Here is a 72,089-nt window from a genome sequence, read left to right as displayed (position 1 = left end):
TCGATTTTATTATTGTGGCCGTATGATGAACTGACGGACGGTGTAGCTGTGGGTTGCCTTCTCTGCCTATTGCAGCAGACATCTTCATCGAGGCATTTGAAGAAGCAACTCTCCATTCTCACCATTACGCCCTGATTGCTGACTTCGATATGTTGATAATACATTTGTCATTTGGCCGCATAGAAAGAAAAAATTACAGAACTTTCATCAACATCTAAATCAATAGCATAGTAAAATACAATTTGCTGTGGATATTGGAAAGTGCCGGCCGGAGTGGCCGTGCGGTTATAGGCACTGCAGTCTGGAACCGCACGACTGCTGCGGTCGCAGGTTCGAATCCTGCCTCGGGCATGGATGTGTGTCATGTCCTCAGGTTAGTTAGGTTTAAGTAGTTCTAGGGGACTGATGACCTCAGAAGTTAAGTCCCATAGTGCTCAGAGCCATTTGATTGGAAAGAGTTGGGTGCTGCCTTTCCTCGACGAGGATTCACTGAAAGCGTGATGGTAAACTTGGCCACAGAGTACGCAGAAAAGCCAGCAGCACGGTTCCTCCCACCATCATACTAGCAGAGAAAGTCTGATCTTCACACTTTAACCAGATGGGCTCAAAAATCAATGATGACGTACAGCTGAAGGCTGAACTACGTAACCTCAGATACATTTTCAGAGCCAATGGTTATGGCAAGAATATGATAGAAAAAACTGTGGTGACAAAGGATTAATGTAACTGGAAAGAGCAGAAGGAAACACTGAACATAATCCTATTGCCGTACCTACAAGGGGTCACTGCACTTGTGGGCAAAATTCTCCGTCGAGCCGGCACAAAGCCAATCTTTCGGAGCAGCAATAAAATAAAATTCTAGGCTCAGCGAAAGATTCTGTCGAAAAGATCAACACCGCAAGAGTCTACGAAATCGGTTGCGAATGTGGACTTGTGTATTTAGGTAAGGCGGAGTGCCTGATCAGCACACTAACTGCAGAGTATAAAACGTATAACAGTCTGGGACATCACACCAGAGGTGGTGAAACACCAGGATGCGATAAAGAAATAATATTCCATGAAGCCCGTGTACTGGCGAAACATCCGTTTAAATTCAAAAAATGGTTCAAACGGCTCTAAGCACTATGGGACCTAACGTCTGAGGTGATCAGTCCTTTAGACTTAGAACTACTTAAACCTAACTAAGGAAATCTCGCACATTCATGCCCGAGGCAGAACTCGAACCTACGACCGTAGCAGCAGCGCGGTTCCGGACTGAAGCGCCTAGAACCGCTCGGTCACAGCTGCCGGCTCCATTTAAAATGAGGAGGAAGATTACAGAGGCGATAGAAATAGCCAAGGGACCCGCCAATATGAATAGAGAGGACGTATATAGGCTTCCGGCGTCTTGACTGACGCCAGTGAGAGCGCTACGGGAGGAGAGCGTGCGCAAAGCAACTTACCCACACGCGCGCGGGAGACCGCGGTGGCCGTAAGTACACAGAGCTCAGGCACGCCGCAGCTAGCACTTGGAAACAAGTAAACAGCGCTACGTCACAGTTATCGCCCATTTCTAATTCGCCTCTTTCCACCAGTGGCAAGAAATAATATAAACACCAAACAAGCACGTCTTTATCAACCAGTGACAAGGAATAATCAAAAAATGGTTCAAATGGCTCTGAGCACTACGGGACTTAACATCTGTGGTCATCAGTCCCCTAGAACCTAGAACTAATTAAACCTAACTAACCTAAGGACATCACACACATCCATGCCCGAAGCAGGATTCGAACCTGCGACCGTAGCAGTCGCGCGGTTCCGGACTGAGCGCCTAGAACCGCTAGACCACCGCGGCCGGCAAGGAATAATATAAGATCCCATAATGAATGCTTAACACCCCTCATCTTATCCTCAAGTACCATAACAAATTCCTCTGCTACTACATAAGGTCAACAATCTCTTTCAATCAGCAGTCACCTCAGCAAAAAGCACTGAGGAAGGCCACTTGCAACTGTGGTCGAAACGTCGGAAAATTTTATAAGCGGTCAACAGCCCAGAAGAATTTTATTGACAACGAACATGGCCGAGGAAGCCTACGCTTACATCCAGACTTATGTTTACTGTGATTTTCCAAAATCTCTCCAGGAAAATGCCGTGATGGTTCCCTTGAGAATTGCATGGCCAATTTCCTTCCTCATCTTTGCATAATCCGAGCTTGTCCTCTGTCTCTAATCACCGTGCTCTCAGCTGGACGTTGAACTCCAGTCTTCCTTCCTTAGTCTGTGGCACACGATATTCTTTCTTCCAGCCAGCTGCTTCCTGTGGAACGTCAAGAGTCAAGACACACAACTGACAACTGCACATTGCCGTACACAGTAAAACACTGCCCTGTTACAGTCACAAGCAGTCATGTTCAATCAAGAATACTGTTTCTCGACTTTATTGCCATGTTTTTTTTTCATATTGGAATAGGAAAATAATTCTCTACAATGAAGATAAGCACTGTGAGTTATAACCAACGTTACCTTCGTCAAACTAATGCCATGACAGACTGTGGAGAGTCAGTTATGAGAACATTTTCTACATCTACATCTACATTCCGCAATCCACCATACGGTGCGTGGCGGAGGGTACCTCGTGCACCAACTATCATCTTCTCTCCCTGTTCCACTCCCAAACAGAACGAGGGAAAAATGACTGCCTATATGCCTCTGAACGAGCCCTAATCTCTCTTATCTTATCTTTGTGGTCTTTTCGCGAAATATAAGTTGGCGGCAGTAAAATTGTACTGCAGTCAACCTCAAATGCTGGTTCTCTAAATTTCCTCAGTAGCGATTCAGGAAAAGAGCGCCTCCTTTCCTTCAGAGACTCCCACCCGAGTTCCTGAAGCATTTCCGTAACATTCGCGTGATGATCAAACCTACCAGCAACAAATCTAGCAGCCCGCCTCTGAATTGCTTCTATGTCCTCCCTCAATCTGACCTGATAGGTATCCCAAACGCTCGAGCAGTTCTCAAGGTTCAGATGGCTCTGAGCACTATGGGACTCAACTGCTGTGGTCATCAGTCCCCTAGAACTTAGAACTACTTAAACCTAACTAACCTAAGGACATCACACACATCCATACCCGAGGCAGGATTCGAACCTGCGACCGTAGCAGTCGCACGGTTCCGGACTGCGCGCCTAGAACCGCGAGACCACCGCGGCCGGCCAGTACTCAAGAATAGGCCGTATTAGTGTTTTATAAGCGGTCTCCTTTACAGACTGAGATGAACCACATCTTCCCAAAATTCTACCAATGAACCGAAGAGGACTATCCGCCTTCCCCACAACTGCCATTACATGCTTGTCCCACTTCTTATCGCTGTGCAATGTTACGGCCAAATATTTAATCGACGTGACTGTGTCAAGCGCTACACTACTAATGGTGTATTCAAACATTACGGGATTCTTTTTCCTATTCATCTGCATTAATTTACATTTATCTATATTTAGAGTTGGCTGCCATTCTTTACACCAATCACAAATCCTGTCCAAGTCATCTTGTATCCTCCTACAGTCACTCAACGACGACACCTTCCCGTACACCACGGCATCATCAGCAAACAGCCGCACATTGCTTTCCACCCTATCCAAAAGATCATTTATGTAGATAGAAAACAACAACGGGCCTACCACACTTTCCTGGGGCACTCCACATGATACCCTCACCTCCGATGAACACTCACCATCGAGGACAACGTACTGGGTTCTATTACTTAAGAAGTCTTCGAGCCACTCACATATTTGGGAACCAATCCCATATGCTCGTACCTTCGTTAGGAGTCCGCAGTGGGGCAACGAGTCAAACGCCTTCCGGAAGTGAAGGAATATGGCATACGTCTGATACCCTTCATCCATGGTTCGCAAGATATCATGTGAAAAAAGGGCGAGCTGCGTTTCGCAGGAGCGATGCTTTCTAAAGCCGTGCTGATGCATGGACAGCAACTTCTGTGTCTCAAGGAAATTCATTACATTCAAACTGAGAATATGTTCGAGAATCCTGCAACAGACCGATGTTAAGGATATTGGTCTGTAATTTTGAGGATCCATCCTTCTACCCTTCTTATATACAGGCGTCACCTGCAGTTTTTTCCAGTCGCTCGGGACTTCACTTTGGGCAAGAGATTCGCGATAAATGCAAGCTAAGTAAGGAGCCAATGCAGTAGAGTAGTCTCTGTAAAACCGAATTGGAATCCCATCAGGACCTGCTTCACAACCCCAGGGATGTCTATCACTACGTCCTCCATACCGGAATCTGTACGAGGCTCAAACGGCGGTATGTTTGCACGATCCTCCTGCGTGAAAGATTTCTCAAATGCTAAATTTAAAATTGATAAAATTTGATATTTCGTTGAGGTTATTGCAATTAAACAATTTTTTTTAAAACTTTTTTCTCTGAATTTCTAATCCCTCTGATGTACACACGAAACCGATCCTTTCTGAAGATATGTGTATAACCAAAATATAAAAAGTGAATAGAACAGAAAACTGTCAAATCCATCTGCCTATCTGAACTTCTCGCGCTCCATGGTGGAGTCTGTGAGTAATTTGGCACGAGAACTGGGCTGCTGAAAACCCGCTCAGTGTCAGTGCTGCATAATAGCGACCTATTTTAGTTGGGACTGTGCCATCAACGATACTGCGGTCAGTCGTTAGCAATAGGTGTTCAGGTGCGTTTAGGCGAAAGCTTCTGGGATTAAACAACTTAACGTGGCTGCAGCCCCGAAATTATGAAGTCATATTCCTGTGACTCCATGCTTCCATTCTTCTGCAAGCACTCAATGCAGCCCGGGTAGTTTACTATGGACTAAGACACGTGTTAACTGTTAAAAACAATCCCTGGAAAAGCGTGAGTAATTTTCGAACTGAGCAACTACTAGGGGAAAAACCCGGAACGTTTCGTGGAGATGGTCCTTGAATTCAGTCTCCTGATAGAACCCGCTGTGAGCACTCTCGCCGAGTGTGAAATCGAGTACGGTGCTGCAAGAAAGTGAACACGTATCGGAAACCTCGATAAACGGATTGGAAGCCAAAGTGGTTCAAGTCATATATCAGATCGTATGGCAGTCCCGCTGCCTCACAGAAACCCTCTGTATAATAAAAAAGTGCAATTCAGGGCCCCAGGATAAGCTCCTCGCTAGAACAGTGATGGTCATTTTCTGCTTATTAAATTTATTTAATCTCAAATATTGAGGATAATGTAGATCAAAAATAATAGTTTATAAAATGCAAATAAGTTCAAATTCTATAACAAGAGATAATGGACGAACCAATAAGAAGATGAAGGGAAAGAACGATCTATTTAGTTGTGATACTATACGATACAGAACTAATAGAATCTAAAGAATGCGATAGTCGAAGAGTGGTTAATATAAACACAAGATAAATGATGGAAGCACTGCAGTCAATGAAAAAGGAAAGTCCTTGCCTGTTTCCTGTTTCAGAAGCGAATGGACCGCAGAAATAACGCTTATTGATAAGTTTCTGAGTGACACATAATTTATTGACAATTCAAGTAGTACAAGAGGTGTTTAAATACAGGTGTTAAAATTATTTAAATATAAAAGCGAAAATCCAGTAGCCCGCTGAAGCTGTATTCAGTTAAGTCGATTACAGACCCACATAACCGGTTTCGCAAATTTTAAGTTGCATCTTCATGTTTATATAAATGCTATCTCACATGACACACTTAAAGTAGTAAATGAGTTTTGCTATTCGGGGAGCAAAATAACTGATGATGGTCGAAGTAGAGAGGATACAAAATGTAGACTGGCAATGGCAAGAAAAGCGTTCCGGAAGAAGAGAAATTTGTTAACATCGAGGATAGTTTTAAGTGTCAGGAAGTCATTTCTCAAAGTATTTGTATGGAGTGTAGCCATGTATAGAAGTGAAACATGGACGATAAATAGTTTGGACAAGAAGAGGATAGAAGCTTTCGAAATGTGGTGTTAAAGAAGAATGCTGAATATTAGATGTGTAGATCACGTAACTAATGACGAGGTACTGAATAGAATTGGGAAGAAGAGAAATTTGTGGCACAACTTGACTAGAAAAAGGGATCGGTTGGTAGGACATGTTGGTTCGTTTGTGGGATTGAAGGGACCAGACTGGTAGGACATGTTCTGAGGCATCAAGGGATCACAAATTTAGTAAGGTATGGCAGCGTGGAGGGTAAAAATCGTAGAGGGAGACCAAGAGATGAATACACTAAGCAGATTCAGAAGGATATAGGTTGTAGTAGGTACTGAGAGATGAAGAAACTTGCACAGGATAGAGGTGCATGGAGAGCTGCATCAAACCCGTCTCTGGACTGAAGACCACAACAACAACATGATATAGGGAGCTACAGAAAGCCGCTGTGTGAGCTTCAATCGCTCTCATTTTACCTTTATGGTCGTTACGCGACAAACACGAGTATATAGGGGAACCTAATATATACACTGACTCATCTAGGGACGTATCGACATACTCTCGGAATTTTAACACTTAACTACAGCGTGATACGTAACGCCTCCCTTGTAGCATCTGCCAGTGGATGAGCATCTCCGTGACACTTTCTCGCTTATTACATGAACATGAGACGAAATGCACCGCTCTTTCTTGGATCTTGTCAATTTGTTCTCAGTCCTGCCACGTACGGATCACAGAATGACGAGAAAACTTCAAGTATTGGTCGGATGACGGTTTTGTAAGCTACTTCCTTCGTGGGTGGACTACACTTGCTGAGGATTTTTCCAATTAATCTCAGTCTGGCAACTGCCTTACCTACATTAGTTTTATGCGATCGCCCCACTTTGAACTGTTCCATAGACATATCTTCAGGTATTTAATGGTTACGACTGATACAACAGTGCAATTAATGCAATAGTTTGTCCTTCTGCCTGTTTATAAGCAACATCGCTTTATGTCCTGTCAACCGACTGTCCCTACACCACCCATCGATCCTCTGCAGGTTTTACAGCATTTGGCTACAATTTTCTGGCATTGCATCTTATCTGAGTACAACAGCAGCATCAGCGAAAAATCTCGAGGAATATCCGACGTTATCTCAAATGGTTCAAATGGCTCTGAGCACTATGCGACTTAACTTCTGAGGTCATCAGTCGCCTAGAACTTAGAACTAATTAAACCCAACTAACCTAAGGACATCACACACATCCATGCCCGAGGCAGGATTCGAACCTGCGACCGTAGCGGTTGCTCGGCTCCAGACTGTAGCGCTTAGAACCGCACGGCCACTCCGGCCGGCCGACGTTATCTACCAGGTCGTGCATTTACATGATAACTTTTCCTTAGGTTATACTCAAAGTTGCTTTTACCTCTACCTGCTACTTTCTGCGTCAGGTGTACAATGTTACAGTTATACCGTAAAATGTGTTGATGCTATTTATTTTGTATTATTAAAATTTGCAGTTCTGCTTTACTCATAGTACAACTTTCAGTTGTCAAAATGAGGGTACCGTGTATGTTTTATATAAATGATTTCATCACGCGAGTAAATGCAGTTTATTTCGTCTCTCGAAACGAATTCGTCTGAGTGGGCAGCAAGTGATGTTAAACAAAGGTGTAATACGACCACTCGAGGTGTCGTGCGAATCATCGACATTATTCTTTTACACACCCACCAAGTGCACACACACACACACACACACACACACACACACACACACACACGCCAATTATACACATTTGTTAACTGTGAATAAGACTGTATTATGTCAGTGACAAGTCAAAACAAATCCACGTAATTCAATGTTTTATACAACATGATACTTGAATTATTTGTCTACTGTTACATAAGTAATCCAAACAAGAAATAATTTTAAAAAATTTCCGAATATTTCTATTGCATCGAGCGGACGATCTATGGGGCTCTGTCACAGGGACACACATACATACACACACACACACACACACACACACACACGTATATATATATATATATATATATATATATATATATATATATATATATACTACAACGGAATATTATCGGAGAAGGCAGAAAATGTATGGCAGATGGCAGAAGAAAAATAAATAGTTACAAAATATAACAATAGGTGGCACTATAACCATCATAATTTAATAGTGGTCGACTACAAGTGGCAAATGAATCATACAACAATGCCTAAGGTGTCAAACTGCCTGTTGGCTTCCGTCTTGGCTTCTCCGGGCGACGTTCGAAGAAGCCGAGACAGAAGCCAAAGGCAGTTTGTCAGCAAGTGGCTACGAAAGCCTTAACGATTTCGTAATGCCTAAGGCGTACGTTTGACGTCAAAAAACAGTACTACTCACTGTGCATGGATGTACTGGTGTAATACTGTTACTTACGTAAGTCTATCCACCACGGCCAGGTCATATCACATCGAATGGGAAAAATCGGATTTCAATTGTCCTGAGGCCAAAAACCACATAAGAAAGCATCAGTCGAAATCAAATCGATTATTAATTTCCGTGTGACTGGCGCAAAACATGTTCCGTATGCTGTCCACCGTTTTCTGCAACAAGTTGAAATCGAAAAAACAGCATGTTCCACAACTGATCGAAGAGTTTCCAGGGTCACGTTCAGAATGTGTTGCGCAATGCGCGCCTTCAATGCAGCTAAGTTCGCAATCGGGACACCAACACAACATCTTTCAAATGGCTCTGAGCACTATGGCACTTAACTTATGAGGTCATTAGTCCCATAGAACTTAGAACTGCTTAAACCTAACCAACCTATGGACATCATACACATCCATGCCTGAGGCAGGATTCGAACCTCGCGCGGTTCCACACTGTAGCGCTTAGAACCGCTCGCCCACTCCGGCCGGCACAACATCTTTCAGATAGCTCCACAGTCAGAAGTCACACAGATTAAGATCAGGTGATCGGGACGGCCAGGCTGTAGGGAAATGGCATTTCCGAAAGGGCGCTTCATCAACTGCTTAACTGGATTTGCGATGTGCGGAGGTGCGTCATCTTGCATAGAAATGATCCCATCCATACATCCGCGCTGTTGGAGAGCTGGAATGACGTAATTGCACAAAAGACACTCATAGCGCTTATGGCAGTACATGTAACAGGACCGGAAGCACCTGTCTCTTCGAAACCTGCCAGATGGGAGTGGGCTTCGTCTCTACACAAAGTCTTCCAAGGCCACTCATTGTCCTCTTCCATGCTAGCAAGAAATTCTAAAGCAAAGGTCTCCCTTGCTGATACGTCAACTGGGGGCAACTCGCGCATATGGGTAATTTTGAATGGATTGCAAAGAAGATATTTCGTAGGACTTTACGCACAGTCCTCCAAAGTTCGAGCAATTCTCCGTGCACTACTCGTTTGCATACCACCACTCTTCTCCTCATGCATTGCTGTGTCCACTGCTTCCACTGACGTCGAATCAATTCATTTCCTCCCTTTATCAGGTTGCACACCAAAAGAACCCGTCTTTTCGAATTTCCGAATCATTTTCTCCAGATCCATGGCAGTCATCGGACCAACGCATTTTTTCAAACCCTTCAGTGCCCGGAACTTCTGCAGACCGACGTGTACACAGTCATCATTCTTGTAATATAGCTTTACAAGCAGAGCGAGATCCTGCATTGAGACAGTCATGGTGAACGTCGCAGACACGAAAGGAGGAAACGCCGTGTATCTGGCGTATGTATACCAACTTCAATAGGTCGTGCAATGACAGGTGTTTTTATTTACGTATTCTGACACATACAGCGCCATCTTTTGATCAATTTTTACAAGATTTTTTTTCTTCTAGCATGAGTTTTCCCCCTTCTCCGATAATATTCCGTTACAATTTGACCAGTGATGTTATTCCACAGCGTTTTGAAAATATAACTTTATGTGTGTGTGTGAGTGTGTATGTGTGTGTTTTTTTTCTGTTTTTTTGTTTTTTTTTTGTTTTTTTTTGAGGGGGGTTTTAAAGGCGCTCAACTACTCAGGTCATTAGCGCCCAGTCACAATTGGTAGAGCACATAGAATCTAGTAAAACTCAAGGGGGGGGGGGGGCACCAGAAAGTTCTTACAAAGATAAAATAAGTGAAAGAGTTAGATGTCTTTGGATAAGCCAGTCAAAGTAATAAAACGAAGAACACGAGCAGCTGCTCGAGCGTCATCAGCTAAAATATCCTGTAAAGTAGATGGCAGAGACAGGACAACACGAGATTGACTAAAACGGGGACACGACAATAAAACATGGCGCACTGTTAATACATGACCACAAGGGCACTGCGGGGCTGGGTCACCGGAGAGCAGGTAGCGGTGGCTAAACCGGCAATGCCCAATCCGCAACCTGGTTAGAAGGACCTCTTCTCGCCGAGATGGTCGGGAGGAGGTTGTCCAAGCAGTTGGGAACGGTTTTACTTCCTGGAGCTTGTTTCCTTGAAGTGAGGACCAAGCATCCCACCACAACGACACAAGCCTCTTACAAACAACCCCACTAACATCAGATGACGGGACACAACGGGAGGCTGACCGAGGCAGGAGGACTGCAGCCTTGGCTGCAGCATCAGCAGCCTCATTCCCAGGCACTCCTACATGGCCGGGAACCCACAGAAAGCTGACAGGAGAGCCACCATCAGCAAAAGAATGGAGGGACTGCTGGATCCGTTGCACCAAGGGATGGACCGGATAAGGAGCTCCAAGGCTCTGAAGAGCACTGAGTGAATCAGAGCAGAGTACATACGATGAATGGCGGTGGCGGCGAGCATACTGAACGGCCTGATGGAGAGTAAAAATCTCGGCTGTAAAGCTGGAACATTGGTTGAGGAACCGGTATTTAAAGGTGACGGCCCCAACGACAAAGACACAGCCGACACCATCGTCAGTTTTGGAGCCATCAGTGTAAATAAAGGTGTGACTGGCAAGTCGCGCACGAAGTTCGACAAACCGTGAGCAATACACTGCAGCCGGAGTACCCTCCTTCGGGAGCGAGCTGAGGTCGAGATAAATATGAACCGGAGCCTGGAGCCAAGGTGGAGTCGGGCTCTCACCCTCTCTGAAGGTAGTAGGGAGGGCAAAATCCAATTGTCGAAGCAGGCGACGAAAGCGGACTCCAGGGGCAGCAGGGCAGACACATACAACCCATACTGACGGTCGAGAGAATCGGCGAAGAGGGACTGATAAGAGGGGTGGTCGGGCATTGACAACAGCCGGCAGGCATACCGACAAAGCAGTACGTCGCGCCGGTAGGTCAATGGTAATTCGGCAGCTTCAGCATAAAGACTCTCGACGAGACTAGTGCAGAAGGCTCCGGTCGCAAGACGTAACCCCCTATGGTGGATGGAGTTGAGACGGCGTAAGAGGGATGGCCGAGCAGACGAATAGACGAGGCTCCCATAATCCAGCTTCGATTGGACTATGGACCGATACAAGCGAAGCAGGACAGTGCGATCCGCTGCCCAAGATGAACCACTAAGAACTCTGAGGACATTAAGGGAACGTGTAAAACGGGCGGCCAAATAAGAGACGTGCGGAGACCAACAAAGTTTCCTGTCCAGTGTGAGCCCTAGAAACTTAGTTGTTTCCACGAATGGGAGAACAACGGGCCCGAGATGTAAGGATGGCGGAAGGAAGGCTTTATAAGGCCAAAAGTTGATGCAAACCGTCTTCTCTTCGGAGAACCGGAAGCCATTTGCCACACTCCATGAGTATAGGCTGTCGAGACAACGCTGAAGGCAGCGCTCCAGGAGGCATGTTCTCTGGGCACTGCAGTAGATCGCGAAGTCATCGACAAAAAGAGAGCCTGAGACATTAGGTGGAATACAATCCATAATAGGATTGATCGCTATGGCAAAAAGGGCTACGCTCAAGACGGAGCCCTGAGGCACTCCGTTCTTCTGGAGGAAGACGTCGGACAAGGTGGAACCCACACGTACCCTAAACTTTCGGTCTGTTAAAAAGGAATCAATAAAAAGGGGCAGGCGACCGTGTAGACCCCACCTGTGCATAGTGCGGAGGATACCTCCTCTCCAACAGGTATCATAAGCCTTCTCCAAATCGAAGAACACGGCTACCGTTTGGCGCTTTCGCAAAAAGTTGTTCATGATGAATGTCGACAGGGACACAAGGTGGTCAACAGCGGAGCGGCGGCGACGAAAACCGCATTGAACAATGGTAAGTAGCCGTGGAGATTCAAGAATCCAAACTAACCGAGCGTTAACCATGCGCTCCATCACCTTACAGACACAGCTTGTAAGAGAAATGGGGCGGTAACTAGAAGGAAGGTGTCCATCCTTCCCAGGTTTGGGTATAGGAACAACGACGGCGTCACGCCAACGCATTGGGACTTGACCTTCGATCCAGACACGATTGTAGGTACGAAGAAGGAAGCTTTTGCCTGCCGGAGAAAGGTGTGCCAGCATCTGAACGTGAATGGCATCTGGCCCCAGAGCAGAGGACCGGGACAGTGCAAGTGCACATTCGAGTTCCAGCATAGTAATGGGGGCATTATAATTTTCCAGATTCAGCGAGTGGAAGGAAGGTCGCCAAGCCTCTTCTGCCCCTTTCCTGGGGAGGAAGGCAGGGTGGTAATGGGCGGAGCTTGAAACCTCCGCGAAAAAGCGGCCGAAGGCGTTGGAGACATCCACAGGATCAACAAGGACCTCAGTACCTGAAGTCAGGCCAGGTACCGAGGAGTGGGCCTTAATGCCCGACAGCCGGCGCAGGCCACCCCAGACGACAGAAGAGGGAGTAAAACTGTTTAAGGAGCTGGTGAAGGAGGCCCAACAAGCTTTTTTGCTGTCTTTAATGACTCTACGGCATTGCGCTCGGAGTCGTTTGTATACAATATAATTCGCCAACGTAGGATGGCGGCGAAAGGTACGTAAAGCACGTCGTCGAGCATGGATAGCGTCTCTACAAGCCTCATTCCACCAGGGGACGGAAACGTGGCGTGAAGAAGAGGTAGTATGAGGAATGGAACGTTCGGCAGCATTGATGATAACAGCCGTGAGGTATTCGACCTGACTGTCACAGCTGAGAAAATCGTGGTCCGGAAAGGTCGCCAGGGAGGAGTAAAGTCCCCAGTCAGCTTTCGGTATGTTCCAGCTCGAAGGACGTGGGGATGGGGTGTGGTGTAGGAGACGAACGACACAGGGGAAGTGGTCGCTCGAATAGGTGTCAGAAAGGACATACCACTCGAACCGACGGGCAAGAGTGGTAGAACAGATCGAGAGGTCCAAGTGGGAGTAGGTATGAGTGGAGTCCGAGAGGAAAGTCGGGGCGCCAGTATTGAGGCAGACAAGATTGAGATGGTTGAAGACATCCGCCAAGAGGGAGCCTCTCTGACAGGATGCAGGAGAGCCCCAAAGGGGATGATGGGCATTGAAGTCGCCAAACAATAAAAACGGCGGAGGAAGCTGAACAATCAGGTGCATCATGTCAGCCCGACTAACTGCGGATGACGATGGAGTGTAGACGGTACAAACAGAAAAAGTAAAGGCAGAAAGAGTAATACGGACAGCTATTGCTTGGAGTGGGGTGGTCAATGGGATGGGATGGTAATAGACATCGTACCGAACGAGCAACATGACCCCACCATGAGCTGGAATACCGTCCGCAGGGGTGAGGTCAGTCTGCTCCGAGGTATAGTGGGTAAAAGGAATACAGTCAGTTGGATGCAACTTGGTTTCCTGGAGACCAAGGACAAGCGGACAGTGCAGGTGGAGGAGCAGTTGTAATTCCTCCCGATTAGATCGAATACCTCTGATGTTCCAATGTAACAAAGCCATCGCTAGTCAGAAAAAAGGGGGGAACGAAACGGGTGAAGAGCTGGTCACCTCGACGGCCGCGGAGGGCCAGGTTTCGTGGGAACAACGCTACAACCGGCGGATCCTGTTCCATCGAGTCGTCGCCAGCTGCGGCCGCGTTCCCGGGTTGCGTAGGAGGGGCAGCATCATTCGCCGACGAGAGGCCAGCTGAGCGCCTGGCAGCAGAGCGTCCCGGCGAAACTGAGGACAGCCGGGAGCAGCGACTCACGGATGGAGCGTCAGACGAAACGCGCCGGGGTGGAGAGGGGGATAAAGATTTCTTCTTGGAGGCCTTCTTGGAAGTCCGATGAGGCACGAGGATGGTGGGCTGGACCCGAAGAAGGTCCTCACGCGCAGGGTCCGTTTTGGAACGCTGGACCTCGGAAGCCGGGGTCTGGAACGTTTCCCTGATGGACGCCTGAGAAGAGGATCGCTTCTCAGGCGGCGGAGGGGGATGAGGAGAAAGGGTGGCCCCTGGGGCAGAGGGAGCAGGAGCCGCGAGGGAGGAGGATTTGGAAGGGAGGGATTTGGGAGGCGGAGGCATAGACCCTGGATGGGGTGAGGAGGTGGAGGGGGGACAGGATAGGGGTGAGGATACAGTGGAAGCAGTGGACATGACTGAGGCAAACGAAGTTGTCAACGTCACGGGATGGAGGCGGTCATACTTCTTCCTGGCCTCGGAATAAGAGAGACGATCCAAAGTTTTTAATTCTTGAATCTTCTTCTCCTTCTGATACGCGGGGCAGTCTAAAGATCTAGGCGAGTGGATGCCAGGACAATTGACACACCGAGGTGGTGGGGTGCATGTATGTTCCTAATGAAGAGGACGTCCACAATCGCCACAAAGGGGCTCAGCCTCACACCGTGACGACATGTGCCCAAAGTGCAAACACCGAAAGCAGTGCATAGGAGGCAGGACGTAAGATTGCACGTCGCACCGGTAGCACGTCACCTTTACCTTCTCCGGGAGAACGTCCCCATCGAAGGCGAGGATAAAGGCTCCGGTGTTGATGTGACGGTCTTTGGGGCCGCGCTGAACTCGCCGGACGAAATGCACGCCTTGGCGCTCCAGGTTGGCCCTGAGCTCCTCATCAGATTGCAGCAGGAGGTCCCAATGAAAAATAACCCCCTGCGTCCTATTCAGTGCCAGATGCGGGACAATGGACACTGGGATGTCCCCTAGTCGGTCGCACGCCTGGAGCGCCGCCGACTGTGTGGCGGAGGCGGTCTTTATAAGAACAGACCCCGAACGCATTTTACTGAGAGCCTCGATTTCCCCGAAGATGTCCTCGATGTGCTGGACAAAGAACATGGGCTTGGAGGTGGCGAACGTCCCCCCCCATCGGTCCGAGAACAGACTAAATAGCGGGGGAAGTACTTCGCTCCAAGCCGGCGGGCCTGTCCTTCCTCCCAGGGAGTGTCCAAGGGGGAAAGGGCAGGAGAACCAGAACCAGAGACAGTACCTTTCTTTTTAAAAGACTCGGCCGCAGAGCGACCCGATACATGTTGACGTTTCATCTGCAAAACGTCTGCCCCGATACCACCCACTCCGACCAGGGGCTCTCCCCACGGGCGCCACCCAGCCTCAGCAAGGGCCACCTGGCAGGACGACCGTTGCCGGGAGTCCTGATGCCCCAAGGAGACGGGCATCTACTCCTTGGCCGACGTGGGGAAGGTGCAGCTCAGGTATCGGCAGTACGGTCCCTGTGTTGTCAGGGGGCTACAACCTAGAGGGTACATGACGACCCCACCACAACGAGCTGGCTACCGTGCTGGATTTCGGGTGCCATGGAAAGTCCATCATGATCGTAGGTGCAGATGGGGACGCACTATGGGCGGAACGTGTGCCACCCATCAGGCGTTTAGGCCCAATTGGAGGAATAGTGGGTGTGGTTACAACGCCGTTACAATGCTGAGTGCCAAGGTCTTAGTGCACTGAGGACCAGTGATACACCACGTAAGGCGTCCTTCCCCAAAAGGCTCGTACTTCTGTAGAATTTTGAAAAAGGAGTCAAACCCCAAGGGGGACCATCACATGGAATGCCGAAATGGTTGAAACTCCTTTTAGTCGCCTCTTACGACAGGCAGGAATACCTCGGACCTATTCTTACCCCGGACCAGCAGGGGGGGAGGGGGGTATGTGTGTGTGAGTGTGTATGTGTGTGTGTGTGTGTGTGTGTGTGTGTGTGTGTGTTTGAGAGAGTGTGTATGTGTGTGTGAGTGTGTGTGTGATGTTGCACTTATCTTAACCACCACAGATATCTTTTTCTCCAGATGAAAAATAAATAATGTATGAAGCAAATGATGTTTGTTTATCACGGGGACATACATTAATCACCATAATTGTTCGTATAACTTCGGTGGTTACGAAGATATGAACAGCAGCACGTGTTTTTAAATAGCACCCTACATTTGTTATTCGGTAATACATTTCCTCTCCTAATACCTGCTCAAAAACTTTCACAATGTACCCATTCATGCAAATATGGCGTTATTAATAACGAAACATAAAAATAACGTTGACTTACCTGTACTAACACGCAATGTAGGTATCGAGTGTAAATTCTACTCTTCTAACGAGAATGTAAGTTATCAGAACAGAAATAGCAATACTGTTTCCTTATTTACAATACTGGTACATGTAGTACAGTACTTAAACATACACACACATACACACGCATTTCTACCTCTCTCTCTCTCTCAGTCCACACACTTCAAGAAGGGATAAATGTGCGAAATTTGTAATAAATAAAATCGTGAGTAAGAACCATATATTTGAATATGAAACGGCTCAGTATTTATTCTCAAGGTAATAGTTACATGATGCTGTAACCATGCACTTGTGTCCTATTTCAAAGCGAAAACAAATACTTTACCGATATTTTTAAACAAGACTTTTCATTATCTTATTGTACAGAGTATCTCCGAATTCCGTAACATCAAGGTAACCCCAAAGTTTTGTAGTTTTATTTAGGTGTGAATTATATAATACTAAAGAATTTGACTGTATACCTTCAGTAAGACTCCCAGACATCAGGTCGAGCGCTGTGGAAGGTTCACAACAAAACATTTGAGAATTTATAAATAGTAGAATCAAGTACCTTGCCCGTCATTCTGTGTACAACGGGAAGTACATATTGTTTAATACCCAGCATATCCGATTTAGATTACTGTTAATAAAATTCGCTTTATAAGCTGATAAAATAAAAACTACATTAAGCAAAACTGAAGCTGTAAAATTTGGAGAATTAGAAACACAAAGAACAATGATAATCTCAGGAGAATACAAGGCAATCGTTGCGGCCACCAAAATAATTAGGCTGTTACATTTAGACAAGAAAATATGGATGGTTAAGATAGGAGGTAGGTAATGTAATTAGCTTGGAAATGAAATTCAAATGGGCGTGAAAAGAGCACAACGGAACAGATGAACGAACCACGTAGGGAAAATGAAATGCGACACTCAGAATAAAAAATACGCATCGTTCTGGTACACTGAACGTCATTTACAGAAATAAAAACATTGTCTTAGCTACAACATAAGAAGGATAATCTTACTGAAGTTCAGAAGGGTAGCTTTTAAGTTCAAGTAAGTATAATATAGGAAACAAATTACACAGACAGCTGTACGCTGGAGAAGAGCTGCCACGTAGAGAGAAAGAAGAGGGAATTGGAGTGAAATGAAATCTGAATCCAGTTGTATCCTTATAATCAGATCTGAACTCATTTTTACTGCATTCGATAAGAGTGTAGAAACTGGAAAGCTATTTAATATGGCATCGAAAGTCTCTCTTCACACGAGGTTCGCTAAAAAGTGTTACTGCTTTACTGTTGTAGAGCCATGAGATCAAATGATGAACTCTGTGGAACGATGACTCTGAATTCTCACGGTTGTAAACTGCTGACATGAGCTACATATGAAAAATAAAAGTTGCAAATTATATGGAAAACATTCCTACAAATCATTGCGAACTTCCTCTTGCTAACGCAACGAATAATAAGGAGACGTTTTCACACAATGGTGTTGCGCATACTGAAAAACATTTCGTTGGTATTAGGTGCATAGAGCGTACGTAGGAAATCTGGAAAAGCATGGCGAGAAAATACAGCGATATCAAAATTGTGCACCACAACAAAGGAGAAGTAACCGTAATTTCATATTGCGAAGCGAGTTAAGTAGGGTAATAGGTTACTATGGTTGTTGTTTAGTTAATATGTGCAGTTTGCAGTATCGGAAGCATACGACCCTTAGATGCCAATGTCCAGATCGGGAGAGCACAAAGATCTTATGGCTGAAGTAGGCTCAGAAAAACTGTTGAATAAAATGGATAGAAAAAAAGTGGAGGTATCTGAAATATACTGGCGCAGAAAAGTAGTAAATAGGCAAATAAATAGGAACACAAAAGGTATTAAATATAAAGAGTTAGGAACGAAATCCAGCAGAAGAAAGGACTAATTAGTGGACTATCTGCTAAAGCAAACAGTAACATTTAACTTCTGAAATGAAGGAACAATCATGGCGAAGAGCAGTAGGAGCAGACGGATATCAAATAAGTACACCTTTTTCATGAAATGGGGAGGACGCCACAAAATGGAGAAGAATTATAGCTACGACAAGGCCGAGCCTTTAGGAACTAACGATGAAATAAATAAGTGATTCATGATTCTATTTCCTCCTCCCCCCTCCCCCGCCCCCCAATGAACCACTACAACTGACTTACCAATGGTGGGGAGGCTTGTGTGCCTCAGAGATACAGATAGCCGTACCGTATGTACAACCTCAATGGAAAGGATATATGCTGAGAGACCAGACAAACGTGTGGTTCCTGAAGAGGTGCAGCAGACTTTTCAGTAGTTACAGGTGCAAGAGTCTGGATCAACCAAAGCGGCCTTGCTGTGCTGGTACTGCGAACGGCTGAAAGCAAGGGGAAACGACAGCCGTAGTTTTTCCCGAGGGCATGCAGCTCTACAGTATGGTTAAATGATGAAAACATCCTCTTGGGTACAAAACTTCGGAGGTGAAATAATCCCCCATTCGGATCTCCGGGTGGGGACTACGCAGGAGGCCATGGTTATCAGGAGAAAAAAAACTGGCGTTCTACGTTTTGGAGCGTGGAATATCAGGTTCCTTAATCGGACAGGTAGGTTAGAAAATTTAAAAATGGTAATGGACAGGTTAAAGTTAGATGTAATGAGAATTACTGAAGTTCGGTGGTAAGAGGAACAGAACTTCTGTTCAGGTGAATACAGGGTTATAAATGCAAAATTAAAAAGGGGTAATGCAGGAGTAGGTTTAATAATGAACAAAAAACTAGAAATCGGATAAGCTACTATGAACAGCACAGTGAACGCATTATTGTAGCCAAGATTGACACGAAGCCTACATCCACCACAGTAGTACAAGTTTATATGCCATCTAACTCCGCAGATGAGAAAGAGATTGAAGAAACGTATGATGAGATAAATGAAATTATTCAGCTAGTAAAGCGAGTCGAAGCTTTAATAGTCATGCGGGACTGGAATCCGATAATAGGAAGAGAAGGAAAAGTAGTAGGTGAATGTGGACTGGGAGAAAAGAATGAAAGAGGAAGCCACATGATAGAATTTTACACAGTGCAAAATTTAATCATAGCTAACACTTGGTTTAGGAATCATGAGAGAAGACTGTATACGTGGAAGAAACCTGGATACACAGGGAGGTTTCAGATTGATTGTATGATGGTTATACAGAGATTTAGGAACCACATTTTAAATTGAAAGACATTTCCAGGGCCAGATGTGGACTCTGAGCACAATTTATAGGATATGAACTGTAGATTAAAACTAAAGAAACTGCAGAAAGACAGGAATCTAAGGAGATGGGATCGGGGTAAACGAAAAAAAAACAGAGGCTGTAGAGAGTTTCAGAGGGATCATTAGGGTACTATTCTCAAGAACAGGGAAAAGGAACATAGAAAATAGAATGAGTAGCTTTGAGAGACGAAATAGTGAAGGCAGCAGAGGATGGGATAGGTAAAAACACGAGGGCTAGTATAAATCCTTGGGTAACATAAGAGATATTGAATTTAATCGATGAAAGGAGAAAATATAAAAATGCAATAAATGAAGCAGGCGAAAGGGAATACAGACGTCTAAAAATGATATTGGCAGGAAGTGCAAAATTTCTAAGCATGAATGGCTAGGGGACAAATGCAAGGATGTAGAAGCATATATCACTAAGGGTAAGGTAGATACTGCCTACAGGAACATTAAAGAGATTTTGGAGAGAAAGGGAGCCATCTGTAAGAATATTAAGAGCATTTATAGAAGGGAGATGCAATTGAGCGGAGTATTATGGAAGTGGAGGATGACTTAGAGGAAGATGAGAAGGGAGATATGATACTGCTTGAAGAATTTGACAAAGCACTGAATGACCTAAGTCGAAACAAGGCTCCTGGAGTAGACCACTTTCCATTAAAACTACTGACAGTCTTGGGAGAGCCAGCCATGACAAAACTCTTCCGTCTTGTGAGTAAGATGTACTAGACAGGTGAAATACCCTCAGACTCCAAGAAGAATATAATAATTCCAATCCCAAACAGAGGAGGTGCTGACAGGTATGTAAATTACCGAACTATCAGTTTAATAAGTCATGGTTGCAAAGTACTAACACGAATTGCTTACAGGCGAATGGAAAGTTTGGTAGAAGCCGACCTCGGTGAAGATCAGTTTGGATTCCATAGCAATATTGGAACCCGCGTGGCAGTAGTGATCTTACGACTTATCTTAGAAGATAGGTTAAGGAAAGGCAAAACTACATTTATAGCATTTGTAGACTTTTGACAATGTTGACTGGAATCCTGTCTTTCAAATTCTAAAAGTGTCAGGGGTAAAATACAGGAAGCAAAAGGCTATATACAATTTCTACAGAAACCAGAGAGCAGTTATAAGAGTCGAGGGGCACGAAAGGGAAGCAGTGGTTGAGAAGGGAGTGAGACAGGGTTGTAGCCTATCCCAGGTGTTATTCAACCTGTATATTGAGCAAGCAGTGAAGAAAACAAAATCAAAATTTGGAGTAGGAGTTAAAGTCCAGGGAGAAGAAATAAAAGCTTTGAGGTTGCCGATGACATTGCAATTTTGGCAGAGACAGCAAAGGACTTGGAAGAGCAGTTGAACGGAATGAACAGTATATTGAAAGGAGGATTTAAGATGAACATCAACAAGAGCAAAACAAGGATAATGGAATGTAGTCGAATTAAAACAGTTGATGCTGAGGGAATTAGATTAGGATATGAGGCACTTAAAGTAATATATGAGTTTTGGTATTTGGGAAGGAAAATAAATGATAATGGTGGAAGAAGGGAGGATGTAAAATACAGACTGACAACGGCAAGAAAAGAGTTTCTGAAGAAGAGAAACTTGTTAACGTCAAGTATAGATTTAAGTGTCAGGAAGTCCTTTTTGAAAGTATTTCTATGGGGTGTAGGCATGTGTGGCAGTGAAACATGGATGATAAATAGTTCAGACAAGATGAAAACACAAGCTTCTGAAACTTGGTGATACAAAATAATGGTGAAGGTTAAATGGGTAGACCACGTGACTCATGAGAAGGTAGTGCATATAATTAGGGAAAAGAGGAATGTGCGGTATAACCTGACCAAAAGAAGGGATCTGTTGGTAGGACACATTCCAGTCTTCAGATTGAATACCACAACAGCAATAACAACAACAACAACAACAGTAATAATTCTACTTGTATCAAACATTCTGTTGGAACTTGGAGGAACCTATGTATATTAAAAACTGAAATACCCAATGTTAATGTTGCTCTATATTTCGCTGTGAACAGGCTTTCGGCTTTTTAGGCCATCATCAGACAACTTAATGCTGAACAGACAGTCCAAGTCATCAGCAACACAGCACAACTCAGTCAACATTACTATTTTCGATGATACTGCAATACTACTACGCAATACTGAATTATGAACTGCATTAAAATTACAAACGACCGTGTAGTCTCGGCATCCGCCGCTGTGTGTTATTACATTTTATAGCAAGATCTCCGCAAATGAGCTGTATCTCGAAGGATATCATGTTAAAGCTCTATCGGTTTCGTGACTTACAGACACATCACAGCGGTAAATAATGATAGCGACTGGGCCTATATACATTTAACTGATAACCATCAGCACCTAATAATGAAAACAGATAAAAACATAAATATGCTTATAAAAATTAACACATGGTAAACAACATGACGGAGACGCTAGAAGGACCGATCTTTGTAGTCAAAACTATAATGCCCGTAGTGCGGATAGTCGGTAAATAAAATGTTGAACGACGGAAAACATCCTATTCCATGTAACAAGGACGCACCTGTAACCAAAGAAACATGGACCACGAGCTACATTCCGTAGATGCAAGAAGCAGAAGGCTAATCAGTGAGTCACAACACAGAGTTACGTGAGACGATCAGCAACCACCGGCCGTACCGCACGGGTGAAGCGACGCAGTGAAGCGAAGTGTATGGCGTATGAGTTGACAGAGCAAAGTATTTATTTCTTGTTGTTGAACAACTGTGAAAGTGATAGATTGTTAGACACCGTAAAGACAACACGTTGAGTTGCAGACGGGCACAACTGAACTTTCGGTCACAGGTTTCTTTATAAAAGAAAGGAAAACACACTCCCATTCTCACAAGCAGGCACATGTCACGCCCGCGTCACCGCTATCTTCCGCCGCTCTAGCCAGACTGCCGGCGGAGATAGTGGTCAAGTGTGTACGAGGTGTGCCTGCATGTGTGAACGTATGTGTATTTTTTTCATTTGGACGAAAGCTCAGCGTGTAGCAGTCATTTTGTTGTACCTGTCTGCTACAGAAAGTGTAATTTTTACGGTGAGTAGCAATATATCCTTTTCACATTTGTTGTTGTTTAGATATGCACCTGATGATGTTCTATAAGCCACGAAACCGGTGGTATCTTAATAAAATTGGTTCCAGGTACAGACGTTTGTGGAGTTCTTGCCCTAAAACTTAAATTTAAATTATTGATATAAAGCTGTTATTACATAATGTCGGTGTTCATTAGCGTCTGTGTTGTCAGTGTTTTGTCAGTGTTGTGAAGTTCTGGTGCAACTACATGTTCATAGTGCAATTAGGAACAGTACTGTCAAAGAAGCTAACGTTTCTTGTAAGAATACATCACACAAAGGTCTTGATTGGTCGATGTTTTAAATATCTGTTCACAGTTATTTGCTCGAATCTGTAGTGGCTCAGAGAATTCAGATACGGTTTGTCTTTCGTCTACACAAGTCATATGTGTACTGATTTGAACAGTTTAGAGTAGTGTTCCATTTTTGCACATAATATACAGCATAAAATAATCAACCGCTTAACATTAGCCCGAATTCTACTGACGGCTGCCCATTCTTTTTCATTCAAATAACTGTGTATGTTGGTTTTGACCACGCTGATCTCGCGTTTCACTGTATTTTTAACTTCAGTGCACCATTATTGTTCTATCATACCATGACAAGTTAGGAGCACGTACTGGGGTACTACAGTTGCGGCTAAACAAAATTTCTAGTCGTTACGTGAAGTTTTTGTTAATATTTCAAGGTCATGAATCAACAATAGCCGCCAGATAGGAGAGGGAGGGAGGTGTATCGTAGCCACATTCGTATTAGAGGTTCCCTAGTGGCAGGGTAGTTCATTACTGGCAGGGTAGTTAATTACAATAGCATGTAGTATAACTCGCTGTACCTGCAAAACCAGTGAGCGAACGTTGTCGCCTATTTAGAGCACAGGATTTGACATTTTAAAGGTTCTACATTTTATAGCCGTCGTTTACTTTCAAAGTGCTGTACGTAAACACTCTTTTCACATAGATCAAGCATCTTCACTACAAATATTGGGAATCGATTTTCCTACAAAATAATGTTGCTGGATTTGTGGAATGCACAAAAACGCATCTTGTTACCAATAAGTTGCCTAAAACGCTCAGCAAGCTTCCAAAAATTCTCAAAAGTGTTCATTACCTACACTCTTAATTTCAAGGGGAATGGCTGTCTAAACAACGATATCGCTGCATAGGTTTGTAGTAAGCAACGACACAATTTACAACCGACAATTTTGAACAAATTTTGCGCGACACTCGGAAGCGTTCGAAAATACACAATATATGACGCTAGACATGAACCTTGTCTAAATTAATGGAAGGCAATGTGGCAATGACATGGACAGTAAGTTATGATGGTATGCAAAGTTATTAAAATTTTGTATCTGTGGCGATCCACAGTCTCCAGATGCTTAATAAATGTAAACGTGGTCCGCAGTAGGCTGTAATGCGATGTTAATTTAATCATACGATTAGCTAATTTCGACAAAGCGTCATTATTAAGTACATTCGTATCATTTGTATTTCATATCATTTTCAAATCACTCTTAATTACAAGTTAAAAGTAGCCAAATTTCGTCATTTCGTGAAACGATGGAACATGGCCACTTGTAACTTGTAATTGAGAGTGATTTGAAAATGACATGAAACACATTTTAGGAAATGACGGAATTCGGCTACTCTTAAATTGTAATTAAGAGTGAAAATGAATTGAAATACAGATGTTACAAATGTATGTGCTTGACAATGACGCTCAGTAGAAATTAAGTAGTCACACGATTAAATAAACATCGCATTACAGTCTACTAATGACCATGTTTACGTTTATTAGGTATGCAAAGTACAACAATCTAAAATTCTGAAGTGTATCTATTGGCCACACCATTTCTCACACAAGCGAAAACGGAAGTTATTTTATATTTGTAATTAAGATTACCTACACCAGTGCCTGTTCTCTAAGAATGACCATCAAGGCATCCGAATACATCGCGCATGATTAGTTAGTGGAATACTCTTCGATAGTTGAACCATATGACTCTGATTAATTAGGCTCTACGGAACATCACAGCCAACCATAATTGTACTTCTCAAACTCAGTGAAGTGTTTGACACGGTGGACTTGTATATAACCGTCGCAAAAATGAAAAACTATGAATTTTCTGTCACAGAAAATGGTTCAGGAGCCAGTTTCCAATCTTTGAGTATCGTTTCTCCCTATACCAAGGTTCATATAATGACAGTTCCCATCATCTTAACCACCCCTAAATTCTTTTGTAACATACATTAACACACAACTTTCATCTTTGATATGGTTTCTGTTGGTGTAGATAACGGTCCATATCCAAAGGGATTACAGAAAATACCACTGCAGTTTAAGAGAATATTTATGCTCAAACGCACTTTTAATATTAATTACCTTAAAAGCTGATTCACTGCTTTAATGTGATCAGATTTCAAGGCGATTAACAATATTAGCGCAGTTTAGGTGAAATAGTCCCTTAAATTGTTTAATTACAACTGCGATATCATTTCCCTCTTGCTATGGATAAAATCAAAGTACAGAAACGGTTGCCGATCTGGTATTTAATAATTAAAAAAAGGGTCTGCAGTAATCAGATTTAGAGGTGATTACTGTTACAAGTGCGCAGGAACCGAAACATACTCTTAAATTGTTATTTTACAGTGTAGCTGCGGAAAAAATTAAAGGCAGTATGTCATCGATGATATATGTAAGCTCCCGAATGGTAATGCCGCAGCAGTGTTATATTTTAGTTACAATAAGGACAACAGCTAGAGCAAATTTTTAAAATAATAACTATATGAAACATTAGTTGCCGTTAGTGGACTGAAAATAGCCCTTATTATGTGATCATCGCTAATGCGCTGTAGCGAAGATCAAAAATAAAAGGATGATGTAGTTGAACAAACGAAATCCAATACGACAGGTTGTTATCGTTTGAAAATTGCTTCTCAGCAGCTTTTTAGCTACTTTCGTCGGAGATAGTTTACCATCCATCTCATGCAGGTCCGTTTCACTTGAAGATGTGGAGAAACAGTCTCTAGCTCTCCAAGAGAAGTGAGCATATCCAGTGATACCACAGAACTAGGGTTGAGATAGCTTTAAGGAAAACAAATGGAAGGTGGACCCACACGTATCGTCATTTTTGTTTCATGTGATACACTTTATTACTTAACAAAAATATTATCATTACAGTTTAAAAAAATACTTATTAAAACAATCATCATTCTCACAATCAAACCTTGAATAGGCTCAATTTATTAAAAAAAAATTTTATCGATTATAAGAGCAAGGATTGAAACCGGAAGTATACGGTTCCCAAAAACAAGAGAACGTCACACCAGCTAGCAATGACTGCAAGCAGGTTCAACAAATAATTTTATCAGTCAAATGAATTACAATGACAGCCATTAAATGCTAACAATTTCCAAGCTTAGGTAACCGTTACACAATTACAAAACATTCATCCAAATACAGTAAGGATCGCAAGTCACGCCACTGGCTGTAGCTGCTGGAAGGCCGCTTGGCAATGTATAAGCCTAAATAAAATCCCTTAAGCAATAAAATACGCAATCACTCAAAACAGACAAAATGGCAAGACATAAAATTTAAATCTAAATCCCAATCGGTACATTCCAGTCAAATACTAAAAATGACTTTTAATGAATACACAGATGCCCACAATTCAAGAAAGTCGGGAGTACACGCAACTCAAATGTACTTCCAGCTGGTACAAACCAGTAGAAACGTTGGCAGTAACCTTTAATAAATATACAATCGTCCAAACATTCAAGATAAGCTGGTACAAACCAGCAGAAATGTTGATAACAACCTTTAATAAATATACATCTGCCCAAAATTCAAAGTAAGCTGAGAGCTACAGCAGACGGCTATCACAGCCAACAAGGAACGAGCAGCTAAGTTTTACAATAAGTGGAGTTACTTAGTGACTGTGGACCAAGATACAGTTCGACAGTTTATATTGATAAGTAACAGGTATTAAACTCAATGCGCTAAGAAGAAGTAATAAGAGTGCAAGGTTTAAACGAGTAGTTAAAGAAGTATAATGAGGAGGAACCTCGGGCTTGACAAACATGTCTTAAGTTCATCAAATAGAGCAAACTACTGGTTCCGCTTAACCGGCGACACTCCGCCATGACACGCATCAAACTTTACTTGAGTCAACACGACGCGACTAGGAGGGGCAGTGGACTGCCGGCCAATCCAGACGCCGCGCGACGACGGAAGTGCCGTAGCGGCAAAAAGCAAACACACCTCCACTCCAGGCCCAGGGAACAGAAATGCGACGTTTACCACATCAAAAGTAATCTGCGCAAATAATGTTAAACGCAAGAATGCCCAAGGAGTAGAAAATGTGAACTAATAGCGCAAGTGGCTGCTGATACAGGTTACAAGTTTAACATTCCTTAGTGTCACTACTATTCAGAAGCGAAAATATCAGCGTTTGCTGATGCAAGAACTCAAGCATACACATGTAGCAAGGTTGCTTTGCCCCCATCACAGATTATGTTACAATTTAATTCCCTTCATGGAACTTATAACAGGGAATACTTGTACAATTGTTCGCCATATGGCCTGGAACATAAATTGCAGCTAGTAACACTGACCAATGATCATGCACTCAATCACTCGAATGCGCGTTAATATAACAATACATTTTTGAATTTATAGTAAGTTCCTATTGCTGAGGTCATCTGTCCCTAGGCTTACACACTACTTAATCTGACTTACTTACGCTAAGGACAACACTCACACTCCCATGCCCGAGGGAGGTCTCGAACCTCCGACGGGGGGAGCCACGTGAACCGTGTCAAGGCGCCTCGGATCAAGCGGCGAATATAACAGGTCCAATTCCATATAACACAGAGATGACCTTATGGTATCAACTACTCAAAAATAAGAAAACAACGCTTAACTGCACTCAGATGTGAAGGAGCCGTGGCTTACAGGATTCCGGCCGGGGTGTTGTTGCCTCCAATCCGTACAGGCGGCCAAGTTGCCGTAAAATTCAAGCTTGCAGAGTAGGCCGAAAATTTGCCGACCAAGCTGCAAGCGACGTCCGTAGGTCTTCCCGAGGCTCGTCACTGTTAGTCCTTACGCGAGTTGATGAGACTTATCCCCGGGAGACTTAACCTCTCGCGTCTTCTGGAGACCTGCTCCGAGTCCCCCAAAAGCAGCCACATGCCTTCCAGCCAGCTCACTCTCTCGGCCCCGCCAAATCAACAACATACACATCTCGACCAAAGACCTAGCTCGCTACACACGATCAAGTCGATATCGACAACTGTCACTGCTGCTCAGAGCTTAGGCAACTGCCAAAAAGTATTCTCTCATCCAATTCGTGTCCTTTAAGAGGAATTGAAACTGTATCTGCCACTTGTCGTTGGTCTCAGGTAGTTCTAGAATCATAGCTGAAGGGTGCCCAGCCCGTGCTTCATGAACACAGAAATGTTCACATCACATAGAAGCAGTATAAACTGCAACCATAATCAATGAACTTAATTTTGTGACTGCATCTCGTCTTGTGTGTACATGGGTGCAACATAGTTTTATTGATGCAAAAATGATGATGTCCTTGAATTCTTCACATTGCTACAAGACTTCTATCAACTTTTGAAATCAGGCTTTGGCACCAGTGGAATGCATGTCGCCAAGATTACAGCCGCCACGCTCATCCGAAATGCGTAAAGGCTTTCATAATACATTGCTATGAGATTATTTTGCACAGAAAATTTAGTCTAAGATCGTTACACATGTTAAATGAAACGTGTCTGCATATCGCATATCGCAATGGGCGACTAAAACAATTCAGTTCACATTTACAGGTTTTTGGTAGTATTCAATCATCAGTAGATGCTAAGGGTTGTATCTCTTAGATTCAGTATACGTCTTAAGTAACCAGTCGCGTAGTAGGCCTACGTTCGAACTGTATGATCCGACGACAAATCGCCTTTGCAGAGTATAGCAAATATTTATCCAAATGGGACGGAAGTCGGTAGATGTGATGTACATGAACAGAGAAACAAATGGTTACGATTTCGGAAATGTTGGATGTTTGATAAGCATATACGTGAGGAACAACACAGGCATCATATTTATCCGCCAACACCGGGCGAAGCGACTTTCAAGTAAAATGTGTCCCCTTTACGAGAATAGACGTATGGTCGTACGAGTACAGATTGTATACACATGCTTGATGATATGTGGGTGTTCGGGTCCGGCCGTGAGTCGTCCTCGGGTAGCCTAATGGTACCGGCACGTAGCTGAGCGTTAGCGGTCAGAGGGTTAGCCGCCCTCTGTAATAAAAAACTGAGTTAATGGAATGACGATGAATTTTAACAAGCGTCAAAGGACGTCTCCGCCCCGAACAAATAGAACGATAAAATGAGATTAAAAAGAATGGTAATGTGACCGCTGGCTGTAAGTTGGAAATCACGGTTCGATTCCCGGTCTGACACAAATTTTTGCTGTCGTCATTCCATATACAGTTGATGGTGGTCCATATTCGCAACTGTAAACAAATCTTAAGTGTTACCTATACGTCTTTTGTGTTGCGACTTTCTTCATATTTTAAAGAAAGAAGCATACCTGTTAAGGTAACAGAAAGTTCAAAAATCACAGCAGTAGAAAGCACTGACGTGTATCTGTCCTGTACACTACACCGACAAAACCACGATACGTGTAGGGAATCTTCTGGATAGACACGTGATGACAACTGTACGAAAACTAAGCACATTTTATACCCTTTCCACACGTACGAGATCAAGCTCAGGGCGACGGACTCCCCCAGATGCAGTGAACATCTGTAACATATAAACTGTCTTATATTCTAATATGTCAGAAGATTGTCAACAGCAACGAAATAAGTTGTGTAACATCATGTATCCGGCAAGAGGCTGATATAAACCTACAAACAATCATGTTGGAGGAACATTAGCAACTGAGCATTGTACCAGAGGTTGAAAATAACGTTCTGGGCTCATAGGTAGCACACCGCGCCTAGTACACATCCACCGGGGCCCTCGGGGCCCACAGTACCAAGTTACGACACCTGAAGATGGGCTTATATGAGATCGAAACCGGTCGTGTGATAATAAAAAGAACTTTACAACTGAAGCGCTATATTTAACCTCTGATACAAATCTCGAAGGGATCAGTTATTATCCTTTGCTAATTTATCTGTGTATAAAACAATGGTATAGTTAACGTTATTCTTTTAATGAACACTTCAAAAAGCAATGTCAAGGGCGAGACTGACTACATTAACATTTAAGCTTATATTTAATTAATTTCTCACCTCTCCCTGTGGCTGTGGCTAGATTGCACTGTGTAAAGACAATTGTACTGTGTAAAAACTGGGACTTTGTACGGGCGCTGATGACCACGCAGTTGAGCACCCCACAAATCAAACATCGTCACCTCTCCATAATTTCAAGTGTATTCTCTCAAAACTTTAATACATAAAATTATATAAACTAGAAGTAACTTGCGTCTGATGATTTTTAACTACAAATTTTTACGTAGTGTTGTAATATGCACGTTCAGTGTACTTGTAAACTGTCAGTACTATGTTTAGCGAAATTAGAATGAAATATCTACGAGTCCAACACCCCCTTGATGCTTTCTCGGCGGCTATATACAGCGCTACGGATTTGGCTTGGCCTACCTTCATGAAATTTTACCACAACAGCTGTTGGTAGTGATATTCCCGGCAGGGCATCAAAAGACGAAATCAAGATACAACGTCACATTACATTAAACGTAGCTACAGAGACAACTTGAAGAAGAAACTGTATTACCTCCAAGGATAACTACATGATTAATTGGAAATAATAGGTAATGACGAGGGGATCTGTATGTGAAGTCTGCCTTAGCATTGAAAGTTTAGAGCACGATGGCTCGCACACAGGGCGTACCCGCTTATCCAACAGCACTGAGGATTTCCGTGATAAATAATAGGCAGTGTTTTTCTACATGGGATGTCTTTAGCTGAAAGTTTATTTTCTGTCTTGGATTATGCCTCATTTCATAAAGAGTTCCTCTAAGGATTGCCGGCCGCGGTGGCAGAGCGGTTCTAGGCGCTTCGGTCCCTAACCGCGAGACTGCTACGGTCGCAGGTTCGAATCCTGCCTCGGGCATGGATGTGTGCGATGTCCTTACGTTAGTTAGGTTTAAGTAGTTCTCAGTTCTAGGGGACTGATGACCTCAGATGTTAAGTCCCATAGTGCTCAGAACCGTTTGAACCATTTAGTCTAAGGACTGCGTGTAGAGCCATGTATACATATGTAGGCTGAGGGATTCGCTAGGTTCCATTTTGACCAATCCTTTGCGTTCAAAGCAACTGCCGAAAACCATGTTATACATTTGAATTCTTTTATTTTTTTGAAAAAATAGCTCATGAGCGCTATTAGATGATTAACCAGTCATTTTAGATCCATAACTTCACGTAACATCATCATACGAGTATTACTAACGCTTCGTGAGGGACGCACAGTAAAGCTGATAACGTCAGTTAAGTGTATGTCAGGGAATTGTCTGGTAAATTGCTTGAATTGTTGTAATTTTTAAGACATTCAAAGGTAGTCTTTTGTGGAATAATTTGGTTATTCTTTGCTACATGTGACTACCGTAGACAATATGCCTTTCACACAGTCACTGTTTATTACTATGGATAATCGTACTCCAAAAATCAACAACTTTTAACATCGTTGGCTGGGGCAAGTTGACTGTGTCTAGTTGACTGAGACTAGTTGACTACCTCGTCGAATATCGAGCACTGCCCATTTCAAAGCACCTACAATTAGTAATGCAGTTAATGGGTTCAAAGAATGTGAGACCTAATCGTATGATCTCCTGGTATGTAATGAATGTGCTTTTACTGTGGCGAAAACTACAGATCCTGTTTATGGTAAGCGTAATGCCAAAACTGAAAATAGTCCTCCTCAGGCTGCATCACTTAAAAGTTAACCCAGAAACTCCTAATTTACCTACTGATGAACTTCAGATTGATAATACTCAAGAAACAGGACCTAAAAAGACTTCCAAAAAGTTGCGGAAGTATTTTCGACTTTAAACCATTGCCTAACCAAAGCCCAAGTGGCAAAAGTCACAATACGCAAAGTGCAAGTTTTGTTTGCATGGTCACCTATAAAGCCAGCAATGATTAATAAAAAGTACACCATATGGAACAATAACAGTTGAAACAACAAAGAAAAATTTCCAAAGTAAGTAGAGTGCAGCGTCCTACATCTGATGAGATCTACACTGACAACCAGAAGAGTGGACAGAAAATGGTGAGAGCCGCGTAAACCTTGAAGGAAGAAAACTGATGTCTGATATTTGTTAGTGAAAAGCAACAATATAGAGTTATATTTAATTTCAGTACAGAAATCACTTAATTAACTACTATTCAACAAAAGTAGGTAGCTACATTTGTGGTCAAATTCATATGGCCCCAGTACTGGTGCAAAATGAAATTTTTGCTTTAGCTCCTAGAATTGTCGAAACAATCTTAACCGTATTAAAATAAAAATTTATCCAAAAACTTTCAATACTATAAAATCCCACTGCATAATACATACAAAGAAAATCAAAATCTCCAAAAATGAATTTATTAAAACAATTAAATTTCTAACGTCGCCAGTTTGCCCCGGTTTCACCCATTTGCATTGTGACCTCTTAGCAAGTACAGATTAAATCACTTTTGAATTCACACAGTAGTTTTTCTACACGTTCTTTTTTAAAAAAATAAATAATTTCATTCACGCTTTCTTTTTGCTACCTCGTCCTTCGCGTCATTAACGTATGCACAAACTACTGAATTAACTTCATAGTTCTTGGCGATTATATCTTATCTTCGTTATCACATACAAGTTTCAGTGAATGTTCATTGAATTTTCGACGCCAGCCAAAGACGTCGGTGGTGTCAAGAGTGATTGTAATGTTGTCTGAAATCTCTGTGATTAAACTTGATTGGCAATTAGCGTCGAGCGTCGACAAAATTCCAATTATAAGCTGCATTCCCAATCTGATGAAGCTCTGCTCCCTGTACATGAAACGAGTTACAGTCCTATTGAAGCAGTGTTCACCATACGTCCTTATGCTGGACACCTACGAATACAGAAATTTTTCGCGGACACACCGTAAAAGAATATCTGCAAGGTTCAATGTCGTGCTTCTGCTGCGTTTGGTTCACTTCAGAGCTCGTAAGAAAGTCAACGAAAAGTTTAAGAATTTTGGGTCTTGTATTAACTCAGTAAATGGATCAAAGCCAATTGTTCAGACATTTCTGGAGGCCAAAAATCACTCAGGTAGGAATCAACATGAATTCCACGAACAACAGTCGTGTTAAACCCAGCTCGCTGTGTTCGTCCACGAGACCTGTAATGTAGTAAACACCGGCGCCCTGGTGGATGCTTCACTTTCAGAGGGTATTCGATACAGTGCCGCTCTGTTGCATAATGAACTAACGGAATATCAGACCATCTTTGTGACTGGATTAAAGAATTCTTAGCAAACAGAATATAACATGTGATTCTTGACGGAGAGAAATCTTTACACATAAAAGTAATTTTTGCGTACCTCAATGAAGTGTTACAGGACCATTACTTTTCACAGCATATATGAAAGACCAATGGATAACGAGCATGCTTATCGAGCGATTTGAAGTCGATCGGCCACGTAGAACTTGTCGCGGGTACGGTGGACGCCACAGTGACGGTGATATTAGTCCAAAGAATCCTCAGGATATCCAGTCTACCCGGAAAGAAGGTAGTGCGAGCTACCATCCCGAAGATATTCGTGCTCACGTGTGGTTCCTCTTCATCGAAATGTCTTGGCTCAAACTCGTCTAGGGGTTGAACCGCATGTGTCGCATTACACGCACTAAATTAGACACTTGTGACCCTTTGGTTAAATTGTCTGGCTGAAGGCAAGTTTGCAATATACAATGAAACATACAACGTTAATATAACATATAACAACAGTATTAATAATATCGGCAGCTGAATTAATGACCCATAAATGATGTACGCCACACAGTTGCGATTTGGTTAGAATAATGTTTATTCAGGAAGCAAACTAATACCGTAAGTGGCCCTATTTAGAATTACTATTACACTCGAGCGTATATCCATTTGACACAGTTCGATCGTTCACAATCTCATCGCGAATTACAAGTCCAATACTCCACCTCGATATTTACATGAAAAAAGAGTTCACACCAGGCGCGCAGCTGCTCACCGCTCAGAGACAAAGTCCCGCGATACCACACAACGTGAAATTTTCTAAGTCGTTTCACCTCCTAGCTACCCAAAGACCGACCGTAGGCTTTCGCGTCTCCACCAGCACTGTCCCTCTGCCCGTCTACAACCGCGCTTCCCGCGCGCCGAACAGCCTCGCTCAACTGACTAGTGCAGTTCCCTTTCCTGAAGCCGTCCATCTGACTGGCTGCAGATTATGCTACATTATTTTACTTTTTAATGTATATAAATAATCAAAGCTTGGCCACTTTCATCCATTACATAATAAACATTAAATTCTTTCTTTGTAAATGAAGTGGTAGTGCGACCTCCAGACCAGATGTGAGGAAACGCAGATAAGCAAATCGCAAGTAATTACTTCTTTTACAAAAAAATCGCCAAGTGAACTGTTTAAAAATCTAAAACTAACAAAACTGTATCGTTATAGATCCCACTGATGTTGCCTTAGAACAGGAGAAGGCGAAACGCGTATGGGAAAAATAAAGTAACTAGCAGCAGGAAAAGGCAGTTTTATTTACAAAAAAAAAGTACTTATATGCTTGCTGAGAAGGATGGCCACACAAACAAACTCGACATTCAATTCGTTTACATAAAACCAATACAATTTCTTTTTTAACTTTGAATGTCATGGCCACCAGCATTGCACCAATGTGCTTTCTGATAAATAAACAACAAAAATAACTATTACGCACTAAACTTTACAACAAATATTCCATTACCTAATGGTTCAATAAGGTCTCATGCTGTCATCGTTTAGTGTGTTTTGTGTGGAGGAAATGGTGGTCTGATGCTTTGCTGAAAATACTGATCATTTAAATTTACTGTATCTTTTAAACAAATAAAGTTACAGAGTTGATATTTACAACATTTGTCATTTTAATGATGCGCTTCTATAGGAAATGTTGATTGATATGCTCGACCAAAGCGTTCAGATTTTAGCATTCAGGTCTTTGTTATAACACTTCTTAATTTCACTTTAACAGTAAATCCTAAACTATTATAGATAACTGATGGACTTCACATCAAACATTATTATAGATATGATCAATATTCAAGTTTTCTTGGGATCTCCATGAAAATTTACGAATGATGGTAGATTAGAATTACTGTGGCTTCATTCCCTGAATTACTACAGAATTAAATAGTTTTCATAAATGTTTTCCTTTATGGCCAATCTTGAGTCCGCCATATTTAAAACTGCTACGTCTCCGTGGTCACAAACAGCCTCTACAGGGGTTCCCTATGACGTAGGTTCTCATCTGTCTCACTCACACACTACAGCACTTAGCCTCATTCAGCACAATAGACACCTTTGAATTTCCCCATCTCGTGGCGAATCTGCACTCTTTGTGGCACATGGTTCTTGACGACAGGCTTGGTTTCACAACTCCTGAAGGCTGCCTCTTTCGGCCATATACTTAAATGAGAGCGAAATGCTCGTTAATTCACACTAGGATACCGCATACCAGACTAACTAACGATAATCGAGCTTTGGTACCTCCTTTGTGAGTAGACTGGATCTCCTGAGCATTCCCTGGATTAATATCACCGTCAATCTGGTGTCTACCTTACCTGCGACAAGTTTTACAGGTGATTCTGGATGGAGAGATATCTTTACACATAATTCGGTGATTCAAGTGGATCAGTATCTACCAGGTTGGGTGACAATGGACGTTGTTCGGAGAGTGAGGAGCTTGGGCCAGATGTACGGGGATGTATGAGGCGTATTCGGATAGTAAGGTCCGATTAGACGCTAAACCACATAGAAAATCCGATGGCACTTTGCACAGATGTGTTGGGCAGTCTTTAGTGTGCCTGTCGATCACTTCACATCGTCAGTTCAGAGCGCAAAGTGATCGCGTAGAGATTCCTGAAACAACAGTGTCTGCCGCCAAGAATGTCGATCGGTGAGAGATTTCGCCTGAAGCTATGCAGCTGACGTAACATAAATGTCATGCGTTTTTTTTCTTCAAGACAAATTTCAGCCGAATCCTACAGGGGCAATGAAGACGCTCCTGCAGCGTTTTCGGTGGGAGTTGTTTGATCATCCGCAATATAGCCCTTAATTGACTCCCTCTGTTGCTCATCTCCGCTCACATGAACCGCAGGCTACGAAGACAACATTCTGGAACAAACAAAGAAAGGCAGACCAGCGTAGAGAATTGGCGGAAAGCACAGGCGGCTGCTTTATGTGACGAGGGTCCTGGAAAGTTCGTACAACGCCACGGCAAATGTGTACGTCGGAGCGGCGACTATTTAGAGAGGTAGCTGGAAGGTGTGGATAGCTCTTGCGAATAAAAAATTTTGATTTTCACAGTGGTTTTCATTTCGCGACCTATCTGACCTTACTTTCCGAACTGCCCTCGTACATGTGCCACTAATTCTTGTATCGGGCAGAGTTTAATTGCAGACGATCACGTTATTGCAGATAATGCTCGGAACACACCAGATGTTGATGGTGATAGTTGTGTTGCAGATCTAGTGTCAGAAGCGGTACAGACGCATTTATTTCCGAATGATACAGATTGTCCACCACCTGTGGAAGCGTCGGCTCCTGCGAAATGGCATAAGTGTAGGAAAATGAAGAGGAGACGTGTTCGCAAAGTTGGTGATCGGGCCAGCAAGGCAGAATCTTTTGATATTTTGAGCAGTGTATGCCTGCGGTTCGAAATGTTACAATAGCATGAGCTCTAGGTCACTGTCTTACAGAGCAAGTTGCTGAAACGCACTGCGAGCTATTTGCAATGCAGCCGTAGTCTAATGTGCATAAAGGGTGTAATGTAGGTGAACGGTACGAAACAAACCTGAGAGGAAAACTTTATTTCCGAAGATTATGCCAGAATAGACGTTCAGCGTTGCTGCATGTTGGAATCCAGTCAAAGTTCCCACTAGGGAAAGTTGTCGTTAATGGACTACTGTCGTCCACCTTAAGGGAAAAATCGATTAGTCTACGGAAAACGCTCCTAGGGCGTAATTCGTATGATACAGCGCCACTGGGCACCAGGAAGTTACTTCGGGGAAAAGGGTTACCATCTTTTCGAGAGTTCAGTCTGTGATTAGCTCTACGGTGAGAGAGATAAGTGGAACTACCTGTCGACATATAACGTATGATATTACTATATGTGTTGTATATGTCAGGTTATATGGGGTACTATGTTTTCTAGGAACGTGTGAGGGAACTTTTGTCACAGGGACGAAGCCTCGGATGATGTTCCAAAACAATATGTTAAAAGAACCATCGGATAGACAAATGAGTTGTTGAACATAAGAGCTTAATGAGTCAGATCATACGCTCTTAAAGAAGATACAGGTGACCCAGGAGGAATGGTCAACGTTCAGGGATCGACAGGAATACTCATTTGCTGTTTAGCGCCCTCCGCCATAATTCATCATCAGGAACACTCATGTGAACCAAAAAACTTCATATGGACATACGTTTTATTCCGAATGGTTTCCGAAATGTCTTCGACGTTTTATTTGAGCCCAACCCACCTCATTCCTTTCAACCTGTTTGCTGACGATGACTTTCTGCAAGTAAACTAGCCCGTTGAACGCGCAGTTGTCCACGGTGTGTTGCCAGGGAAGCAGTGCAAGGGACTGATAGTGTATGAGAGGGAAACATCGGTTAACTGTGTTTGTACAAGCACTGGCTAAAGTTTCATACAACTAAGCTAATGGACAATATGCTGATCTCGTGTATTTTCATTGCTTTTATGATGCTAGTGCTCTTCCTGCTTTTGATGCGTACAGTCGGCACTTTCTTTGTGTAAATAATTAACAAAGATGAATGTTTTACAAACACTGAAACAAATGTCTTTACTTATTTTTATCTTTTAAACACTGACCCACAGAATTTTCGCTGATAAAAACAAGCTTAACCTATTCGTTTATTACCCACAATATACAAGCCCAACGGAATCTGTCTGCTATACAGTGAGAACATGACTTCCAATAATAAACACACAAGAATGGCCCTGAATTGCAAGAAATCCCAACAACAATAAAATTACAAAAAATATGAAATTAAAGTAATATGAAACTATCTGCCACTCTGTTTAATTGCCTAAACTCATTTCAATCACGAGCATCATTTTTTTTATAAGTCATTCACCTCACAGAAAATCTTCATAACACGGAACTAAAGCAATTACAGCAAGCAGCAAGTACAGCCAGGTAAATAAAAAGATTCTAACTACTATAGACTCTAAGTACGAGGGGCATTCAAGTTCTAAGGCCTCCGATTTTTTTTCTAATTAACTACTCACCCGAAATCGATGAAACTGGCGTTACTTCTCGACGTAATCGCCCTGCAGACGTACACATTTTTCACAACGCTGACGCCATGATTCCATGGCAGCGGCGAAGGCTTCTTTAGGAGTCTGTTTTGACCACTGGAAAATCGCTGAGGCAATAGCAGCATGGCTGGTGAATGTGAGGCCACGGAGAGTGTCTTTCATTGTTGGAAAAAGCCAAAAGTCACTAGGAGCCAGGTCAGGTGAGTAGGGAGCATGAGGAATCACTTCAAAGTTATCACGAAGAAACTGTTGTGTAACGTTAGCTCGATGTGCAGGTGCGTTGTCTTGGTGAAACAGCACACGCGCAGCCCTTCCCAGACGTTTTTGTTGCAGTGCAAGAAGGAATTTGTTCTTCAAAACATTTTCGTAGGATGCATCTGTTACCGTAGTGCCCTTTGGAACGCAATGGGTAAAGATTACGCCCTCGCTGTCCCAGAACATGGACACCATCATTTTTTCAGCACTGGCGGTTACCCGAAATTTTTTTGGAGGCGGTGAATCTGTGTGCTTCCATTGAGCTGACTGGCGCTTTGTTTCTGGATTGAAAAATGGCATCCACGTCTCATCCATTGTCACAACCGACGAAAAGAAAGTCCCATTCATGCTGTCGTTGCGCGTCAACATTGCTTGGCAACATGCCACACAGGCAGCTGTGTGGTCGTCCGTCAGCATTCATGGCACCCACCTGGATGACACTTTTCGCATTTTCAGGTCGTCATGCAGGATTGTGTGCACAGAACCCACAGAAATGCCAACTCTGGAGGTGATCTGTTCAACAGTCATTCGGCGATCCCCCAAAACAATTCTCTCCACTTTCTCGATCATGTCATCAGACCGGCTTGTGTGAGCCCGAGGTTGTTTCGGTTTGTTGTCACACAATGTTCTGCCTTCATTAAACTGTCGCACCCACGAACGCACTTTCGACACATCCATAACTCCATCACCACATGTCTCCTTCAACTGTCGATGAATTTCAATTGGTTTCACACCACGCAAATTCAGAAAACGAATGATTGCACGCTGTTCAAGTAAGGAAAACGTCACCATTTTAAGTATTTAAAACAGTTCTCATTCTCGCCGCTGGCAGTAAAATTCCATCTGCCGTACGGTGCTGCCATCTCTGGGACGTATTGACAATGAACGCGGCCTCACTTTAAAACAATGCGCATGTTTCTATCTCTTTCCAGTCCGGAGAAAAAAAATCGGAGGCCTTAGAACTTGAATGCACCTCGTACTAGGAGGCATATGGTTAGCAAAAGAAAGATTTTGTTGAAGAGCAAACAATGTATTTAGAAAATTTTACCTTATTCATGTGACATACAGTTCTAAAAATTATATAGTTGTCAATAATTCCACTATCCAAACATTATCAACAACATCCATCCTCATTTTCTTGCACTTCACTTTACAATGCATGTCCTACCAACACAAAGTCTCCACCAAGAAAAACATGTCCATACACTTCTCTATCCACACGCTAACTGCCAGTCCATACAACCACAGAATCTCTTGCCGAGGTCGCAGAGCACTCTCAGCGATATTAACACAGTATATAGCGCTGCAAACATACAAAACAGGCTACTTACAATACGTACCTTTCAATTGATACGTTGTAAAGCTCATATTATAGTGTTTACATGTGTAAACCTGACAGTGTATTGAATAATATATAATATAAATAACAAGGTACATTGAATGTATTTTATCTCGGAAACTGTTAGGAATGTGGCGTATGTCCATATGTCCACATGAAATGTTTGTTCTTATCATATGCCTGAACACTGACTGTTCCTCCTGGGACACCCTTTGTAAAGGATAATTGATTAAACATAAGCAGGGGTTCAGTATCGTTCTTATCTGTAAGCGAAAAGAGAGAAGTAAAAGACAATGATTGTGTGTGTGTGTGTGTGTGTGTGTGTGTGTGTGTGTGTGTGTGAACATTGCAGTGTGAGCAGTAGTAAGATATGTTTCCTAGTATGGTGGGTTCTATTGTAGGACGGTCCAGGGTAAAGACCTGGGGAATAAGCATTCCGAAGGAGGGCGGTATTGTAGCGACGTCATTTTTTTTTTCTGCGCACTGTGGAAAATATTGGTTTAGACACAAATTCATACGGAGCCGGCGGGAGCCAAGGCGTCAGAATGCCGTCTGCAACAACAAGGTTGTTGTGAGTCAGGTCATGCCAAGCACGCAATCCTATAAAGCAGCGGAAAAACGGGGCTCTTGAAGACCAAGTGGTTTCTTACCCATCAAGCAGTGGATTAGCTATTCTATATGTGGCTAGAAGTAGTATTTCAGCACAACAAACGAGTTTGTTGTGGTATCTTCCAAAGCTCGGAGCTGAGGAGAACTCTCATTAGCAATAGCTTCGTCGTAAAGAGTGTTGTTAACAGTGGTGGACACGGTATAGGTCACGGGAGTAGTGAGTGATGCAATACGAAGCAATGAATGTTGTCGCCAAGTTCATAGAATAGTTTAAATAAGGCAGACGTTGACACTGCTGATAATGCATGGGAGCTGCTGACAGATGTGATACAGCAGATTGATGTACAGATATAAGAACTAGATATATTGTGCTTGATGACTAAAACATCATACTTCGTTGGGAAGGTTTTTCAGAATGGCGAAAGAAGTTCTTTGATCCGAGGTAAAAATCACAAAATCTCAAAAGTAGCCCCAAGGTATCAAGGTAAATGTTGAGAAAATAGCTTATTTACACTTTCCCTAGCCATCATGTCTTGTGTGTGCTTTCATTCCCTACACATGAATTTCAGCTAGAGACGTCTCAAAGTCAGATATCTTGAATTTTAGTTTCAACATATTTCCTCGCTTTTGTGGATAGCAAAACTGTCTCATTACATCCACATAAGGTGATCCGTCTCCAATGACGCTATTTTTTATTGCTTTACTCTAATTTATCAAGCAAGTTAGTGTAAATTCAAACACTACTAAGTATAACAATAAAGCATTTCTGTACCCAGTAGGAGGGCAGTAAATGAATCAGCCATAATAAATATTAGCAGACGCATCACTTTCCCGTGTCGTGACACAGTTGATGCGACTTGCTTGTTACATTCGAGGTCACTCCTGAGGAGCGAAGGGAACGGGAGGTGGTGGGAGGTTGACAAGTCGCGTTAAGCCGAAGTCATCGTCCTCTCAGTCAATCGCCAGGAGCCCCCACTGCTCTTGTCCAATAGATGTCATGCGAGATCTGTGCTCTGTAGTGAAACGGTCACCTTGTTGCCACCAATAACAACAAATTAATATTGTTATTATACCAATTATAAGAGTGTCGATGTCTACGCACTGTAGTTGTCTACGGGCAGAGTCTTTCACTAGTAATCAAAAAGTCACAGGTCCTGGCTCTAAACCAGCCACTGCTTAAATTCTAAATAAAAACCATAAGCAATAGCGGTCGAAAACTTCTGGCATCAGAAGACACCCATGTTCTGCCAACAGCCATTTCAAAGTTGCCAGAGGAGTGGACAGAGGCTCAGGACATTCTTCCGCTCTTGATGTGGCGAAACTGCCCTACGTCATCTCCAGTAGGAGGATGCAGAAGGCAATTAAGGACACTGCATTAAGAACATACAATGTATATCTATGTGCCAAGTGGCCTGTACTTCAAAAAGTGTCCTAATGACCGCTCCATTAGCAAAAGATTCCGAATTAGTCCCTCATTCGTATCCCTGAGACCAAACTGCTAAGGGCAATGTGACTAGCCGGAATATCCAACGAAATGGCAACATTCTATAAGTCAGAAGTGTGGACGTAGTATGAAAGCTATAAAATCTCAAACGGGAAAGGCTAAGGTTCAATCCAGATACAGTGTCGGGCGGGAGGGGGGGCAGTGAAAAGAAATAGAAAAGAGGTAAGGATTTCTGGTCAGACGAATAGAGAGTAATATCAACAGCAGCAGAATAGTGTAGCGGGAGTAGAATTGGTTATAGTAGGAAAGTAGGGCACAGAGTAAACTATTGTCAACAATTTTGTGATGGGATTGTTCTCGTTAGATTCGAGCCGGTCGCTGTGGCCGAGCCGTTCTAGGCGCTTCAGTCCGGAACTGCGCTGCTGCTACGGTCGCAGGATCGAATCCTGCCTCGGGCATGGGTGTGTGTGATGTCCTTAGGTTATTTAGGTTTAAGTAGTTCTAAGTCTATTGGACTGATAACCTAAGATGTTAAGTCCCATAGTTCTCAGGGCGATTTGAACCGTTAGATTCGACAGCAAACCAACGCCGACAGCGATAATCAGGTATAAATACCGACGTCACAAGCAGAAAATGAAGAGATACATTATATTAGGATACTGAACGGATAATTCAGCAAGTAAAGGCAAATGAAAATCTAATAATCATGGGAGATTAGAACACTATAGTAAGGAAAGAACGTTAAGACACACTAAACGGGGCCGGCCGAAGTGGCCGTGCGGTTAAAGGCGCTGCAGTGTGGAACCGCAAGACCGCTACGGTCGCAGGTTCGAATCCTGCCTCGGGCATGGATGTTTGTGATGTCCTTAGGTTAGTTAGGTTTAACTAGTTCTAAGTTCTAGGGGACTAATGACCTCAGCAGTTGAGTCCCATAGTGCTCAGAGCCATTTGAACCATTTGAACACTAAACGGGAAAATTGGGTTTAGTTGTAATAATCAGAAGGGAGAAATAATGTGTTCTGCAATAAATTTCACATGGTAAATAGCGAATACTCTATGCAAGAATCCCAAAAGGAGTAGGTACACTTGTAAAACACTCGTAGACACGAAATTTTTCCAGCTGGGTTACCTCATGGTCAGACAGAGATTCCAGAATCACATACTGGATTGTAAGGCGTAGCCACAACTAAATATAGACTCAGATCGTAACTTAGTAATGATAAAGAGTAGACTGAAGTTGAAAAGAATCGTACTGGAAGAATCAAAGCGGAAGCATGACACGGTTGAAATTCACGAATATTGTGGGTACTGCGATAAGGAATATCACAGTAGGCCATTCAGTTGAAGAGGAGTATACTTCCCTAAAAAGGGCAATCATATATGTTGGCAAGACAAACATTGTTACTAGGAGGGTAGCTGTGAAGATGCGTAACAGATGAAATACTTCAGTAGATCGACGAAAGAAGAAAGTACAGAATGTTCACGGATGAACAGTAATACAGATATATAAATCGCTTAGGAATGAAATAAATAGGAATTTCAGGACAGCTAAAGAGAAATGACAGTAGGAAGTGAAAAAAATGGAAAGAAAAATGATTGTTGGAAGGACTGACTGAGCATATGGAAAAAGTCAAAACAACCTTCGGTGAAATTTGAAGCAAAAGTGGTAACTATGGGAATTCCGCTGTTAAACGCAGAGGAAACAGTGGATGTATGGAAAGCGTACATTGACGGACTCTATGAGGGGGAGGACTTGACTGATGACTTGTTAAAAGAAGAAATGTGAATCAGAGAGGAAGACATAGGGGATCCAGTGTAAGTCAGAACTGAAAAGAGATCTGGAAGACTTGAGAACGAATGAAGCAGAATGGATAAGTAAGATCCTACTGGAGATTCTAAAATCATCGCGGGAAATTTCCACCAAATGAATGTCCAAGTTGATGTGTATAGAATGTGTGAGTTTGGCGACATTCCATCAAACTTTTGTATAAATATCATTCACACAATTCCAAAGATAGCAAGGGCAGAGAGGTGTGCAAACTTTTGTACAATCACTTTAACATCCCATGCATCCAAGTTACTGACGATAACAACATACTGCAGAATGGAAAACAAGATGGAGAATCTATCTGATGACGATCAGTTTCGCTTCAGGGAAGGGAAGGTAACCAGAGAGGCAGTTCTGACTTAGAACTTGATAATGGTAGCAAGGGTGATGAAAAATCAAGATACGCTCATAGAATTTGTTGAGCTACAAGAAGGGTTGGACAATGTGAAGTGATGCAAGATGGTCGAATTTTTTAAGAAAAATGGGTGTAATCTACAGAGAAAGATGGATGATACCTAGTATATTCAAGAAACAAGAGTAAACAATAATATTTTGAGACCAAGAACGCAGTGCTCCGATTAAAATGGGTGTAAGTCATGCGCACTTTCGCCCTGACTGTTCAATCCATACACCGAAGAAGCAATGACGGTTTTGAAAGAAAGGTTCAAAAGTGAAATTAAAATTCAGCATGAAAAAATATCAATTATAGCATTCGCCAACGACATTCCTATCTTCAGCAGAAGTAAAGAAGAATTACGAGGTCTGATGAGCCCAATGAACAGTTTAATGATTACACAGTATGGACTGAGAGTAAACGTGAAAAAGACAAAAGTAATGAGAAGTAGCGTATATGAGAATAGGGAGGAACTTAACATCAAACTGATGGTCACGAATTACACGAAGTTAAGGAAGCAAAATAACGCTTGACGGACGAAGCAAGAAGGACGTAAAATGCAGACTAGCACAGGCAAGAAGGGCGTTCCTGGGCAAGAGAAGTGGCATCAAACATAGGCCTCAACTTGAGGAAGAATTGTATGGCACTGAATCGTGGACAGTAAGAAAACCGGAACAGAAGAGATTTATTTTGAGATGTGGTGTTACAGAAGGTTGTTGAAAATTAGATGGTCTGATAAGATGAGGAATTCGAGCTGGTCCGTGTATTCCTATTTCTTAGGTACGTTTTAAGATACTTATGCATACGTATCTCAGAATTGCCCAGTGCTTGCATTACCAGACAGGAGTGTGTCGTGGCGCGTCCGGACTAGTGGGTGACGTCGGGGTTCCAGTCCTGTCTCCCGATATGTCGCTGGGCAACGAGTTATTGTATTGAAATAGCTGGTTTTTGCAATTTTATTGTGAAAATTGCTACCTTGTTAGCTGTTATCTATTTATCGCACCAAAGGGAAATTTAATAAATCGCGTTATTGTTACGAATTATGTTAAATTTGCACACTGCGACGTCTTTCTATACCCCAGGCAACCGCTGAAAACTAGCCGTGTATCAAGTATTTTGAAGTCGGGTTATAAGATTAATGTCAAACAAAATAAAACGATGGTAATGGAGGAAACCGGAACTGTCAGTTGCCGCTGTGGTCATGAGATTAGGAAATTACACGCAAAAAGTAGTAGAGGAGTTTCGTTAACTGGCCAGAAAAAGTAGAAAAATGTGGACTGGAAGAAAAAATAGGACGTAAATGAAGGCTGATAATGCTAACAAAAACTCCTGGAAAAGAAATAAATATCAACATCGAAATTACATGTGTTGTAAACTCTTATCTTTATGAATGTTTTCGTGGTATAGAACGATAAGCAGTATAGATCCCAAACAATGGTACCAAGAAAAGTAATAGCAACCACTGATACGCATTACAGAAGAAAGCTATTTAGATGGGTAAATATGATAATCAAAAGAAGTTCCAAGTAAAACCAAAGAGGGAGAAGTTTTAAGGACACAATTTGACAAAAAACTGGATAGTGTGATAAGACATCATGAAGCATCACGAAATAGCTGATTTTATAATGTAAAGAAATGTTTGTGGGGTGAGGGTGACAGTGGACGAAATTAAAAATTGTAGAAGGGCACCAAAGTTGAATAAGCGAGGTGGGTCAAATCGATGTAGTTTGCAGCATTTTGTGTAGGTGAGCGGACTTTACACGGTAGATTAATGTGGAGAGCTACGGATTGATTCTTACAATAAGATTGACTGTATCCAAGAAACAGTTTAAATGTATAACTTTGCTGTTGAAGACATCTTAGTGTGACATAATTCATCCACTTTCTGATGTTTTCCCACTTCATAAATACAGTGCGTGGTAGAAAGAGGGGAGCACCGAAAAGACATGCTCGCATGTTAATGTATAAGTGACCACAATATTACTGCACCCGGGAGTGAGGCCGTTTTGGTCGGCTAATAGTGAGACAGCTCGTAATCGGGGTTGCTAGTACCCGCACAACTAACGTGTAAGCACTGACAATGAGATACCTTTGCCTTAGTCACCACTGTACTTGTTTAGTGTAACGTTACCGAGTGTTTCCGATAACCTCCAAGTACAATAACATCGTCAATGAGTAGTAACTGTGTACACGTACACATCATCGGCGATAATCTAAATGACTAGTTGAAATACTCTGTGACAGTTAGAATGGGCACAAAACAGTATTATCAGCGCTGGAGCGAGACTGAAAACGGCTCTCTGTGGTAGGCTGGTCGAATCGTACAATATACAGATTTGTGGCCAGTTCAAATGGCTCTGAGCACTATGGGACTTAACATCTGAGGTCATCAGTCCCCTAGAACTTAGAACTACTTAAACCTAACTAACCTAAGGACATCACACACATCCTTGCCCGAGGCAGGACTCGAACCTGCGACCGTAGCGATCGCGCGGTTCCAGACTGAAGCGCCTAGAACCGCTCGGCCAAACCGGCTGGCTGTGGCCAGTCAGATTTGTCAGTGGCCCAATGACGGACTGCACTTATACCCGTATTTTCTCAGAATTTCTAACATCTTGCACTATTTTACATCGTCAAACGCTTTCTCTAGAAGGACAAATCGTATGAACTTGTCTTGATTTTCCTTCAGTCTTGTTTCCATTATCAATCCCACCGCCTGAATTAAATTTCTGGTGCCGTTACCCTTCCTAAAGCGAAACCGATCGTCATCCAATAGCTCTTCAGTTTTATTTTCCAGTCTTCTATGTACAAATCTTGTCAGTAATTTAAGCAATTTGGATGCATGAGCTGTTAAGCTGATTGTGCAATAATTCTCTGAATTGGGTGGATGATCTTACAATGTATGGATGATATTTCTCCGAAAGTCAGATGGTATATCGCCAGACTCATACATTCTACACACCAACGAGAATAGTCGTTTTGTTACCACTTCCCCCAATATTATCTATTCCCCAGGCCTTATTAAATCTTAAGATTTCCAAACCTCTTTTATACTTTCATTTTAACATTGGATTCCATATCTCTTCTCTGTCGACTCCTCTTTCTTCTCCCATCACGTCTTCGCACAAGACAAGGCCCATATTCTCCCATAACCCCTTATTCTACTCCCCTACAACCACATTCCAATCATCCATGAGTATCATATTTTCATCTACCTTTACGTAATGAATTACCAGTTCAATATCCATACATACTTTGTCTACCTTTCATCCTCTGCTTGTGACGTCACCATGTATACCTGAACTATTATCGTCGGCGTTGGTTTGTTGTTGATTCCGATGAGAACAACACTACCACTGAACTGTTCATAGTAATTCACTCTCTGCCCGACCTTCCTACTTACAACGAATCGTACTCCCGTAATACCATTTTCTGCTGCTGTTTATATTACCCTATATTCATCTGAGCAGAAATCCTTCTTTCCTGTTCACTTCACTGATCCTTTTCAGATCAACAGCTTCTCCACAGCGTTCAAACGTCTGACTTTCCGCGCCCCAACTCGTAGAACGCTATACTTTCTTTGCTGTAGCAATCTTTTTCTCATGACCACCTCCTCCTTAGCAGTCCCCTCCCGGAGATTGGAATGAGGACTACTAGGAATCGTTTGCCAATCAAGACATTCTTTTCAGTTACAGGCCACATGTCCTATGGATAAACGTTATGTATCTTCACTGCAGCGGTTTCCATTGCCTTCTGCATCCTCATGCCGGTGATCATTGTTGATTTTTGCTCTTTTTAGTGGCGGTATCCCACCCTCAAGGCCCTGGACTTCTGTCCGCTCCTCCGCCATCTTTGACAAGGCTGTTGGCTTTTTTTTTTTTTTTTTTTAAGCAAAATAAAAGGTGGGAGCCCCTCAACGCTCGCACAAGCATGGTGACCAACTCAAAAGGTCTACTGTCACCTCTGCATTGTTAGTAATTATAATCGAGGAGATCGCAGGAGCGAGGAACTGCTATGTTATCCGTACATCTTGGTAAGGTTACCCATTAATACGGGCGCATTTGGGTGCTAGAAGAGGTCGGAAAAGCTTGACAATATCAAGCTTGAAAGAAGAGCGGTTTTTAAGGGCAGAGGGAAAAAAGTGTCAAGGCAAGTGCCAAGGCAAGTGCCAAGGGAAAGAAACCCCTGCGACAGTGTCAGGTTGGGTAGTAAGGGCAGTAGCGGTTTCTTGCTATCTGCGACAGATCGTGCAAGGTAAGGTTATGTTAGTGGTCGGTTATCATGCATCAGTACCATAGAGCAATGCCAGATTGTCATAGAATGATCAGTCCTGTCGAGGAGGTGAGCGCTGCTGCTGCTGCTCCCGCCGATGTCGTCTCCTGGGCCAGCTGCTGCTGCTGCTCCTCATATGTTGCTGCGTGTTCCGGTTGCTGCAGCTGGGCTCGAATGGATTCTCCTGGGTCTGCTGCAGTGGCTTCGTCCCTGTAACAAGGAAATTAGTGCGGCAACGCGCGCTTTGCCATCACGCCCTCTGCTGCGCCGTGTCGGCAGTGACTTGGCACAGCTTCATCAGGCTGGTTGCTGAACGGCGGCAGCCTGCCGCCATTCAGCGTCGTCCTCTACTGCATGGCACAGCTCTGCCGCATTTGAGCCTCGAGGAGCTCCGCTGGTCGGCGAGCTGCGCCGCTTGAGCTTCAGAGACGTGAGCGCCGTTTTCTCGCATAGCTGCGATGAACGGTGCCGTTTCGGCTTCTCGGCCCCTTGCGGGGGCCGCGCCCGCGGCGGTCGGCGTCGCCGCCGATGCCGCCGGGACGGCGGTTGACTTCTTTGTGCCCCTCTCCCATGGTGCTGCTGTTGGGGCAGCCGCTGGGACAGGCACGCGAACATCCTTCTGCGCAGTCGCAGGAGTGTTCACAGGTTTGGCAGCACAGAGGCCTTGGGTGAAGACTGCACGCAGTTGCCTCGAGGCCTCTGCCGTCTCTGCAGCCACGGCGGCTGCGAAGGCAGCCCTCTCTGCCGCCATGACGGCTTTAAGGGCTGCCGTGGCCTCCTTCACGGCGGTGCCGAGTTCGAGGCCACAGTTCTTTTCAGGGCCGCGAGCTGCATCCATACTGCCCGTTTTCGGGCGGTGGTCCCCGCCTCTGGCAGGTGGAGCTGCATACTGCGTCGTCTCTCAGCTGCGCCGGGCTGTTCTGCGCCCTACGTCGTTTTCGACGTCGTCTTCTCTTCTTCCGCTGCGTCGGTGCGGCCGCGGCCGCCTCGCCGCCTCCGGCACAGTTGCGGCTAGAGAAAGCCGGGCAACCGCGTCAGCTGGCGACGTGCGGGCCGCTACACCGGACACAAGTCGGCAGAACGTTACTGAGCACTTAACGCACAGCGTTGCGGCAATACTTCGCGACATGGCCCTCGCACTGGTACCTGAAGCACTGGGGCTGTGGGTCCATCGCAGTCGGGAGAACTTCTGTCGTAACCGGGAAGCCCAGCAACTTCCGCAAGTCGAAGATGTCGCTCCCGCCGTCGGCCGTTTGCACGGTCACGGCATAGACCGGCGCCCTCTTCCTGTTGGTCCGGTTGTGCAACCTTGAGGTTGTATTACCAAACCCGGCTCGCAGCAGCCCTTCGCGGACGGCTGGCTCATCACAGCACCAAGGTAACCCCCTGAGGAGTGCCTTGGTCGTCTTCATCCTTCCTACGGAAGGTGCCTTCTCGCGCGTCAGCGGCGCGTCGACGATGTGGTCGGCCACTGCGACCTTGATCGCCCTGTGGTCGGCCTCGTTTGCAGCTCGAACGCAGCTCAGCGAGTCTGCATCGACAGACTCGTAGACCACCTCGTTCCGAGCGCAATTCGTCATGGTGTCAAACAGCGCTGTCCACCCGCCTTTGCACTTGACGTACAAAGGGGGGACAGGCCGCGACTCGTCTTCTCGGGCCTTCCTTGCACGGTCGGCAGACTCAGTGAGTTGCACAACCGAAGGACCCTTCGTAGCGGCAAGTTTCCTCTGCGCGTACTTCTTTCCCAAGCTGCGGGGAGCAGAACACGACAATCTGCAGGCGTTGTGAAAACAACACACGACAACTTGCATCCCGTGGCGCCCACAGCACAGAAACCTCTTCACAAGCTCTCAACGGCCGAGTAGGCGTAGCGCGCAACGACAGCGATGCGCTCGTCTCGCTAGCTCAGGCCGAAGGGCTGGCTGAATTAGGCTGACTTTTTATGTCGAAGTGATGCTGATGATGATGGCCCTTTTTAGAGATGTCCGCTCCTCTTCACTGCCTAATAGGTTATTCATTATCGCAGTATCTATAGCCTCAGATAAATTCAAGCGTATCTCAACATTCCTCAATACATTCGTATCCCACTCCTTTGCGCACTGATTCTTCTAGACTAGTCTCTTAAACTTCATTTTTTTAACGTTAACAAATTGCGTTCAGAGTCTGTATGAACTATGATTAATTAAAACATGATGAAATTCCGTGCCCGCTTTGAAAACGATTGCATTGCCATTCACCGGTACCGCCGCAATAACTCACGGTAACAGCGAAGCGTAAGGAGAAACCAAATCAGGTCTGTGATCTAATGTTAGAGCATGTGCCTGAAAACTGAAAGCTATCGAGTCGCAGTCTTAACATGGATTTTTCTCTGCGTTTTAACCTAACATTCGTCTCTCAACGACGTGGACGTTCGCCAGAAGCAAAACGTATTAACTCATATGTGTCATTTTCAAGAGTAGAATCTAAATCGGTCAACGTCGTCTAGTGGCGGCGTCATGGTTGCTGAGCGTGTTCGATGAGGAACTGACGCACTCTGTAATTTAATAAAAAGTGAGTGAAGTTGTTGTCGATGGAATCTGAAAGGTGTCATGCGGCATCCACGCAAAACCAGTAACGAAAAAAACGACAAAGAGAGAAATCGAAAGAATGAAAACAAAGAAAGTGGTACGTGCGTGCTTGGTAATATAAACGTCCTGAGATCCAATCACGGCTGGACCATAAATCATATCTTTCTTTTTTTAACTTAGCAACCACGTCTCAGTGATATAGAGACGCCCCTCAAACGAAACGCTTTTCGGATTCCGTGTTAAAGTCCTCCAGTTGGACAACTGGCTAGGGATACGCAGTTTGCCGAACTGACGTCCGACAAGAAAGAATCTGTGCATGTATACATACATTCTCCTTATATAAACGTAATAAATTAAAGCCGCCGCCGCATTTTCTTTTCCCTATATATCAAGGCTAATCCCAGGAAGTATTATAGGAATTTTGGGTGAAGTTTTCACTGATAGTTACTTCGTTTCGCAATTCGTGAAGGTGCGTGACTATAATTTATAAATATTTAGTCTATTTTGGTTGAACTATGTTGAATTACAATCTGCATGTGAAACAATTGAGGACGTAGGTTGCAACTGTTACTCTAAGGTGGGAAGGTCGGCACAGGAGAGGAATTCGTGGCGAATCGCATCAAACCAGTCAGAATACCGATGACACAAAAAAAGTGAAGTCTACTCTCAAGAACTACTGTACGTATTTTGACATTCGCAGCGCACTAGCGCTGTCGCCCCGTCGGCAAATGAGCGGCCGCGGAGCCTTTGAGCCAAGGCATGTATCGTCAGTGGGTTGGGGCCGGGCTGTCCGTTCATGCCTATGGGCGCTGCAGCGCACCAAGAAGTGGCGAGTACTGCTTCACTTATATGAAAGTGATGACACCCAGTTACCTAACGTTGTTCTCTGGTTTTTAATCATAACTCTACGCAGCTCTCCTTAAGCAAAATTACCGCTGCGTCAGACAAGTGGTTCAGCTGCTGTTGCTACCCGTGCAAAGCCGGGGAGGGTCCCTAGTATAGTATTATGTAGTATATTATAAAAACGAATGAATGAATATTCCACAACTCCTCCTAAATCAGTGAATCAATTTAACCAAACTTGGAACACATGTTGGTTGGTCGGTTGAATGGTTAATCTGGGGGAGGGGACCAAACAGCGATGTCATCGGTCCCATAGGATTAGGGAAGGATGCGGAAGGAAGTCCGCCGTGCCTTTTCAAAGGAACCATCACGACGTTTGTCTGAAACCTAAATCAGGATGGCCGGACGCGGGATTGAACCGTCGTCCGCCCGAATGCGAGTCCAGTGTGCTAACCACTGCGCCACCTCGCTCGGTGAACACATGTAATTTACTGTCCGGCAAGACGCACTGTGTCAAAAGATCCAGCTACTTTTCATAGTAGTGGAGTGAGACATTGAAGCATAGCACGCAAGTGTAGGTCAAGGAAGTTGACGTGGAGAATAGAAAAAAAACTATTTCTGTTTCCCTAGTGACTGGAAAGGAAAACTCTTTCCAAAGTTTCAGCTTCTGTGCTGCAACGGTATTGACAGGAGGGGGAGGAATAGCTGGGGCAGTAATAAGTTCCCATTCTCTACTAAAACCCTCCATTTAGTTCTCGCTCTGCAAGCAGCGCAGTGGTCTGAATACAACGGATGGGTTTGTGTTACTGTCAGAATAGATCAGATTATCTTTGTCATGTGGAAGTACGTTTAGAGAGTTTGTGTTTCACTCTGGACAATCAAACAGACTGCAATTTGGTTGGTATGGTACACAGTGTACGTTGGTATTGCGGAAGAAGTACTTACAGGATAAGAGCGTGTTATTTGTAAATAAATATAGCAACAGTTGACAGAAAAGGATGATTTAATAGCAGACGTTGCTAAACTCTTAAGAGATGAAGAGCCATCAGGTGAAGTGACGTGACAGTGAGGAATGAAGCAAATGTCATCAATGGCGGATTTGTAGTGACGCAGCGCTTCACCTTATCAGCCATCACCTCCCACAAAACGACGTTTCCGGATATGGAAAAGACAACCAGGGTAAAAGATGGAGATATTGAGCCTCCCATTTTGTGTCGCTCTGCATGAGCAATTCATATGACATACGCCTCAACGTTATAACAACGTTGGCACAGAAAAGGAAAAAAAAAGAAAAACAAGATTGTGTTACAAAACTTTGAAAACAGGCTAAAACAATGTCTTCCGTCAAAGCCAAAAATATTGTAGGGTATGATAAATCTTGAACTATGTGATCAGTTTATAGCAATGCGACAGGAAAACGCAATAACGCATGACCTTACGTTGCGACTTCCGCCTCTGAAAATAAATAAGTGAACTGGCCATTACAATACACTGTAGTTAAAAGCCTTCAACTCGAGGGGAAAATAAATTTAAATTTGAGAATAAGACTGTCTCTCACAAAATAACACACAAAGTTATGAAGTGGTTAGTTCAAGAGGGTGTCGATATTCAACAAAACGATTATCAGTTCATGAGAGAAATCAGATCTCTCGTTGAGGAAAAACTTCCGTCGCAGGATAAAGTAATTACTGCCGACCAATCAAGATTTCATAAGAAGTAACAATCTGAACGGACTCTACAGTGAAGGGAAGCTAGCACGTCTTTGGTGCGGCTGGATCTAGCGGTAACCACACTCTCTTAACATGATAGTGCCTAAGATTGTGGTGGATGGTACGCTGCTACCCCATTTGTTTGTTCTTTGTAATTATGAATATAAATTTACCGAACATCAAGCGTTTGCCAGTAAATCAGCCAATATGAAATAAGAGGGATTTAAAAGTCTTCCTAGAATAAGCAATGTGGCCAGATATCCAAGAAAAAGACATTTTTCTGTCGATTTCTTTTAAATTTTTAATTTAAATTTTATGTCACGCTTTTTAATCTTTATGTTTTACTAGCTTTCAGGGACGAAACACGAAATTTCAACATGAGGTATTTTCAATTATTCTGCATTTCCCACAGTCCATTATTAACTATCATACAATGCTGAGCTCAAAACGCACATTCTCAGACATTTATTCCCCAAATTAAGGCCTGTGTTTGACACCAGAAGACTTCTCCTGGCCAGTAATGCCTTTTCACGAGTGCTAGTCTGCTTCTTATGCCCTCCTTCCTCCGTCCGTCGTCGTTTATTACGCCGCCTAGGTTGCAGAATTCCTTAACTGCATCTAATTAATGATCACCAATCCTGCTGTCCTCATTTCTGCTACTCCTCATTACTTACGTCTTTCTTCGATTTTCTCTAAATCCATATTCTGTACTGATTAGACTGTTCATTCTATTCAGCAGATCTTGAAATTCTTATTCACTTCCGCTGAGGAATCCTGTCATTCATATCCATTCGCCTTGATTTTTGATGCCACTCTTTAATCTTTCTTTTGTTTCCCTCAGTACTCCTTGGAGGTATAGATTGAACAGTAGGGACAAAAGAATACATTCCTGTCTTACACACTTTTCAATCTGAGCACTTCGTTCTTGCTCTTCCACTCTTGTTCCCTCTTGGTTCTTGTACATATTGAATATTACCCGCCTTTCCCTATAGCATCCCCCTACTTTTCTCAGAATTTCGAACATCTTGCACCCTTCCACACTGACGAACGCTCTCTCCAGGCCGACAAATCCTATGAATGTGTCTTGAGTTTTCTTCAGTCTTGTTCCCATTATCAACCACAACGTCAGAATTGTCTCTCTGGTGCCTGTACCTTTCCTGAAACCAAACAGATCGTCATATAAGAGATCTTCAATTTTCGTTTCCATTCTTCTGCATATTATTCTTGTCAGCAACTTGGATGCATGAGCTGTTAAGCTGTATGCGATTATTCTGGCACTTGTCGGCTCTTGCAATCTTCGGAATTCTATGAATGATGTTTTTATAGTCTGATGGTATGTCACCAGACACATACGTTCCACATACCGCCTGAACAGTCGTTTCGTTGCCACTTACCCAAATGATTTTAGAAATTCTGATGGAATGTTATCCATCCTTTCTGCCTTATTCGATCTTAAGTCTTCCAAAGCGCTTTTCAATTCTGATTCTATCTTCCAAATCGAATCCTCTTTCCTATCACGTCGTCAGACAAGTCTTCCACGTCACAGAGGCCCTTATTGTACTCTTTCCACCTGTCTACTCTCTCCTCTGAACAGTGGAATGCCCATTGCACTCTTAATTTTACCATCCTTGCTTTTAATTTCAACTAAGTTTGTTCTGAATTTCCTATTTGCTGTGTCAGTCCATCGGTCAATCATTTGCTTTTAGATTTCTTCACATTATTACTGCAGCCATTTCGGCTTAGCTTCCTTGAACTTGTTTATTTCATTCATAGGTGACCTGTATGTCTGTATTCCTGAATTTACCTGAAAGTTTTTGTACTTCCTTCTTTCATCGATTAGCTGGGGTATTTCTTGTGTTGCACATGGTTTCTTGGCAGTTACCTTCTTTGTACCTATCTTTTTCTTTCCGGCTTCTGTGATTCCCTTTTTAGATATGTCCATTCCTCTTCCTACTGAGCTGTTGTCTACTGAGCCACTGCTGGTGATTTTTATTCATTGACTATGTTTTAGTATTTATTTAGCTAACTTAGATAACATAAGCAATCAGGAATGGCGATAATACTAAATCAAGTTGGAAGGAAGTGATCTGTCATTTCAGTCTCTTGCAATAGGCTGCGTAAACTATTATGGCAAAACCATTTGATATAGTATTGAACTGCAGACCTCAAAAAAACTAAAAAATGTCTGCGAGAGTATATGTTTATATTTTACAGCTGAGCCACATCCATCCTCTTTCTGCTTTGTAGGTGCAGAAACAGGTGACTTCGAAGACAAAAATCATCATTGCTTCTCAAGACTACAAGATAAACATATGTTATCCTGGTTTTTTATTTAGACCTTTCAGAAACCTACAAATTGGTACTACGTAACCTGATGTAGCTCTTATGTATTAAGTAGCGTATATCGAAAGAGCGTGCTGGCGCAAAACATTTTTACTTCATTTACCTGATGAAATTTACATCTTTCAACAAACATTTATGGAACGTGGGTAAGAAACATCGCCATCAAAGAAGTTTTCAAACAAAAAAGAAAGACTTTATTAAAATCGGACCTTTTGTTTCGTAGCTACGATACCAGAGACAGATACACTCATTAAACTTATAACACCCCTCTGTTTCGGTCGATGGTTAAAAACTAACACCCCTCTCTTTCCTGACTCCTGAACAGCCAATATAATCATCAACTATACAACTCTACAGGTCTTAAAGGAGCTGAATTCATCAAGAAGCTGATTCCAGCAAATTAAAAAAGCGTTCCCCCACATGCTGATGTTTTCTTCTTCCGCCCACACAAAATTTTTGTGACGTTTATCGCAAATACAACTATAGTGTCTGCTGATAATGACATCAACATATGACATAGAGACCACTTCTTACGCCTTCAGTTGCTTGTGTATTCCCAGTTTTTGGCGGCAGGATTCTCCAACTTAATCAAATTTGTATATTTTCATTTTCGATACACCAGAGACTTTCCTGTAGTATTTCAAATACGCTTGGAGTAGTCCTCCGAAGAGGGATTAACGGAAGAGTGTTTTCACGAGAACTGAGACCACCTACTTTAATCGAAAGTGCACTCTGCAAGAACTGTCTGCCCACTCCGATAGTTAAGTGAAATAAGTGAACTCTGTTACAGAGTGTTTCATGTCATATTATTGACTATTTGTATCATATAATACATTTGTATAATGCATCGTTCATACTTCCAGTATTCTCATCGTAACTTCGACGACTGATATCTCCTGTTTTAATACTGTAGTTTTTTATGGTCTGTGTATTTTCGTTGTTCTATTAACTGCGGTATGTATGAATATAATTGGCGCGATAACATATCGTGACCTTCCCTTGTCAGCAATATCTCTGATGACACTGCTGTCTACCGGATGTTAAATTCTAATCTACCTTCTTCCTTCTGAAACGTCTGAGGAAATTTCCAGATTTGATTATACATCACTTGTTAAGTGTATTATTTATATAAAAGTACTGTGGAGGTAATATATCATTAGCTACTACACCTAGGGATTGGCGCGAGAAAGAAAAGCCGTAACACGTAAAAGCATTCGTAACGGCGAATATTAATATCGAAACTATAGTTTCTGGGGCTGCTAGGCTCATTTGTGGCTGTCCTGATATGATGCCCCCCTAAGTGTATGTATGGGTTAGACAGTGTGGGTACAATAACAGTGGCATATCAGCCAATCTCTGTGAGTCTTAAAGCAATTTCTGATAAATTGGGCAAACATATCACTTGAAATCTGGAAAAAAATTAATACGCTACTGGCCATTAAAATTGCTACACCACGAAGATGATGTGCTACAGACGTGAAATTTAATCGACAGGAAGAAGATGCTGTGATATGCAAATGATTAGCTTTTCAGAGCATTCACGCAAGGTTGGCGCCGGTGGCGACACCTACTACGTGCTCACATGAGGAAAGTTTTCAACCGATTTCTCATACACAAACAGCGGCGTTGCCTGGTGAAACCTTGTTGTGATGCCTCGTGTAAGGAGGAGAAATGCGTACCAGCACGTCTCCGACTTTGATAAGGGTCGGATTGTAGCCTACCGCAACTGCGGTTTATCGTATCGCGACATTGCTGCTCGCGTTGGTCGAGATCCAATGACTGTTAACAGAATGTGGAATCGGTGGGTTCAGGAGGGTAATATGGAACGCCGTGTTGGATCCCAACGGTCTCGTATCACTAGCAGTCGAGATGACAGGCATCTTATCCGCATGGCTGTAACGAATCGTGCAGCCACGTCTCGATCCCTGAGTCAACAGAAGGGGACGTTCGCAAGACAACAACCATCTGTACAAATAGTTCGACGACGTTTCCAGCAGCGTGGACTATCAGCACGGAGACCATGGCTGCGGTTACCCTTGACGCTGCATCACAGACAGGAGCACCTGCGATGGTGTACTCAACGACGAACCTGGGTGCACGAATGGCAAAACGTCATTGTTTCGGATGAATCCAGGTTCTGTTTACAGCATCATGATGGTCGCATCCGTGTTTGGCGACATCGCGGTGAACGCACATTAGAAGCGTGTATTCGTCATCGCCATACAGGCGTATCACCCGGCGTGATGGTATGGGGTGACATTGGTTACACGTCTCGGTCACCTCTTGTTCGCATTGACGGCGCTTTGAACAGTGGACGTTACATTTCAGATGTGGTACGACCCGTGGCTCTACCCTTCATTCGATCCCTGAGAAACCCTAAATTTCACCAGGATAATGCACGACCGCATGTTGCACGTCCTGTACAGGCCTTTCTGGATACAAAAAATGTTCGACTGCAACCCTGGCCAGCACATTCTCCAGATCTCTCACCAACTGAAAACGTCTGGTCAATGGTGGCCGAGCAACTGGCTCGTCACAATACGCCAGTCACTACTCTTGATGAACTGTGGTATCGTGTTGAAGCTGCATGGGCAGCTGTACCTGTACACGCCATCCAAGCTCTGTTTGACTCAATGCCCAGGCGTATCAAGGTCGTTATTACGGCCAGAGGTGGTTGTTATGGGTACTGATTTCTCAGGATCTATGCACACAAACTGCGTGAAAATGCAATATGTCACTTCTAGTATAATATATTTGTCCAATGAATACCCGTTTATCATCGGCATTTCTTCTTGGTGTAGCAATTTTAATGGCCAGAAGTGTATGAAGGTACCACCCTCCCCCGCCACCCATGACCACTGCAGCTGAGGTTTGGGCCATACTGCAAAGACGCCTGGAGCAGTTTCAACCACGCACATAGTAGAATGTATGCATGTATATATTTTTGCAGCCCCTGATGTTCAGGATTCCCTGTTCGAAAGCATGTTGTATCAGGATAATAGCGCCCTGAGGAATCACAACCTTCTTTGCAGGGCAGCGCACATTTCAGAGGCAAGAAATGGTTGTCTGGGCTCTGACTTGCAGGTTGCACTGCATGGCAGGACGGCTATGTTAGAGTACTATTGCCCTCCTTTATCGCTCAGCTTTGTATGGCAGCCTGTATATCAAGAACAAATAAATGATTTTCAGGTCCCTGATGTGTATCCTGCTCTGCATGACAGGCGTATTGTGGGAGTAGTATCGGCCTGCAATCACTGTATTGCAGGGTTTACACATGCCGATGAGCCTGGCTGGGACAAAGCAGGGGATAAATAGAGCGAGGGCGAGAAGGAAATGGAGAGAGGAGGATGGGGGTGTATTCTTCCGTTTTCTCCACTTGTGTGATGTAACACTAGTAGCAGGGCAAAAAGGACATCGCCCCACATTACGGGTTGCCTATATCTGGGGCAGGTATCTACATAGGAGCCAAGTTATTGTTCTCTTTTGATTCCTCTCCCATGCACTTCAAAGTTTTTTGCATAGTACAGACGTAAATGTAGATGTAGACATACAATTTACTAATAAACCATTTCATGTATCAATGATTTGATGAAATGGATGTTTAATAAAAAAAAGTCACGGAACTGAGAACATGGCAACCTGTTTCCACGTACAATTAGATCCATGAGTCAGGTGGAAGGCGTAGAGGTGTAATGTGCAAGTGGAAAAGGAAGAGGGGGGCGGGAGCCGAGATGAAAAGGGAGATGGGGAGGAAGATGTGGTCAGAGGGATGGGAAGGAAGGTATGGTTAGAGAGAGTGATTGAGGAAATGAATATAGAGAGGAGCGGAGGAAATCAAGAGAAAGAGGGAGTGGGTAGGAAGCGATAAATAGAGGTGGGAGGATGAGGTGGACAAACTGATGGAGGAAAAGGTGAAAACAGTGTGGAAGGAGGAGGTGTGTGTTGCAAATGTGTCGATCACGTATGCAACCAATGCCATGGGAAAGAGGCTAGTTTTGTATATATGTGATACATTTTTTGCATTGCAGTATAATGGGAATGAGATATTTCCAGTAGTCCTAGGGACGAAGATTGGGTTGAGAAGAAAGTAAGAATCTAAGACGACCTGTTGATATTCCTTTCCTGTAATAATTTTTCCTACGAGGTTCGAGAACTGAAGCTGAATACTACAAATCCTTCCTGGACGCGTATGGTGTAAAACAGTAGGGAATCAGACATATACATGTGCAATATATGTCACAAACGCGTATGCGAGTGAAGCAATGAGTAAAAAGCTAGTATGTCATATTCGCAAAGAGTATTAGTGGTAAAAATTACATTCCAAGTTCTTATCCATTTATTAAAGCAGAGACCGACCCTGGTAGCTGAGTGATCAGCGCGACAGACTGGGTGTTGTGTTGTCATAATCATCTTCATTTCATCCCCGTCGACGCTCAAGTCGCCAAAGTGGAGTCAAATCGCCAGGCGAGCGGTCTACCCGACGAGACGCCCTCGTCACACGACATTTATTATTAAAGCATAGTTTTCAAAGAAGTCTATTTTGCCGCAGGTACATTTTCTGTCTGTATCAAGCGAACACATGTATTGTGACACGTCCACGCAACGTGAGAGGCATCTGGAATAACAACGTTCGCGCAGGAGACAACTCATTGTGCCGTTTGCCCTCGGTTCGCCCGATGTTATTTTCCTCTGTCTTTGAAACACTGGCTCGTTTGTCACCCATTGAACGAGCAGGACCGCCTCCGCTGGAGAGGAAATGGGGGCGTGGTGGCAGCGGGACTGGGGGGGTGGAGGAGGAGACGGAGCCGGCAACACGAGGTAGCGGGGGTCACCGGTCGCGGGGAACGACGAGCAGAGAGATAGCAAAGGAAGGAGCAACACCCTGGCCGGCGGGTTGTCTGCGCAGTGCCGCGGTGCAGCGTGCGAAAACGCGGAGCAAACGAGACAGCGCGGAGGAGGTTAGCCTTAACAAACTGCGAAGCGCAGGGAGATAACGAGCACGCAGTTCTGTCATGATCAAAACATATACGAAATAAAAACAGCCACCAGTTCCGGAAGGTAGTAGTCAAAAGCTCTTGACATAGGTTTCTACCCATATCAATTGGCCTTCTTCAGAAGTCTTGACATGCTGATCCTGAAGTTCCACCATTAGGTTGAGTCATAACAGAAACTGACAATTGTAAAAACACCTGTCTGACATTGGCATACATAAAATATGAGGGTGGCCTGAAAAGTTCTCGGAATCACCACGAGAGGTCAGCGCTAGCTCAACGACTTCCTCACTTAATATTCATTGGACTTGGCCTGTAAACACGTGCCACGTCACTGCTCTTGGAAGAGAGCCGTAGCCGTGACGCGGATCTGTTGTTCTTCCCGCGTAATGATTTGCAAAGATAGAAATTATCGAGATTCGAGCAGTGATTAAGTACTTCGTAAAGAAAGGTATGAAAGCAATGGACATTCATACCTTTTTCCAAAATACACTGAGAGACTTTGCTCCTTCATATTCAACTGTTACCAAGTGGACAAATGAATTTAAATTTGGTCGGGAGAACTTAGATGATCCGGGTAATGGTCGGCCAAGATGTGTCACTACTCCATAAATCATTCCAAAAGTGCACAAAATGATCATGGAACATCTCCGACTGAAAGTGCTTGAAATTGTTTACGCTTGCCAGAGGTCATCTGAAACGGTATATCACATTTTAACTGAAGAATTAGGAATGAAAAAAATATCTGCATGATGAGTGCCGCGACTCTTGTCGCGCGCCCGCACACATGTGCCGTCGCCTGGAAAAATTACACGAACTGAGATGTGAATGGTTGCCACATCCGCCATAATCACTTGAAACGGCTCCGTCAGACCTCCATCTCTTCCCAAAACAGAAAATTTTTCTTGTTGGACGAAGATTCACGTCAAACGAAGAACTGATGCCGGCCTCTGTGACCGAGAGATTCTAGGCGCTTCAGTCCGGAACCACGCGGTTACTACGGTCGCAGGTTCGAATCCTGCCTCGGGAATGGATGTGTGTGATGTCCTTGGGTTATTTAGGTTTAAGTGCTTCTAAGTCTACGGGACTGATGAGCTCAGATGTTAAGTCTAGTGCTTAGGGCCATTTGAACCATTTGAAGAATTGATAGCCGGAGTTGACAACTATTTTGCAGGAATCTCATTTTCGAGATGGGATCAAGGCACTGGAACATCGTACGACTAAGTGAATTAATCTACAAGGAAACTAAATTGAAAAATTAAAAAAGTTTCAGTGATGTAAGTACTTTTTCTCTATTCGATTCCGAGAACTATCCAAACCATCCTCGTGATACACGTATTAGATATGGCGTGTGAGATCAGTAACGGATCGAAGAAACACAATTCTAAAAAGACGCGTGACTTATAGCCGAACGAATAACGCGGAGTAGAAAGGCAATGGACACAGAATCTTGCCTTTCGGAGTCAGAGCTGCTACCTATTGTGCTACCCACTCGCGGAAGCTTTACTTCTAGCCAACATCTCTTTCTCTTACATTGCAAATTTCACAGAAGCTGTTGGGCGTGTCTTGTGACGTGTCTGGTGGAGAGCTCACTCAGTAAGCTTCCAGATTAGAGTCTTGGTCGGACCTAGAGTTTTAATGCGTTGGAAGGTTTGAAAACAGTACACTCTCCAGCGCTGAAAGAAAGAGTCATTCTGAAAAGAGGCCACTGTTCCAGAAGAATGCGAGGTGTTGTGCCGTACAACGACTGTCATGGTGAATCAGCTCAAAAACTTACACACACACACACACACAGTCAATCCAAAAATTTCTGAGACCGATCTTGTTCTTGCCGTATAAGCGACGTCAGCGCAGTAACTCTGGTAGCAGCTGGGACTAACAACTCTGAACAACAGATGTGTGTTAGTCCAGACAGTTGTGAGCAGGCCGTGTTAAGTAGTGGTCGTGCAGTCGTAGTATGTCAAACCACAATGCTGAAACTTCTCTAAATCAGATGTTCAAGAAATTAACCACAAAGTTTTCAGGGAGAGAAAAGTGTCTGCAAAGTTAGTCCAGCAGACCTTGATTCCCGAACGCCGTGGACGCCTGCACGACTTCTACATCTACATCTGCATCTACATTTATACTCCGCAAGCCACCCAACGGTGTGCGGCGGAGGGCACTTTACATGCCACTGTCATTACCTCCCTTTCCTGTTCCAGTCACGTATGGTTCGCGGGATAAACGACTGCCGGAAAGCCTCCTTGCGCGCTCGAATCTCTCTAATTTTACAACCGTGATCTCCTCGGGAGGGGGAAGCAATATATTCCATACCTCATCCAGAAACGCACCCTCTCGAAACCTGGACAGCAAGCTACACCGCGATGCAGAGCGCCTCTCTTGCAGAGTCTGATATTTGAGTTTGCTAAACATCTCCGTAACGCTATCACGCTTACCAAATAACTCTGTGATGGAAGGCGCCACTCTTATTTGGATCTTCTCTATCTCGTCTGTCAACCCGACCTGGTACGGATCCTACACTGCTGAGCAATACTCAAATACAGGTCGAACGAGTGTTTTGTAAGCCACCTCCTTTGTTGATGGACTACATTTTCTATGGACTCTCCCAATGAATCTCAACTTGGCACCCACCTTACCAACAATTACTTTCATATAATCATTCCACTTCAAATCGTTCCGTACGCATACTCCCAGATATTTTGCAGAGGTAACTGCTACCAGTGTTTGTTCCGCTATCATATAATCATACAATGAAGGATCCTTCTTTCTATGTATTCGCAATACATTACATTTGTCTATGTTAAGGGTCAGCTGTCACTCCCTGCACCAAGTGCCTATCCGCTGCAGATCTTCCTGCATTTCGCTGTAATTTTCTAATGCTGCAACTTCTCTGTATAATACAGCATCATCCGCGAAAAGCCGCATGGAACTTCCGACACTATCTACTAGGTCATTTATATATATTGTGAAAAGTAATGATCCCATAACACTCCCCTGTGGCACGCCAGAGGTTACTTTAACGTCTGTAGACGTATGTCCATTGAGAACAAGATGCTGTGTTCTGTTTGCAAAAAACTCTTCAATCCAGCCTCACAGCTGGTCTGATATACCGTAGGCTCTTACTTTGTTTTATCAGGCGACAGAACGGAACTGTATCGAACGCCTTCCGAAAGTCAAAGAAAATGGCATCTACCTGGGAGCCTGTATCTTCTGGGTCTCATGAACAAATAAAGCAAGTTGGTACTCACACGGTATCCATGTTGATTCCTACAGAGTGGATTCTGGGTTTCCAGAAATGACATGGTACGCGAGCAATAAACGTGTTCTAAAATTCTACAACAGATCGATGTCAGAGATATAGGCCTATAGTTTTGCACATCTGCTCGACGACCCTTCTTGAAAACTGGGGCTACCTGTGCTCTTTTCCAATCACCTAGAATCTTCCGTTCCTCTAGAGACTTGCGGTACACGGCTGTTAGAAGGGGGGCAAGTTCTTTCGCGTATTCTGCGTAGAATCGAATTGGTATCCCGTCAGGTCCAGTGGACTTTCCTCTGTTGAGTGATTTCAGTTGGTTTTCTATTCCTTGGACACTTATTTCGATGTCAGCCATTGTTTCGTTCGTGCGGTGATTTAGAGAAGGAACTGCAGTGTGGTCTTCCCCTGTGAAACAGCTTTGGAAAAAGGTGTTTAGTATTTCAGCTTTACACGCGTCATCCTCTGTCTTGAGAGAAATGCAAACCACAGGCAGTTCTTTTCTAAAAAAAAAAAAAAAAAAAAAAAAAAAAGAAAGAAAAAAAACAATTATCACGAGTAACGACGAAGCACAGAAATTCACATGAAGGATCAGCGAATGGAATAATATCCCAAACAATGACGTTTTCGAAGTTTCACTTGATTTTATGCACGTTCTGTTGCGTTATATTCAAATGAGTGAAGACTACGTCCAACACTTCAAGCATTCAAGCATTATAACAGCCCTCTTATCTTTTCTTTATTTTCTGTTAATCCATTCTCGAAAAATGTTGGGCTGTAGGGATACACACCTCATTAAAAGTAGCCAGACACCTCTATGCAGTGCGGAAATGACCAGTAGACGTCACGAGCGCTGAACAAAAGTAAGCTAGAAGTAGTGTGTTGTTGGTAGAGAAGCAGTAACAGCAGCATGGGTCACTAAGGAGAGATCTGTGACTTCAAACATGGGCCAATATTCGATGTCACCTGAGTAACAAATCCATCTGGAACATTTCAACCCTTCTAAAAGTTCCCATGTCCACTGTTCACAATGTGACTGTGAACTTAAAACGCGTAGAAACGGCAGCTAAATCGAGACCAGGTGGACCTCTTACTCGGTCGGAAGGGGACTGTCGTGCATTGAAGAGCCTGGTTGCATAAAATTACATGATAACGGCGGAAGGAATCACTCGTGAGCTCCAAAGTGCTGGCATCAGTACAACTTGTGCGACTTGTGCTAAGCCACATATTTTTGTAGTCAATGCTCTTCAATGTTTTATGTGGTGTAAAGAGCAATGCTTCTGGCTATTGGATGACTGGAAAAGAGTGATTTGGAGTGATTAATCACGCTATACCCTGTGGCCATCCTATGGAAGGGTTTGGGTTTGGCGAATGCCTCGAGAACGTTATCTGCCACTATTTGTACAATGTATAAAGGAGATGACGTTACGGGATAGGGGTGTTTTCAGTGGATAGCTTGTGAGCTTCTTATTGTGCTTAAGAAAATGTTGTATAAGGAAGGATACTAACATATTTTACTACACCGTGTGCTACATGCAGCAGAGGAACAGTTCGGAGACCATAAGAGGTGATTAAATAGCTTCCGTTCGAAGGCTGTACAGTCCAGAATCGGTATGCCAACTAATAAAAAATAACTGAGCAATCATCCCAACGACGCGCTAGGTTGAAGATACCAGTTTGGTTGAAAGCCGTGTCCTGCTGCGTGAAGAATCCCATGACTGCCTGCCGCACACCACGTCCGCCAGGAATCTGCACCTCTTCAATGTCTCTGTTGGCGGGCCGAAGGCGTGATAATTGCTTTGGGCAATGTCAAGACTGTAAGGCGGATGCTGGAGCGTCTCCCAGTTGATTGAATTTTCTCATTCTGAGAGTACTGATGACGCCATCTGTTTTACTTGCCAGAAAAATACTCAACAGCCTATATTGCATAAAATATTTCTTTACTTAACGCAACCGGTTTCGACAGACTTTGCTGTCATCTTCATGTGTTAAAAAGTTTTTTCAGCTTTAAACATGGCTGTTACTTAGCAGCCGCAAACTAGTTTCATCATAGGATTATACAGCCAACCGGTTGCAAATAACAGTTAGGGAATAGGTTTGTTTATTAATAAATAAATATTCTGCTACCAGTCACGATTTTTCTTTATTTTACTTTTCGCACGACGCGTTTCGAGAAATAATTCCCATTTTCAAGTGCGTTTTTTGTGTGTATTAAGAAATTTCTTTTGATGTTGTCAGTGTGTGTGAGTCTGCTTCACACTGACAACATCAAAAGAAACTGCTTAATACATAGAAAAAACGCACTTGAAAATGGGAATTATTTCTCGAAACGCGTCGTGCGGAAAGTAAAATAAAGAAAAATCGTGACTGGTAGCAGAATATTTATATATTAATAAACAAACCTATTGTTTCTACAGTCGCAGGCTTTCAAAAACCATTTATAATGGATTAAATCAAACAGTTAGGTACACTGACCTAGGTTTCGACACCTACTAAGGAGGCCTCCATCACAATGAAATTTTGATAAGCCGTAAAATTACATTGTTAAAAAGCAATGGAGAGAATTTACAGCAGTTGTGCTCAAGTCGAAAGTGAAATAATACGTGCCGGCCTTTTGGCACGTGTATCTAGCAAGGAACAACATGAGCTAAGTACACGTAGCAAAGGCTGCAACGTTTTATTTCACTTTTTACTTCAGCATAGCTGCTGTAAATTCTGGCCATTGCTCTTCAGCAATATAATTTTACGATTTATCAAAATTTCATTCTGATGGAGACATCTTAGTAGGTGTCGAAAACAAGGTCAATGTCCTTAAAAGTTGTATGCTACTTTTTGTTGTAAAGTATGTTCATTTTAGGTTGAACCTCAAGCCAAGATGTCAAATGGATAAAAATCAGTTCAGCTGAGTTGACGTAAATTCTGTGTTAAGACATTTGCAATATGGAGACGTGCATTATTATGAAGCAGCCATTCCCGTTTTCGCACCATCCCAAAACGGTGGTTTTCGACAGACGTACTGCTCCGTACACGTTCCCCATTTACCGTACGTATGTGGGAAAGAAGCGAATACCACGCTAATCCCTTGTCTGTATGTCGGCGATTATGTATTCGTATCGTAGTCGCGCTACGTTGTGCATACGCTGCAGCAACGCCCTCAAACGGAAGATTTTCTATCACCCCTTATACGAGCATGCCAACGCACCCCGTCATGAGACGGCCTCTGTGAACCAGTGGTTTGTGAACAGTCACATTACGGAATGAGGTGGCCCAGCGGTTAGCACAAGGGACGAGCATTCGTGAGGACGACGGTTCAAACCCGCGTCCGACCATCTTGATTTAGGTTTTCCGTGATTTCCATTAATCGCTTGAGACAAATGCCGGGATTGTTCCTTTGAAGGGGCACGGTCGACGTCCTTCCTCATGCTTTCCTAATTCTATGGCACCGATGACCTCGCTGCTTCGTCCCCTGCCCCACTGCCCTGCCCGTAATTCCGGCTTGAATCCCTTTGGGGAAGTCAGAACCTCAAATCGCTTCAGGCAGCAACGTCTGACAACACTATTTTCTCTGGTTTCTGCTGTTGAGGAAAAATAGGCCGCCATTTCTCCAGAAACATTCAGATACCGCATTGAAAGTGTTCGAAGTATTCAATCCGTCACAAAGCCGAAGGGTGGACACACTCCACATTAACGTCTAATAATAATTGTCTGGATACTTTTGACCAGGTAGTATACCTAGTAGAAACAATTAAGGCACATTAGTTAAACAGTGTAGATAAATTATGTAGACTGTAGATACCTGTAACGCTACATTTTTCTCCGGAGCAACTGGAGTATTGCAAAACAAAAGACAGGCTTTGACTCAGTATTTCGCTGGCATTTTATCTGGCCGGCAGTACTTTCCAATCGTATGAGTGGTTATCACTAAGGAAATGAAAAAACACACAGTTGGCGGAAAGTTGTTCGTTTAATTGTCACGTAGCTGCAAATGAAGTGAAGATTAGCGTTCACCTTCCCGTCGACAGCTAACTAATCAGAAACAACCGCAACTGCAGTAAGCACCGCATGTTCGTATTAAGAAAAATGGTTCAGATGGTTCTGAGCACTATGGGACTTAGCATCTGAGGTCGTCAGTCCCCTAGAACTTAGAACTACTTAAACCTAACTAACCTAAGGACATCACACGCATCCATGCCCGAGGCAGGATTCCAACCTGCGACCGTAGCAGTCGTGTGGTTCCGGACCGAAGCGCCTATGACCGCTCGGCCACTGTGGCCGGCTCGTATTAAGACTCTGTTGGCTTGATTTATACGGATCAAACAGAATATGATTCCAGACTGAATCACTTTTACCGACAGAGCTACTGATGCACAAGTCGCGACCCTATTCAAAGTTTCAGTCCGTCAGGATCTCTCATCTACTTCACTGAATTCCACAGAAAGACTGTCTCTGAGGAACTCCGCCAAAAGTGTGCACATCGTTGTATGTTGAAAACCTAACTCTAGAAACAAAACCATGGCTGTAGCTAAAGTATCTCTAAAGTGTGTTAGTACAGCAAGGTGTACAGGAGAACATGATTGTTGGAAATCCGAGAGAAGAGTAGGTAGTCTAAAGCTTAGAACCCAATAGCTATGCTTGAATTGGTGATTTCTGTTTTTCGAATGTTTGCAGTACGTTGATTATATCTAGCAACAGTTCACACTCTGTAAAACTACATGTAGTACTGTATCCGAATAACATCATACGGCGTATGATGGAGGATACTTAACGCGGAATTTTAGTTTTCCCTTTCGCTGTTACGTCGGCAAATAACGCGCCAACGTAAGCCGGAATATCACTTTTTTAATTTCACCGTCGTGAACATGTCAAAAGATGGTTGTGGCAGGAAGCAAGTACGTTGCTTGTTTCTTCATGGAAAGTATGTCTCCAAATTTTAACAGTATACCTCTCCGTGGTGCACAACGTTATCATTTTTATGTCGGTCATTATAATTTGATGAGCAAAAGCATGATCGTCTGACGATAACTTAAGAAACTCAGAAGGAGATAAGCCACATCTGATCTTCCCGATATTCATTAATCCTTTATGGTGAGAGTATAAGATTAAAGACCGTTACATTAGGATAGGTCGAAACATGAACTTTTAAGCTAAGTCTTTCGTGCTGAATTTCTTCTCCATTGAGTATGCTTTGCATCTGTCTTTCCCACCAGCAGTTAAATGCCGTGGTTCCACTTGAAATCCATGCCGTAGCGGCTGTCTTTGCAAATATTTTACGAAAGATAATTGCTGGCTAGTCGTGTAATTTAACGATAATTGTCTTTCTGCCAATTTATGTGTAATACGCAGCATTTATTTACGTGGGAAATATTGGAAAAATAAAACAAATGTCGATCCGTTGCTGTTCTTCCTGAATAATGCTGAAATTTTCTGATGCTGCTACTCTCCGATATACATCACTCGCGGAATATACGTTGGTACCTATGACGCTCCTTCCTTATCTGACGATTTCACCCCACTAAGGATGACGTATTGTTCTACTCCCATGGAAACTTCGGCTCCAACCACAAAGTTGTTCCCATGTTCCGTAAGCTCGTATTTTCCAGTGCGATTCCGTTTACTGGTACGGCAAAATGCATAGTCAAGTCAGCAGATGAGAATACTGGGGTGGATCATACACCGTGAAGGCATAAAAGGACGAAACAGCTGTGAATGCTGCTTCTAGTGGCTGTAAGTATTACTTGGAAAGAGATCCGGAATATCTGTAGTCATTGTAAAGAAATGGGGTACAGTGTAATACTTCACCTGCTTTCCACCTTCCATCGTGCGCAGGAATTATATCGCAAAGTTTTTAGTAAAATGTCAAAATGTTAATTTAGCGATTAACCTTGGAGTGTGATTATGGTAAGTCACAGATAAGACAGGATATACATTTCTACTCACTTTATAATCTTCTCCTTTCCGTAGTAGTAGACGAGCATTATTAATTAGCATTTTTGATTAGCAGTCTGCAGAGAGCGAGAGTGTATGGACGGTTCTGTTTCGCCTTTATGCAAAAGCATACGTAAGACGTCGTAGGTCGCCGTTACACTAACTTATTAAAGAAACATCCCTAAGAGACATAACTGCAAATGAAACTGTAAACAGTATAAAAAGTTTTACAAGCCGCATACTCGCATATTTTGTGTGAATCTACAAAAGGCTACAAAACACAGTACATTTAATATTTTATTTTCATTTCATAAATCGTTACACAAGTCTTATTTGAGGTTGTGTTCCCAGACCGTGAGCTTGCTCTGCATTCGAAATTATTGTTTATAAAATCTGCTTCGTGTTAAATAGTTTTTGCAACGGCTCATGTAAATAATTGAACGTTATGCGAAGAGGGGTTCTTAGATAGCTGGAGACGTAGTGATAAAGGCTAGATAACGATGCATAGACTGTAAAGGAGCTCAATATGCGGTAACTACAATACAAGGGGCAAGTAAAAAGCTTTATCAGCTCGAAGTTGCGAAACTATTTTTCTTTTGTTTGTTTACAAGCACATCTCTACAGTCCTGCTCCACAGAAATACTCAAAATGGTGGAGGCCATTCCGAAAGCGTAGAAAGGTTGCACATTTTGGTTTCGGCCGCTGTAGCGGCGTCCTATGGTATTGTAGCACGGGCATCTCGTTTATCATCACGACTTCGGGTATGCACCAGCGAAACACTAAAAGTTAACTACGTAACGTTGTTTTTCCGAGCTGATAGTTGAAAGTTATCAGTTCTTTTCGTATTCTGGGGACCAAAGAGCGAAAAAAGGCATAGTCTGCTCCAAAGGAATATTAATGAAGAAAAGTATTGGGAACTTTGGAACACGTACAGATTTTACCATCATCGCTCGGAGAAGGGGTGCTGGTACGTGGGAGTGTGCAACAGGGACGCTGACAGCTCCGTCTCAGCCCCACCAGGTTGTAATCGACTTAGGAGAGGCGCGCTATAATGCTCGCGTTAAGACTCGGCACACGCGACGCGAACGCCGTCCGAGCCCCGGAGCAGAGCAAATCCCTGTTTTAACTTGCTCCCTAAGTGCTCGTGACGCGTTAATTAAACAAGTTCAGCGAGTCCGTGGACGGGCGGAAGCCGGTTACAATCCGCCTACTCCGCTAAGGGGGATAATAGCCCTTACGTCAACCTGAGGCACAAGGCTAGCACACCCCCATGTTGTCGCGTGTGTAATGAGACGCCTATCCACAAATCTGAAGCCCATTCTAATGACAGCGGTGTCTGGGCTGACTTCACAGTTCTACAATTGTACATAATCTTACTATGATTGTTCACTGGTGTCATTCTTCAGTAAAACACACGCAGTTTTTAACTTACTTTAATTTTGTCCATAATGGATGTGTTCAACTCCGTGCGTTGTTAACAAATTTCTGATATGACTCCACGATCATGATGGATATTTTTTGTGAATAAAGCCGAGTAGATCGCTAAATAAAATGTCATTATCTATTAAGGCGCTTCCGTATCTACCATTATCAGATACCAGAAAACTTTGAACTTGCGAAACACGGTTTCAGAGTCAGCATTAAAAACTGTACGCGGATTGGGTGTAGATATTAATGTCGACACTCTCGACACGTTCAAAGATTTTTGATATGTGATGATAGCAGTGGACAGACTCCCCCCCCCCCCCCCCTACTATTCACTCTGTACCTAGAAGAAGCAATGATGGAAATAAAAGAAAGGTTCAGGAGTGGGATTAAAATTCAAGCTGAAAGGTTATCAATGATACGATTCAGTGATGGAATTGCTATCCTGACTGAAAGTGAAGAAGAATTACATGATCTGATGAATGGAATGAACAATCTAATGAGTACAGAGAATGGATTGAGAGTAAATTGAAGAAGGACGAAAGTAATGAGAAGTAGTAGAAATGAGAACAACGAGAAACTTAATATCAGGATCGATGGTCACGAAGTAGATGAAGTTAAGGACTTCTGCTACCTAGGCAGCAAAATAAAGAATGAC

Source organism: Schistocerca piceifrons, chromosome 3 (genome assembly GCF_021461385.2).
Source record: "Schistocerca piceifrons isolate TAMUIC-IGC-003096 chromosome 3, iqSchPice1.1, whole genome shotgun sequence".
In the NCBI taxonomy this organism is placed as follows: Eukaryota; Metazoa; Arthropoda; class Insecta; order Orthoptera; family Acrididae; genus Schistocerca; species Schistocerca piceifrons.
This window is presented reverse-complemented; position numbering follows the sequence as displayed.